This window comes from Rhinatrema bivittatum, chromosome 2 (assembly GCF_901001135.1).
Source record: "Rhinatrema bivittatum chromosome 2, aRhiBiv1.1, whole genome shotgun sequence".
NCBI classification, from domain to species: domain Eukaryota; kingdom Metazoa; phylum Chordata; class Amphibia; order Gymnophiona; family Rhinatrematidae; genus Rhinatrema; species Rhinatrema bivittatum.
The window spans coordinates 27,227,883-27,299,971 of NC_042616.1; the positions used below are offsets into that span (position 1 = coordinate 27,227,883).

The following is a 72,089-nucleotide window of genomic DNA, read 5'->3' on the forward strand; positions in this document are numbered from 1 at the left end:
AATATGTATATGTGCAGGGAAAAATGATACAGACCTTCAGATATCTGAAAGGTTTTAATGATGCAGGCACTTTGAACCTTTTCCGTTGTAAAAAAATTCAGTAAAACTAGGGGTCAAGAAATGATGACTCAGAAATAACATCAGGAACTATTTCTTCAGGGTGAGTATGGTGGATTCATGTAATGCCCTTCTGGAGGAGGTGCTGAAGATGAAAACAATCAAAGAATTGATAGGGGCATGGGCTACACACACTAGATCCCTAAACATTAGAGGATGGAAATGAAGAGAAGAGTGCAATGGGGTAACTTGATGGTGTGGCAGTTACCATCCTTAATGAATAAGTCTTGATGCAACTGCAACATTGCTTTCTACTTCAACAGCACGCGGAAAAGGAAATTGAATTCAGTCAGTCAATGAATGCCCTGAATTTTATGGTCTGGGAAACTGATAACCCTGGGGGTAACCTGCACAGATTAGCAGTTACTACCCTTAGAACATAAGATATGCCATAATGAGTCGGAACAAGGGTCCATGAAGCCCAGTATCCTGTCTCCAAAGTGGTCAATCCAAGTCACAAGTGCCTGGCAAATACCGCAACATTAAATAGATCCCTTGCTACTAATGCTGGCAGCAAGCAATGGCTATTCCCTATTAATAACAATTTATGGACTTCACCTCCTGGAACTTTTCCAAACCTTTTTTAAACCCAGCTTCACTAACTGCCTTAGCCACATCCTCTGGCAACGAATTCCAGAGCTTAATTTTTTGTTGAGTGAAAAATAATTTTCTCCAATTGTTTTTTAAAATGTGCTACTTGCTAACTTCATGGAATGCCTCCTAGTCCTTCTATTATCTGAAAGAGTAAACAACTGATTCACATCTACCCGTTATAGACCTCTCATGATTTTGAAGACTTCTGTCATATCCCCCCTCAGTCATCTCTTCTCCAGGAGTTCGTGAAGGGATTGGAAGGAGGAGGAAGAGAGTGGGTGATGGGATTTATTTATTTATTTGCTTTTATATACGGACATTCATTGGGGTATATCACATCGGTTTACATGTTAACGTGGAGAATAGTAAGACTAAGGTGTCTTATTATTATTACATTGTAACAGGAGTAACTTAGCAATTAATATAATTACAGTTTAACAGTAGGCAACATTTATTTATTTATTTATTTATTTATTTATTTCGGATTTTTATATACCGACATTCTCAATACAAGTATCGAATCAGGTCGGTTTACATATAACAAAACTTTCGCACAAAAGGCGTTACATGGAACAGCGTTTCTTAACATATAACGTATAACATATTGCATTTAGTATATAACCTATAACATATGGATATTAATAATAGATTAAATTAAATATTACATAGATAATAATAATAAAATAATAGTAACTCGTCAACAGGACGTAGGTGAATGCTCGGCATGATTATAGCGAGAATAAATATCTAGTAACATTGTAAAAATATGTGGGAAAGCAAAAGATTGAGTGAAAAGATGGGAAAGGCTGTGGGTTATATGGGAGAGAGGAGGAAAGAGTGAGTTGGGATCAAAGATGCTGCAAGGTGTGAATGAGGGGAGTGAGAGACATTGAGACGTGAGTGAGATGATCAGATTGGAGGGCAGTGTGTGAGTGATGTGATGGGAGGGGATAGGATTGGGTGTGGTGGAGGGAGAGAGAGTGAGGGAAAGCATGCATTATTGCTCCCTTGCTCTCTCCCCCCCCCCCCCCCCCCGGAGATAAAGAAGTAGGCCATGCTTTTGAATTCCAGGCCTCACACACCTGTCCCAGGAGGCAGAGAACAGCGACATTGCCCACCTGTCTGCAGGTAGAAGTAAGCCAGCTGATTCTGGCTTGAAGAGGAGGCCTGTAGTTTAGTGACTGAGGAGGGAGAGGAGGAGAGTTGCTTCAGAGGGTGATTTTCCAGGGAGTGTATGGGGCTCATGGATCACCTGGGATAGAGGATAAATTTAGGGGCTTTAGGATCTCTGGAAGGATGGGAGACAAGGACTATGGGGGAATTTATGGGGGAGCTGAAAATGGAGGAACAGGGTCACCAGGGCAGAGAAGAGAAAGAGCTAGAGGGAAAGAGTCCCATTTATTCTATCCACCCTGTCCTTCTTACTGCAGTTACCCTAAATCCTAACCCCCAGCTGTCGTTTGCCTACCAGTGCTCATCAAGCCTGTTAAGTGTGAAAAGAATGAGTCTGGATATTTGTGTGTGCAAGAGGGAGGTCACACCTGGCCTTGTTTCTGCCCCTCTGCACAGGTCACATCTGGCCTTGGTCATGCTCCTTTGCACAGGTTACATTTGGCCCTGACCCTTCCAGTTCCACTTCTGTTTTGTCTACAAATTAGGCTAGGATAGAGGACCTATGATGCGGGGTGGGGGCACAGAGAAAAGAGTGAGTTATGGGGATGGAAGAAAAAGAGAATTGAGGACAGATGGAGAAAGATCCCAGTATAGGAGGGAGTGGAGAAAGGGTAATGGGAGAGAGAGAGAAAGCTAGAGAGAACAGGGATGGAGGGAAACAGAAGGTGAGAATTAGAGACACAGCCCTTGATTGGGGTGTAGAAGGTAAAAATCCAATCAAATATGAGGAAGTAAGGGAAAGAGGAAAAGGAGAGCAGGCAGGAAGAGGCGACCAGAAGGTGAAAAGAAAGGAGATCAGCAGGAGAAAAGGAAAGTCTCCACTTAGAAGAGTGGCTCTTATCCCAGCCCTTGGATACACCCACCCTATCCAAAAATGACCGTGCATGAGACAGCGTTCCATACACTGCCTATTTAATATGCAAGTCCATCTCATGCATATTCATTGTGAATAGCCTAAACCCAAACTGGCTTGAGAACCCCTGCTTTAGGGATATGGTGGAATGTCAAAGTGAAATAAAGAACAGAATCTGTCCTGATCCATCCTTCTTGTCACTGGTGTAAATAAAGGATTTTATTTTTGGCATAACTGGGGGGGGGTGCAGTGGACTGAATATCTCCCCCTTATCAGTTCTGCTCCTGACTGAGAATGGAGGGATTCAGCTGAAATGTGCAGGATCCGCTCCTCTGCTGTCAGTGCTGGGCGGGAGCAGTAGGTGGCAGCAGTCAGAGGCTCCTCTCCCCCAATCTCCCTCCTACCTCCCTCTCTTCTGATTCAAATAACCTTACTGGCACTGATGGTTTTATAAGGGCTTCCCCTCTCCCTGCTCTGGAGCACAGGGCTTTGACTTTCTCAGCCCGATCTCTCTCCGATGCTGACGATGGGGAATAGAAAGGGGAAGTCTCCCGGCGCCGGCAGGAAGGGGTCCGCTCCCTCCTCGGTGCAGCCTCTGGCAGAGCCCCCGGGGGCAGGGCGGGCTCTGGATCCCCTGCAGCCCAGGACCTTGGGCTCTCTGTGGATGGTTCTGGTGCGGCTGGAAGCCACAATGAGCAGCAAGTTGGAAAGGATTCAGGGGGAAATCTCCTCGCTGGAGCTGCGCTCAGGGACCCAGGAGAAGGAAATCTCTGCTCAGGCGAAGCGGCTGCAGGCGCTGGAGAACAAGGTGGGACGTTTCCTCCCTCATCCCTCTGCCTCCCGCAAGGAGAAGCTTGCACTTACAAGGGAAAATCCTGCAAAACATCTTAGGGGCCGATGCAAAAAGACGCGCAGTACAATGGGCGCTCATTGAGTGCCCATTTTCCCAAGACGCGCACAACCACCTCTCCTGGGTGCCCTGTACTGTATTATAATGAGCTGCCGCGTTCTAGGGAGAAATAGCGCATCCCTAGTGCTCAAATGAATCAGATGCCCAGGAGACCTGGCTGAGCACACTTGCATTAGCCACCAGATGTAGTAGTCCTTAGCCCTGCAATAGTAGCCAGAGCAAGCCCAACCTACATATCACAGCACCCGATGAAAAACAGCTCCAAATCCTAGAGGCATTTTTTTTCATTACTGGTAGTGGTCAGAGCCTCATTTTAATGCAGAAGCAGAGGCGATCCCTCCCACCCAATAAAGTGAGTTTCGGGTCAGCCCCAGCAAAGCTTCCAGCACAGAAACATGCAGGGCACACATGCACAATTACACACTAAGAACACTTGCTGCACAGATCCTCCCTGGGCTGGCATGTTCCAGTTCATTAATCCCGCCAGGGAACTGCCACGGGGCTGGTAAGAGGGTGGAATCAGGATTAGTGAGGGAGGAGGGGCTGCCCTTTGCTACCACCAGGTTCCACATCTCTTGGGTTTCTTCATTGCTTGTCACTTCAGGTATGACTTAATGCCAGCTCCAGGGCAGGCATTAAATTTGCTGTGTTAAAAAGGGTGCGCTGGTTTACCAGCTATTTTTTTTTTTTTTTGTATGGGGGGGAGGGGGATAGCTAATAGCCTCGTCTAAATGGCATTTACATTTGACGAGCACTATTATCTAAACATTTTGACTCGCTAATCTCTTTTTATTACATTGGATGTTAGTCTACCGCATCCATATCCAACTGCGTGTTAACTTGTGTATTAGGCTGAGCGCACTTTATTGCATCAGCCTGTTAGAGTGATAGTTACAACAGGGGAGGTTTTGCAGATCTCTTCTTCCAAATAACCAAATTTGTATTGAAAATAAAACTAGAAAAGATCTTCCTGCTCCTTTTGTTGAGCTGCAGATTATGGAACAAGAAGCTCCAGGCAGAGCTAAAAATACCCAAATCTGCCCCGAGTCCTCACGTCCTCCTTACATGTCCTGAGAGAGAGGTGCAGCCTGGACCCCAGCCACAAACACCATCAGGGGAAATCACAGCTTGCACTTGTACTGTTAGAGATTTATTTTCACTACTATTATAAGGCTGCTGGGGTCTGTGCCTGTAACAGTGAGCAGGAACTTGATCTCATGCAGACTTTCATGTGCATATGAGAGAGGGGTCCCGGCCATGACTATGAATGTGAAATGTCAGGTCAGAAGATTCATGTAAGGGGCGTTTAGGTAGAAGGAATATTGATAATCCTGGGTTTTGTCTTGAGTTTTGTGGGTGGTGGTTTTGTTTTTCTGTTAAATCTGTTTTTATTATATATCATATAACAATGAACATTACCAAAACATAAAATTTGGTACATAATATATATCCTATTACATACTATTAAATATTTTCTTACCCCTACCCATTTTCTTACCCCTCTTCCCATAACCCTACCTCCCCCCCATCCCTCTTTCCCTCCCTGCACCGAAGAAGCATAAGAATCACATATCAGATATCTATACGATTTAAAAAGAGACTTTTAGATTCATGTGGTAAAGTTAGAATAAAGGGAAGCCAGACTGCGTTTATTGCTCTTCTAGTCTTGATAGACAGGTGATTAATAGCCATGGTTTCCATGGTTAGTAGATTTATTATAGAAGAACGCCATAATAATATAGAAGGTCCTTCTGAAGTTCTCCAGGCTGTTAGTATAACTTATGCAAGCTAACAAAAAAACTTTTGTAATCCAGAGAATCGAGACTTTACTTCTTTTGAATGAGTTAGGAAAGATTCCGAAAAGTGCCACCAGTGAAGAAAATGGAATTTTATAACCCACAACTCTATTTGCAGAATGATAAACTTTCTTCCAAAAGTGTGTTGGTCCTCCTTTGCACCTGATACATGTATCAGAGTTAGTGAAACCTGCTTTGAATGCTTGATGCTGGGAAATGTACATTATATATATAATTTTATATCTAGTTTCCCGCAAGAGCGTATTGATTGTAATTTTACGCGTATTAACAAATGCAGATTTCAATACTGCAACTGATATCGGATGCTCAAGTTCTAATTGCCATTTAAGTTGCACCTTCTCCAAGGACCAAATCTTATATGCAGACTGTAATTGTTTGTACAAATATGATATAGAACGTTTCTGGGGGTTTTCTAGATCAAACCAGTTACTTAGAAATTGCCAATAAGTGTCCATGAAGGATGGTGAACCAAGCGATTGTATATATTGTCGAGCCTTAAGATATTGATAGTTGTCAATAGCTGAGAGTTTATAAAAAGAACGAAGTTCTTTAAAAGTAAGAAAAGATCCATCCGTATGTATTAATTGTCCAATGCATCTGAGTCCTACACGATCCCAAAGTCGAAGTCGTGATGCATCTGATCCTGAAAAGAACTTTGGATTACCACAAAATGGAAGAAATGGTGAGATATTGTCAGATAACGAATTCTTCCGCGTTAGCCATATCCATGTTCTTCTTAAAGGTTGTAAAAGCAGATCTGATTGGATTGTGCGAGATAAAGAAGCGTTAGGAGCATGTGAAGCATAACGAAGCAATATTGGAGTAAGTAATTGTGCTTCGATGTAGGTGTCTGAAAAATATTGTGTGCCCATCAACCAGTCTCCTATCTATAGAGTTTCAAATCCGGAAGACCCATACCTCCCATGGATAGTCGTTTCATTAGGATAGATAGTTTAATTCTTGGTTTTTTCCCCTACCATAAAAATTTGGTCACTACTCTCTGATATTTGCTAATAGTCATCTGAGTTAGTAAAAGAGGTAGAACACTGAGTACATACAACCAACGTGGTAATAATGTCATTTTCAATAAGTGTATTCTTCCAATAAGAGAGAGTGGGAAACAGTGCCAAGCATTTAGAAAGCTGTCAGTTTTCTGTTGCAATGGAGATATATTTAAGTCAAATAGCTTGGAAAGACTTTTTGGAATCCAAATACCTAGATATTTTAATTTTATCATTTGTCCATTTTAAGGGGAATTTCCCAAACCAAGGTATAGATGCATCAGAACCTATTACCATGGCCTCAGATTTATCAAGGTTTAAACTAAAACCTGCATGAAGACCATATTCTTCAATCACCTGAAGAGCAACTGGAAGAGATTTGATGGGGTTTGTCAAATGCAACAAGAGATCATCCGCAAATGCAGCTAATTTGAATTTTGCTGATCCCATTTTAATCCCTTCTATGTTCTTCTTATCCTCCAAGATACGTAATAAAGGATCCAAAGATAATACAAATAATAAAGGGGACAAGGGGCAACCCTGCCTAGTACCCCGAGCCAATGTAAAGTCTGATGATAGTTCCCCATTTACCCAAATATTAGCTTTTGTTTTTAATTTGTATGTTTTATATACCCCACTATAAACTTTGGAACAGGTGCTTAGGAATCTTTTAAAATAAAAGTTAAAACAACATGGCTACAGCCGGCCTTGAGGCCAGTGCCACTTTTGAAAGGGGATGATGGGGTAAGAGAAACTGGGGATCAGCCCTGCCCATTGCTGTAGCCAGTGGCTCTTGGGAAGGGGTACTGTGTGGTTGGATAGGGTCTGGCCTTGGTGTATTTACAGAGGGGTAGGGAGCAGATGGGCCCAGGGAGGGCCAACTTATTTGGGGTTGGGGGTTTGGTGGGAATGGGAAGCGCCAGCAGGTTTGGAGGAGTGGAGAAGCCCTGGGATGCCCCGGCTTCTCTGCAGAGGAGAGGGGTGTGGGGGATTCTAAGCAATCCCAGAGGGCTCTCGTTATGTTCGTCAGAAACTGGGGAGGGGGCCCTAGGTTTTTTTTCCTTTTGTTTGATTTTAATAACAAAGATAAAGTATCCATACATCTTCAGATGTTTTTTAGGGGGTGTCTCTCTTCAGTTCGTTCCATTTGGAGCAAAGGTCACGCTGCCTCCTCAGATCTTCTGAGGCTCACGCGCCACAGATGCTGATCCTGTTGCCGCCTCTTCTCTCAGCATTACCCCACTTGACACTAATATTCAGGACATGGGTGATAATCCCACCTCCTTTCTTTGACCTCTCACTGTCACAGTGAGCTACCTCCTTGCCTTCGGCTCTGTGAGGATCACAAAATACCAGAATTGGGAGGGTCTGAGTGCAAAATGTATGGGCCATGGTTACACCACAGTCTCACGCACAAAATCATTCTCTCTCACTAATTCATATGTGTGCTCTCTCACAAACACTCGTGCTGGTTCGTAAACACACTCATTCACAAACATGCATGTTCTCACATACATGCTAAAAACACATACTATTGCATATACATGCTCGTTCAGACACATGAGTGTTCTCTCAAAAGCTTTCTCACAAACATGTCCACATGTTCTCACACATACATGCTCAAACACACGTACGCTGTCCCTCACACCCATGTGGTCTCTCTCTTCCTCTCTCACACACACGCCTGCATGTGCACTCACTCTTTCATACATGGTACCGTTCTGTCTTAAGAATGCTTAAATGACAGGTTCACCATTGAGCGTCTTTGGTGGAAAAACAAAACAATTGAGTATAAAGACAATTGAATAGTGGTTGATAGGCATTATCAATTGATGCTCTCTTCTAAGAATAAACTTATTTCATTCAAGATAAATTCATCGGATAACCTTCTGCAACAATTGATTAACACCACTGCTGATTTTTCCAATTAACCAGCTCTTTTGCCACTTGCTGACTCTGCTCGCTCCGCTGACAGCTTTTTATTTTCTGGACAAGCTTTTTCCATTGAATGAATTTGCATCCAAAAGAGCTTGGATTCTTCTAGGCTGTCTCCTCCCTCTTGCTTGGATAGTAACTTCTCCGCCTTTAACCTATCCTCTGCTGCTGGTATTCATTCATTACTCAGATCCCTCCACTCGATCCTGTGCCCTCTCAGATTTTGAAAAACCCTTTTCCTGCCCTTGCCAATCCAATTCCATCAATTGTGAATGTCTCCCTTGTTTCTGGTCATCTGCCTCATCAGTGTAAAAGTAACGAGGGGTCTTCTTCTTTTAAAGAAGCCATCATTGGATCCTCCTCCTTTAGCCAATTATAAACCAATCTCCAGTCTTCCAATGCTAGCTAAAATTGAGAAGATTGTTTGACCAAGGTACACTCATCAAAATCTGGCCCCCTGCTGCTGCTGTAACTGCCCCCCACACCACACACACACACACAGCTCTCTGGGGACACAAGGGGACACTGTACAGAGCCCATTTCACTTGCTCTATCAAATGACATTAGGATGCAGGCTGATGGTGGAAGAGATGCCCTCATTATCTTACTACACGAGTGCTGCATTCGACACTGTCAACCTCAAACTTCTAATCTCAGAGGAAACTTTCCTCTCTCTAGCTTGGTTCTGTTAACCTTCTGAGAGTCCTCCCTGCTTCTGCTCCTGTAACCTCCCCTCACAGCTCTCTGGAGCCCTCCCTGCTGCAGCTCCTGTAACCTCCCCTCACAGCTCTCTGGAGCCCTCCCTGCTGCAGCTCCTGTAACCTCCCCTCACAGCTCTCTGGAGCCCTCCCTGCTGCAGCTCCTGTAACCTCCCCTCACAGCTCTCTGTAACCTCCCCTCACAGCTCTCTGGAGCCCTCCCTGCTGCTGCTCCTGTAACCTCCCCTCACAGCTCTCTGGAGCCCTCCCTGCTGCTGCTCCTGTAACCTCCCCTCACAGCTCTCTGGAGCCCTCCCTGCTGCAGCTCCTGTAACCTCCCCTCACAGCTCTCTGGAGTCCTCCCTGCTGCAGCTCCTGTAACCTCCCCTCACAGCTCTCTGGAGCCCTCCCTGCTGCTGCTCCTGTAACCTCCCCTCACAGCTCTCTGTAGCCCTCCCTGCTGCAGCTCCTGTAACCTCCCCTCACAGCTCTCTGGAGCCCTCCCTACTGCAGCTCCTGTAACCTCCCCTCACAGCTCTCTGTAGCCCTCCCTGCTGCTGCTCCTGTAACCTCCCCTCACAGCTCTCTGGAGCCCTCCCTGCTGCAGCTCCTGTAACTTCCCCTCACAGCTCTCTGGAGCCTCCCCTCACAGCTCTCTGGAGCCCTCCCTGCTGCAGCTCCTGTAACCTCCCCTCACAGCTCTCTGGAGCCCTCCCTGCTGCTGCTCCTGTAACCTCCCCTCACAGCTCTCTGGAGCCCTCCCTGCTGCTGCTCCTGTAACCTCCCCTCACAGCTCTCTGGAGCCCTCCCTGCTGCTGCTCCTGTAACCTCCCCTCACAGCTCTCTGGAGTCCTCCGTGCTGCTGCTCCTGTAACCTCCCCTCACAGCTCTCTGGAGTCCTCCGTGCTGCTGCTCCTGTAACCTCCCCTCACAGCTCTCTGGAGTCCTCCCTGCTGCAGCTCCTGTAACCTCCCCTCACAGCTCTCTGGAGTCCTCCCTGCTGCTGCTCCTGTAACCTCCCCTCACAGCTCTCTGGAGCCCTCCCTGCTGCTGCTCCTGTAACCTCCCCTCACAGCTCTCTGGAGCCCTCCCTGCTTCTGCTCCTGTAACCTCCCCTCACCGCTCTCTGGAGCCCTCCCTGCTGCTGCTCCTGTAACCTCCCCTCACCGCTCTCTGGAGCCCTCCCTGCTGCAGCTCCTGTAACCTCCCCTCACAGCTCTCTGGAGCCCTCCCTGCTGCTGCTCCTGTAACCTCCCCTCACAGCTCTCTGGAGCCCTCCCTGCTGCAGCTCCTGTAACTTCCCCTCACAGCTCTCTGGAGTCCTCCCTCCTGCTGTTCCTGTAACCTCCCCTCACAGCTCTCTGGAGCCCTCCCTGCTGCAGCTCCTGTAACCTCCCCTCACAGCTCTCTGGAGTCCTCCCTGCTGCAGCTCCTGTAACCTCCCCTCACAGCTCTCTGGAGTCCTCCCTGCTGCAGCTCCTGTAACTTCCCCTCACAGCTCTCTGGAGTCCTCCCTGCTGCAGCTCCTGTAACCTCCCCTCACAGCTCTCTGGAGCCCTCCCTCCTGCTGCTCCTGTAACCTCCCCTCACAGCTCTCTGGAGCCCTCCCTCCTGCTGCTCCTGTAACCTCCCCTCACAGCTCTCTGGAGCCCTCCCTGCTGCAGCTCCTGTAACCTCCCCTCACAGCTCTCTGGAGCCCTCCCTGCTGCTGCTCCTGTAACCTCCCCTCACAGCTCTCTGGAGTCCTCCGTGCTGCTGCTCCTGTAACCTCCCCTCACAGCTCTCTGGAGTCCTCCGTGCTGCTGCTCCTGTAACCTCCCCTCACAGCTCTCTGGAGTCCTCCCTGCTGCAGCTCCTGTAACCTCCCCTCACAGCTCTCTGGAGTCCTCCCTGCTGCTGCTCCTGTAACCTCCCCTCACAGCTCTCTGGAGCCCTCCCTGCTGCTGCTCCTGTAACCTCCCCTCACAGCTCTCTGGAGCCCTCCCTGCTTCTGCTCCTGTAACCTCCCCTCACAGCTCTCTGGAGCCCTCCCTGCTGCTGCTCCTGTAACCTCCCCTCACCGCTCTCTGGAGCCCTCCCTGCTGCAGCTCCTGTAACCTCCCCTCACAGCTCTCTGGAGCCCTCCCTGCTGCTGCTCCTGTAACCTCCCCTCACAGCTCTCTGGAGCCCTCCCTGCTGCAGCTCCTGTAACCTCCCCTCACAGCTCTCTGGAGCCCTCCCTGCTGCAGCTCCTGTAACCTCCCCTCACAGCTCTCTGGAGCCCTCCCTGCTGCTGCTCCTGTAACCTCCCCTCACAGCTCTCTGGAGCCCTCCCTGCTGCTGCTCCTGTAACCTCCCCTCACAGCTCTCTGGAGTCCTCCCTGCTGCAGCTCCTGTAACTTCCCCTCACAGCTCTCTGGAGTCCTCCCTGCTGCAGCTCCTGTAACCTCCCCTCACAGCTCTCTGGAGCCCTCCCTGCTGCAGCTCCTGTAACCTCCCCTCACAGCTCTCTGGAGCCCTCCCTGCTGCAGCTCCTGTAACCTCCCCTCACAGCTCTCTGGAGCCCTCCCTGCTGCAGCTCCTGTAACCTCCCCTCACAGCTCTCTGGAGCCCTCCCTGCTGCTGCTCCTGTAACCTCCCCTCACAGCTCTCTGGAGCCCTCCCTGCTGCAGCTCCTGTAACCTCCCCTCACAGCTCTCTGGAGCCCTCCCTGCTGCAGCTCCTGTAACCTCCTCTCACAGCTCTCTGGAGCCCTCCCTGCTGCAGCTCCTGTAACCTCCCCTCACAGCTCTCTGGAGCCCTCCCTGCTGCAGCTCCTGTAACCTCCCCTCACAGCTCTCTGGAGCCCTCCCTGCTGCAGCTCCTGTAACCTCCCCTCACAGCTCTCTGGAGTCCTCCCTGCTGCAGCTCCTGTAACTGCCCCTCACAGCTCTCTGGAGCCCTCCCTGCTGCAGCTCCTGTAACCTCCCCTCACAGCTCTCTGGAGTCCTCCCTGCTGCAGCTCCTGTAACCTCCCCTCACAGCTCTCTGGAGTCCTCCCTGCTGCAGCTCCTGTAACTGCCCCTCACAGCTCTCTGGAGCCCTCCCTGCTGCTGCTCCTGTAACCTCCCCTCACAGCTCTCTGGAGCCCTCCCTGCTGCAGCTCCTGTAACTGCCCCTCACAGCTCTCTGGAGCCTCTTACTGGTGCAGTTCTTATAACTTCCTCAAGAGTTGTCAGTCCCCCACCCCCTGTTGCTGCTGTAGCTCTGTTAATATTCCTGAATCCCACTGCTCTCTGGTGCTCCTGTAATTACCCCTCTCACATAATTGCCTTCACATATCTCTGAGTCCCCCATATCTGCCCATAGTTACCTTGACCTCTTCTAACTGCCCTTATATCTCTGTAGGATTTCTTTAACATAAGCCCCCACAGTTCCCTTGGCCCTCCTATAAATGTTCTTCACACCTCCCTGCACTCTAATGTGTTCCCCACAATTCTCTGAGGATCTTAAATCTGCCCCTCATGGCTCTCTGGGTTTCCTGTATCTGCCTCCACAATTCTCTGAGGGTCCTATATCTATCTGTCCTTTACATTTCCTTACAGGGCTTAATTTGTTGGGGAACAGCTTGGGATGCAGTTCTGTTCTGAAAAGAAGTGGCTGCAGTTTTCTCTTTCAGCCCCTCCCTTTCAGGCAGCCTGCAGGAAAGAGGGTAGGAGGGGGTGAGGCTGGAGCACAGAACAGCCATTTCCTAGCATGTAGACAGATGGACTCAGGACCAGTGGGTTATGCACCTCTGTCTACACTAAGGAAAATGAAATTATCAGGTAAATAGTAACTTCTTCCTCTACCCGCTAACCCAGGCCCTCCTTTTCAGGCAGACTGCAGGAAAGAGGAGAGTTGAGAGCCAAGCTATGCACTCACCCAGCCTCTTCCTTCCTTTTCTACAAGAAAAGGAGAAGGGGTGATACTGAATCAGAGGCTGCAAAGCAAAAAATAGACACAAAAAGAGGTTTAACACAAGTTTGGAACTTTATGAGTAAAAATGAGTTTCCAAGGCTTCAACCGTAGCCTTGATAAGCACCACAGTTCACAAGTTTGAAACTTGTGCTAATCAATTCCTTTGTGTCTGTTACCCAGGGCTTAATTTGTCAGAATGGTGTCTGCCACCTTTTTTTTTTTCCTATGGTAAATCGGTTCTGGCTCCCACACAGAGTAGAGCTGATGGTTTTAAATCATTTCCAGCTCCCTGCAGAAACAGAAGAGTCAGTGGTGGCAGGATCATTTCTGCCCCCCTCCCCCACCAGGCCTCAGAGAAAGCAGAGAGTGTTGGCCTTGATTTTTGTGCAATGTCCTGGCACATTTGAAAGGCCATGAGAGGATGGGAAGGAGTGAAGAGGCATGAGGTGTTTGCATATGTATGTGAGAGTGTTTCTGTGTGTGTATCAGAGAGAACGCGCACCTTTTTCTCCATTTCCCCATTCCCCCCCATCCTACTTCCTTTTTGCCTACCAATTAAGCCTTGGTGGTGGGTTCCTATATGTGTCCTAAATCTGTCTGCCCCTCACAGCTCTCTGGGATTCCTATAACTGCCCCCACAATTTTTTGTGTCCTATACCTATCTGCCCCTCACAGCTCTCTGGGGTTCCTGTAACCGCCCCCACAATTCTTTAAGGGTCCTTCAGATGCTCCTTTACAACTCTTTGAATTTCCTAGAACTGCTGCCCCACCCCCACCTCATTTTCAAACCTCTTTAGATTTGAATTTCAACTGCCACTTCTGCAGTTGCCTCACGTTGCCTAGCAACAATAATGCAAGGTGCAGGTCCCATTCCTCTCACATCATTATCTCCACATATCTCTGAGGCTCCCGTATCTGACCTCCCCTAACTGCCCTCATATCTCTGTAAGGTTTCTTTAACTGTGTCCCCACAGTTCTCTTGGGGTCCTATAAATGCTCTTCATAGACCCCTGCACTCCTGTAAGTTCCCAACAATTATCTGAGGCTCTTATATCTGCCCCTCACAGCTCATTGGAGTTCCTATAACTGTCTCTCCCCCTCCCTCCCTCCCGTATTCTGGCCTCTTTACATTTAACTTTCAACTGCCACCTCTGCAGCTGTGTCTCGTCGCCTAGCAACAATGAATATATAAGGTGCAGTCCCGCCCACAGCCTCTGTGATTGGCAGAGCCGGGGGTGAGCATGGCTGTCACTCAAGCTCTCAGGCAGCCTAAAGCAAACTGAAATTACCAGAAGGTTCCCCTGAGCCACTTCAGCTTCCAGAGGCTTCAAGTACAGACAGTGAGTCAGGAAAGAGAGCGCATTTACTGATTCAGTTCAAGGAAGACACCCCCATCATCAGTCACAAAAGGCCCAATGAGGAATTGGCTCTAACTTGCTTTAAGCTTTTTGTTGATAAAGCGTGGAATAGAAAATAGGTCATGGCTCAGGGTGTGCAAAATTTAATTTAATTAGATTTTTATTTTATACATTATAGCATACAGTGAGGATGAGGAGCTCCTTTCACAGAAGGCAAATTGCTGCCTGCAATATAAAAGTCCACAGTAGCCCCCATGTGTCAGGGCAGACTCAGCCCGAGTGTGCAGGATCAGCTCCTCTGCTTTTAATGCTTGGGGCTGCTGCAGTTGGCAGCAGTAGGTGGCTCTCCCCAGCCTCCCTCCCTCCTGCTTCCCCTGTCCCTGTTCTGTCCTGAGACTGCCTTCCTTCTCCCACTCTGGGAATACATTAGAAAAGAAGCTGAGCACTTGCACCCATCTAAGTCCAGATCTCCCACCCAGGGGGCGATGCAGGGAGGGAGCCAGGGCTGGAAATCCTGCTCTGGAGAAGGGGCAGGAGAATGTCTACAGGGCTTTCTGCTCAGCAGTAGGAGGTGGGCAGGGGATGCAGACTGGGACTACTCCTATCCACCCACCCCAGGGACCGTGCAGGGAGGGAGCCAGGGCTGGAAATCCTGCTCAGGAGAATGGCTGCAGGGCTTTCTGCTCAGAAGTAGGAGACTGCAGGAGGTCATTAGACATTATGCCTTTCACCTGTATTGCCAATTCCCATTATCTTACTATATGAAACTCCAAATCTCTTGACCTGTATGTTTGTCTTAATTAGACTGTAAACTTTGTTGAGCAGGGGTCTGTCTCTTATGTGTTTGTACAGCACTGCTTATGTCAAGTAGCGCTATAGAAATGTTAAGTAATAATATGCTGAATGGAACCAGCAGTTATTAATTCACACAGTTCTTCTCTCTGGTTTTCCTTAAGGATCTATCCTGGACTTGTTCATTTTTTAATCTTTTTCTCGCTCCATTGGCCATGCTTATTCAAGACAGTGGGTTAAAGCCTACCATTTATGCAGATGATATCCAAATTACTGCCTTATAAATATGAAAAGTTCTTTTTTGCTGAATGCATTTAATTTCCCAAATGAAGTAGCACATTGGCTTTCTGATCATAGACTGAAGGTCACTCCCAAGTCTGAAGCTCCCGGGATTAATCAACGGAAACATTGATTTGGCTATGGCTTCCATGTTGCTTGGTACTCGTATCCCTCTCAAATGTAACACTTGGTGTACAGCTTGACTCTAATCTTTAAGTGGTTTCATAGATTTACAGTATAGTGCAGAAATCTTTCTTCTTTCTTTGCTTCATTCGCCATCTTTGCCAGTTACTTGAACCTAAGGATCTAAAATTACTCATCCATGTTTTCACGATCTATAGAATCTATTATTGTATTTCATTTCTTCTCGGTCTTCCAAACTTCCATCTCAAGCTTATTACAATTGCCTGGTCTCTTCCTCCTAGTCTCATCCAGTGTCCCTCCATATGTCTCTGTCCATCCTTGGCCTGATATTCTGCAACTGTCCTCTTGCATTGGACCTGACCACGCTTGCCTACCACCTGGACCTGACCTCTTGCATTGAACCTGACCATGCTCGCGTGCCTCCTGCCCTGACCCTTGGCCAGTTCCGGTATAGCCAGTCTTCTGCCTTTCCTGTCCCCAGCATGTCCTTGGACTCTTGCTCTCTCTACCACCCTAGGAACCTGCCTAAATCTTGCCGGAATCTAAAGACTCAACCACTGGGGAAGGTGGATGATATAGGTGAAGCTCCATTCTGTCCCACTTCAGGGTGCGCTCTCCAGCTGTTGGCATAGGCCTCGTAGGTTTGCCTGCTAGGCTGTGTCAACCACACCAAAGCACTAAGGGTTCACTCCCACGCCACACTTCACAAAGCAATTACAATTACTCAAAAACACTGCCGCAAAGGTAAATTTTGGCATTTAAAAAATTTCATATGTAACACCAATACTGCAACAGCATCGCTGGTTACCTGTAGTCTGTTGAAGCAGGTTTAAGATTGTTATGAGGTGTTGGAGTGGATTCTTAGGTATGCGGTGATGGCCACGGGGAGGAGCCCCTTGGGGAACCGCAGTACCAGGCTAGACTCTATACACGCAAACACGGAGATTGAATATATTATACAGCTCGATGATGTTCGGGGAGCAGGCAGCAGTGGAAGGTGACCTCAGCAGTTGTAATCCAAGGGTCCTTACATAGAGTACGTGCTTGGACAGCGCGATGTAGCAGGGATAGGTCCCGAATGTAGAGCGCTGAAGCTGGAGATAGAATAGACTGCAGTTAGTACTCACTGAGGCAGAAGCTGTATAGAATGGAAATCCTGGCAGGTAGAAGTTGTTCATTGGCAGGCACCAGATAGGGAGAGCAGGCCCTCGAGGAGCGAGTACCCGGTATCCTAGATAGGTACCTGAAACAAAGAAGAAGGGCCCCCGAGGAGCGGGTACCCAGGTTAGCAGTATACCCCGAAGGGCAGAGAGAGAGCTTCCAGCAGCAGCTAGGAATCGGCAGAGCAGCTTAGACCGGAGGCAATCCAATCCTTGCTAACTCAGTTTGTTAGCCAACGAAGGGCAGGCTAAATACCCGGATGTCTGATGTCACTTGGAGGGGACGCCCCCGAGGTTCCCGCCATGACGTGGATAAAGACGTGGGTGGTGTGCGTGCGCACCCATCGCCGTTGCCGATCTGGGGAGCCATCTTCCCAAGGCTTGAGGAGAGAGAAGGAAGAAAGGTGAGGCACAGAGGTCGAACCCGTCTGAGACCGGACACAACAAAGATTTTATGCCTGATGTTCTGAGCGTTATTCTTGGGTTCTTCCCTCTACGTTTCAATACTCTCTTATGTTTCTTCCTGCTCTCTTTGTTAAGCACAGAAAAGTCTCTTTGACCTCCCCCTCTCCTGTATCTGTGATAAAGGTTAATGGCATAAGAGGATCTTCCTTCAGTTACCTGACTTCTATGTATGCCACGCTCTCCCTTGTGTATGATATTACGGAAATCTCTCAAAACATGGCTTTTCAGCCAAACTTTCAACTGTTGACACAGACCTGTTCATATTGCTACTGGCTGCTTTGTTGTTTTTATTTGAGTTTGCTTTATACAGTGTGGCCCATGGAAAAGTAGCCCGCCTCCAATACCAGTGCCACGCAGGTAGGTTACTTTTCCATGGGCCTCCCTGTATATTTTTATTCTTCTTTTATTTTGTAAACTGCTTGGCCACTTTGTTAGACAGTATATGAAGTTTAATAATAATGCTCACCATACACTAGCACATGCGTTCTCTTGCACAAGCTCCTCCACACACATGTGCATGCACATTTTCTCACATATGAGCACCTATACACATGCACTCACATGCTCACCCTTCATACGTGTGGACACTATCTCTCACACATGTTCGGTCACAAACACACTTTCATACATACTTACACACACACACACACGCTTGCATTTTTTCACATGTATTGGTTTGCTGTGAGTCTTTGTGACTTAAAGATGGAGGTTAAAGATAGATTGTGGCATAAACTGATATTCTGTGGGTGATTAAGAGGAAGCTTAATGGGAAGAGGGACAAAAAAAAGGAAAATAAATTTCATGCTTGTGTTATTGCCTGGATTTATACAATGTACTGCAACTTGTTGAGATTTTTGTAAGCTTATTATTGCTTAATAAAGAAATTTTAATTCGGTCTGATTTTTCACAAACATCACTGAAACGTATTCCAGGCAGCCACACTCCATGTGGCAATTGCTCTGTTTGCAAACATACATCGGTTATGACTCATTTCACTGACCCCAATTCAGGAAAAGTCTACACACTATATGGCTCCTCTGATTGCAGTTCCGCTGGAGTTATTTATGTGATACGCTGCCCATGTGCAAAACTCTATATAGGCAAGACTAAATGACAGATCAGAACGAGGGTGATTGAGCATCGCTCTAATATCAAACACGCTAGAGCAGAGCTTTCCAAACTGTGTGTCGGGACACGTTAGTGTGTCGCCTGCAGTGTGCAGGTGTGTCGCGCAAGCCCGGTCAACTCTGATGTGAGTTTGGGCTTTTTTTTCCTAGAGATTCACTTTTTTTTTTCAGTTTATGGGTTGCTTATTATTGGGTGATTTTTGCTGTCAATCACGTTTTTTGGGGGGGCTTGGTGGGTGGAACGAGCCCAGCCATCCTTGCATTGGCTGCTGCTGCCGATGAGGCCTGGCCATGAGGAGTACTGACTGCAAGCAGCAGTGTCTGGTGATCATGGAAGGGAGTGAAGCACTTAACTGGCAACAATCAAAAAGACGAGGTACATGAGTGTGGGGGCCAGACATGTGCTGGGGAGAGAGAGATGAGTGAGTGGGGGGCAAACGTGCTGGGGGGACAGACATGTGCTTGAGGGGGAGAGATATGAGTGTGTGGGGGACAGACAATTTGTTTTATTATTGTTTCTCATAAATTATAACAATAACATGAATCTTGGAATATATATTTTTAATATAAATTTAAGGTTTTCATGAGATAGGTTGTGTCGTGAAACATTTTATTTATGTATATATTTAAGGAAACATACATAAATTGTCGAAATATGTTTCGTTCGTTTAACCTTTAACCTCTGGTTTACTAGTAGACTGAATTACCGTGTCGTGAAATTATGTTTGTCTAAAAAGTGTGTCACCAACATGAAAAGTTTGGAAAGCTCTGCGCTAGAGCCTTGGCCCCCCTTGTTGACCACTGGGTATCTTTATCTCATACAGTATCAGACTTATTCTTCTTTGTATTGGAAGTGGTTTCTGCCCTCCCCAGGGGAGGGGATTTTGATTCCCATTTGATTCATTGTGAACAACGGTGGATTCACCGTTTAAACACTGTTACTCTGGCAGGGTTAAACAAAGAAATTGAATGGGTTCATTTCACCTGATTTCTGATTGGATAAGAATTCTAGGTCCTGATTGGTGGATTATTCTCCTCAGCCGATTGGTCTGTGACTGTTTTGGCGCCTTTTGACAGCTTTAAAGCTCCCTGTCTGATTATAGGTAACGCGCTCCCTGTCATAATTTCTAAAGACTACACCTTGGTAAGTGTTCTTTTTAAACTTTATACTTATGAAATGACTAGTATATATGGCACTGGCTGCTTCCTCTAATACAGTCCCATGTTTATGTTTTATTTACAGCACTTATTTAAACTCTTTTGTGCGTCCCTCCCGATGCAGCCCCTGGCGAAACACGGGTCCATGTCGGGGGACCCTTCTTGTTGAAACAATTGCTGATTTATACAGTGGAGTTGCCAATATGAATAATAAAAATATGTGACATTAAAAATTGATGTGGAATTCCGGGACTGTATACCCTTTATTCTAGCACTCACTTTCTGGTTTGGTTAATAAAGAAATTGAAATAAGAATAAGCTATCTTAATTTTCAGTGGTCAATTTAAAAAAAAAAAAAAAAGCTAGGTTTAATTTTCAGTGTTTCCCCTCCCATCGAGCTCTCTTCCACTCCAATCACATTATTTGATTTATAGACTATTATCCCAATTAAGAAGACAACAGGGACATTTTTCACAACAAGAATGAGAGATTTAGATGAAACAATGGAGAAACCCAGGCCTTATTAACAGATTAACTATTGCCTGCTTGGAGGTCATTGCAAACTACTATAAAATACACCAAACACATTTAAAAGAATTTACACTAAATTTAGCATCGTACTTTCTTAACAATCTTAATTAACAGCAAATTATTGACATCAATCCAGCAGTGAGATGGGGGTCTACCACTCCTTTTTGTGTCACGTGCCAAATGTACGTTTATCTGCCAGTTGCTGAGAGGTTATATGTACGCGCATGATGCAAAGAGCTCCTGGTTCTCAGAAAATGAGTCCAATCTCTGTAGGAAGTGATCCTGCATCTGCTCTCTAGGTCATACATTGTCCTTTCATAGTAAGGATTTATTTATTTATTTATTTATTTTAAGCTTTTATATTCCGACATTAGTGGGGAACATCATACCGGTTTACATCTGAACTAAAAGGTGGAAGGTAGAAAAAACAGGTAATGGGGAAGGGCAATGAACAGAAAGAGGCCAAGAGGGAGCCGGAGACAGAGCAAAAGAGGAATATATCTTGGGTCTCAAAGGGCTCGTATTCAGGAGGGAAGGGTTAGGACAGCCATCATAGTTGGTGATTCAGTCATTGAGAATGTAGATAGCTGGGTGGTTGGTAGGGCGTTTGGTGCGGTCATCTAAAACGAAACTGCAAAACATGACAAGGCAAATTTGTTTCAGTGGGATACCCAAACCGAATCGGGGGCCCCTGAATGAAACACATCTTATTTGTTTCATTTTAAAAAAATGTATTGGTCCTAGCTCTAGGCCCGAAGCCAGGGCCTCACCTAAGGCATAGGCTGAGGCCCAAAGCAGGGGCTGTTGCCAAGGCCTTAGGCAAGGCGCTCCGGCTTAGACAGAGGCACTAATATCTCATTCGGGCAGGGGCGCTCAACACGGAGCGCCTGTTTTCTGCGCACAATTATTGCATCGGCCTGATGTGCTGCTGAACAATTGTTGGCTTTTCCTATGTTCTAGTTTCTTTATCTTTTTAAATAGTGCCAGGAGCCTGGTTCCACCCTGGTTAAGGTGGAGCCCATACTCGTGGAATGGGCTCCACCTTCCCCAAAACTTTGACTAGTTCCTATCAAATCAAAGGACCTATTAATTGCACCATTGTCTCATCCATGCATTCAGTTCCAAAGCTCTGCCTGCGTCTGGATGTCCTGTGCATGGAACAGGAAGCCGTGTGCAGCAGCTAGCTCATGGTATTGCATCAGCCCTATTGTTCGGAGGAAGATATTTTCGAAGGATACTAATAAGACGGAAATTGCAGCATTCACCATAGTGAGGTTCCTATAAAGGTGAAAGTAGCCAAGGTATCTTTAAATAATAGGCAGATTGACAAACTGAAGAGTAGTAAATCACCTGGACTGGGTGGTATACATCCCAGGGTTCTGAAAGAACTAAAAAATGAAATTTCAGACCTATTTGAATTAATTTGTAACCTATCATTAAAATTATCCATTGTACTTGAAGACTGGAAGTTGGCCACTGTAACTCTGATATTTAAAAAAGGCTCCAGGGATGATCTGGGAAACTGATTAGACCGGTGACCATGACTTCAGTGTCAGGAAAAATCGTGGAAACTGTTATAAAGAAAAAAATTGCAAAACATTTAGCTAGATATGGTTTGATGGGACACAGCCAGCATGGATTTACCCAAGGGAAGTCTTGCCTCACAAATATACTACATGGGTTTTTTGAAGGGGTGAATAAACATGTGGACAAAGATGAACCTGTAGATGTGTATTTTGATTTTCAGAAGGTGTTCAACAAAGTCCCGCATGAGAGGCTTCTAAGAAAACTAAAAAGCATTGGGATAGGACGTGATGTCCTTTAGTGGATTGCAAGCTGGATAAATACAGGAAACAGAGTAGGATTAAATGGTCTGTTTTCACAGTGGAGTGCCTCTGGGGTCTCTACTTGGACTGGTGTTTAACATTTTTGTAAATGATCTGGAAAGGAGTACAACAAGTGTGGTGACACAAAATTATGCAGAGTAGTTAAATCTCAAGCGGATTGTGATAAATTGCAGGAGGATCTTGTGAGACTGGAAGATTGGGCTTCCAAATGGAAGATGAAATTTAACGTGGACGAGTACAGAGTGATGCATATAGTCCATTACCTGCTATTAATTAAGCTGTCTTAGAAAATAGCCACTACTATTATTAGCAACAATAACATGGAATAGTTTTAGATTTTGGGTAATTGCCAAGTTCTTATGGCCTGGATTGGCCATGAGACAGGATGCTGGGCTTAGTGGACCCTTGGTCTGACCCAGTATGGCATGTTCTTAGGGAAAAATTACCCTTGCTGTAGTTACACAATGTTAGGTTCTATCTTAGGAGTTACCACCCAAGAAAGAGATCTAAGCATCATAGTGGATAATATATTGAAATCGTTGGCTCAGTGTGCTGTGGTGATCAAAAAAGCAAACAGAATGTTAGGAATTATTAAGAAGGGAATGGCAAATAAAATGATGACTTTCATAATGCCTCTGTATTGCTCCATGGTGAGATCACGTCTTGAATACTGTGTGCAATTCTGGTCGCTGCATGTAAAAAAAAATATAGTTGTACTAGAGAAAGTGCCGAGAAGGGTGACCAAAATGATAAGGGGTATGGAATGGCTGCCCTATAAGAAAAGTTAAGGAAGTTAAGGCTGTTCAGTTTGGAGAAGAGACGACTTAAGAGGGATATGATGGAGGTCTACAAATTCTCGAAAGGACTTGAACAAGTTAATGTAAATCTGTTATTTACTCTCTCAGATAATTGAAGGACTAGGGGTAGAACTTCATGAAGTTAGCAAGTAGCTCATTTAAAACAAATTTTAAAAAAATTATTTTTCACTCAGCTCATAGTTACACTCTGGAATTCATTGCCAGAGGCTGTGGTTAATGCAGTTAGTGTAACTGGCTTTAAAAAAGGTTTGAATAAGTTCCCAGAGGAAAAGTCCATAAACTGCTGTGAATTAATAAGCAATAATAGCTTGAGATTTATTTAATGTTTGTACTTGCCAGGTACTTGTGTTTTGGATTGACCATTGTTGGAAACAGGATACTGGGCTTGATGGACCCTTGATATGACCCAGAAAAGCATATCTTATGTTCTTATGGAGTTACAAGATTTCAAATTATTCCCATCAACTGCTAAATACGAACAAAAAATGTCTTAAAATGTCTGTATGAATAGGCCAGAAATTTAAAAGTAAGATGGGAGAGTTAGAATGTGTAGCACTAAATGAAGAGGTAGACATAATTGTTATTTCAGAGACCTGATAGGAGGATAACTAATGGGACTGTGTAATACCAGGGTACAAATTATATTGCAATAAAAAGGTGGATCAGATTGGCGGGTGAGTGTGGCATTGTTATGATAAGAATGGCATAGAGTCAAACAGGATAAAGATCCTGCAGAAAACTGAATGCACTGTGGAATCTTTATGGAGAGAAATTACATGTGTGATGGGGAAGAGTATGGTGGTAGGTTATACTACTGACCTTGAACAGACAAAAATGAAATGCTAACAGAAAACTAGAAGCTAACAAATATGGCATCCCAGTAATAATGGGAGATTGCAATTACTGACTGGGTGAATGTAACATCAGGACATTCTAGGAAGAAAGTTTCTAGATTAAATAAATGACTTTCATGTCATAGCTGGTTCAGGAACAAATGAGAGAGGGGAACTGTTTTAGACTTAATCTTTAATTGAACACAGGATTTGGTGCAAGTGCCAACGGTAGTGGAGCCACTTGGGAATAGTGATCATGGCATGATCAAATTTGACTTAAAACTAGAGGGTTTACATCAAAGAAAACTGTTGCTCTAGCATTCAACTTTGAAACAGGAGACTATGATAAAATAAGGAAAATATTTAGAAAAAACACTGAGATGCCACTGAAAGGTTGAGTTTACGGCAGGCATGCACATTGTTTAAAAATACCATATTGGAATCCGATCAAATGTATTCCATGTATTAAAAATGGCAGAAGGAAGGCCCAGTGACTACCCACATGATTAAAAGGTGGGATGAAAGAGGCTATTATAGCCCAGAGAACATATTGAAAAAAATGGAGAATATCCAAATGAAGAGATTAAGAAAAGATTATTAAGAAAAAGAGATTAAGAAAAAGCATATGCACTGGCAAATTAGATGCAAACAGTAATGAAACAGGCAAAAACAGAATTTGGAAAGAAGCTTGCAGTGGAGGTAAGTGCATACATTTGTTTTCAATAACATCTGAAGCAGAAAGCCTGTGAGGGAGTTGTTTTTGGACCATTATATGATCGAGGGGTAAAAGGGGCTCTTGGGGAAGACATGGACATAACTGAAAGATTAAATTTAATTCTTTGCTTCAGTGTTTACTGAGGAGGATGTTTGGGAGATACCTGTGCTGGAAACTATATTTAATGGCAATGATTCGGAGGAATTGTAACAAACCAATGGGAACCTGAATAATGTAAGATGGTAAATTGATAAACTAAAGAGTATCAAGTCACCTGAACTAGAAGAACATAAGGCTTGCCATACTGGGTCAGACCAAGGGTTCATGAAGCTCAGTATCCTGTTTCCAACAGTGGCCAAGCCAGATCACAAGTACCTGGCAGCATCTCAAGGGGTAGGTAGAGTCCATGCTGCTTATTCCAAGAATAAGAAGTGGATTTCTGCAACTCTACCTTAATTGTTAATGGACTTTTCCTTCAGGAAGTTATCCAAACCATTTTTAAACACAGCTATGCTAACTGTTTTCTCCATATCCTCTGGCAACAAATTCCAGAGCTTAATTATTCGTTGAGTAAAAAAATATTTTCTCTTATTAATTTTAATTGTATTACCTAGTAACTTCATTGAGTGTCCCCTGGTCTTTGCACTTTTTGAAAGAGTAAATGACTGACTGATTAACGTTTACTCATTCCATTCCCTTCATTATTTTATAGACTTCTATCATATCTCTTCTTATTTGTCTCCTCTCCAAGCCGAAGACCCTAACCTCTTAAGTCTTTCCTCATAGGGGATTTGTTCCATCCTTTTTACATTCTGGTTGCCCTTCTCTATACCGTTTCTAATTCTGCTATATCCTTTTTGAGACATAGTGGCCAGAACTGCACAAAATACTCAAGTTAAGGTTGCACCATGGAGCGATAGAGATGATGATCTCAGTTTTTCACGCAACACGCAGTTAAGACTTGGACTTCATTGCTGGAGGATGTGGTAAAGGCAGTCAGTGTAGCGAAGAGCTTCCCAAATGGGGTCACAAAACCTCCAGCCGGGGTCACACACCTCAAAGGGCAGTCTTCTCCAGACAGCACCAGCTTCTGAAGTAGTGGAAATCAGCATGGGATCTTTGAGATAGCATGCCCTCTCGGGTCCTGCAATGGTCCCGCCCTCGCTTGAGTTTCCACGTTACCAGGAATCCATGTGCGAGGAGGGACTGGGGCCACTGCAGGGCCTGTGAGCTTTTTCTGGCTCTCAGATTCTGTGCTGACTTTCATTATTAAAGCTGCTGCCAGTTGCAGATCAACATTAGGCATTGGACCAGCCATTGGGGAAGAGTGGGCAGAGTGTGTACAGGTCTGTGCAGGTTGTAACGTCTTCTCTATCCTCTTCTGACACTGAACTTACCTAAGAGAAAAATGTTGCCCCTGTCATCAACCTGCCGTCTCTTCCCATTAGCTGTCATCCACTTATCACCTGAGGCCCAAAGGAAAATTTTGCTGTGTGGATCGGGGCTGTTTTGAAAGGAGGGATCAGATACAGGAAGGGTTTGAGGGTTGGATCAGTGGGAGAGGGATGCAAGAGAGGAGCTAGGGGTGAGCGTATCAACTGAAGAGGTATGTGAGAAAAGAGAGAGGGAGGGGATGACAGATGATCAACTGGGGTTACAAAAATGGCTTGGAGGTGAGAGAAGTTCAGTGGGGAGAATATAAAAAGCTGGAGTGGGTGAGCGAGTGGCTAGGCTGGGAAGGGGAGAGGAACTGGGGGATGTAAGAGGGGATCAGCGGAGGGGCAGAGGTTGAGAGACCCTCTGGAGGGGGATAGAGGTTGAGAGAGGTGATCAGTTTGGAGTGGAGGGACTGTTGGAGGTGAACTACACCCTCGCTAATTAGGTTTGGTTGTACTCTGGGGTCATGTGAATTTTCAAGTGCTAAAATAGGGTCACATTGGCTAAAAGTTTGGGAAGCCCCGGTGTAGAGGGATTTAAAAAAAACAAACAAAAGTTAACCAAGTAATCATGGGGAAATCCACTGCTTATCCCTTGGCATAAGTAGCATGGAATTTATCAACTGTTTAGTATCTGCTATGTACTTGTGACCTAGATTGGCTACTACTGGAAACAAGATACTGGGCTTGAAGGACCCTTGGTCTGACCCAGTATGGCAGTTCTTATGTTCTCATCTCTCGCCCACTCACACCTATGCTCTCCCCTCCCTCTGGAAGCCTCTACCATATGACAAGAAACTCTTTCTGGCTTGTATGGATTTAGCACAGTGAGTTCTTCTGATATAATAGAACCAGATATTTCTGATATTCGGATAGTTCTCATACCAAATAATGTCACTTTGAGAGAATCTATTCATAGACTTGCAAATTCTGCGGTCCAGAGAGGAAGCTCACTCTAGAGACGCACATGGGAGGAACAAGCCTGGCTGTTCCTGGGAGAGATCTTTTAGAGACTCTTCTTCCATGATAAAATGTTAATAGAATAAAGCCAGCTGAAATATGCATTCTACACATCTGACTGTTTCTGGCTTTTGATTTACTCTAGGTACCGGTGACATTTGAGGACATCTCTGTCTTTTTCTCCCAGGAGGAGTGGGGGTATTTAGATGAAGGGCAGAAGGAGCTTTACAGGGAGGTGATGAAGGAGAATTATGAGACCCTGAGCTCTCTAGGTAAGGACTTTATCTGTAATTTTAGCAGACACAGAAGATGATTTATTGATGGTCATTTGTGAATTCTTTCCTGGATCAACTGCACACCAGATTTCCTGGAATCCCTGACTCCAGCTCTGCGTCTGAGCTGATACCTGAGATTTATTGGATCTTTTGACTTCAGATCCCTCCTGGTGGTCAGTCCAAGCTTTTATCCCACCCTTGTATTATGAATGGAGATCTATTTGGGAAAAGCCACAGATACCTTTTAGGCTGATTCAAACTTCAAACCCTGCAGCACCTGCATATTATGGAGCTCATGACTTGCATAAAGAGACTTTGCTTAGAATTGGCTCTGACTTTGAGCTTGGCCACCTGGGCTAGAAATTTGAGAGGATTCCTCCAGAACTTGTTCTTATCCTGAGAGAAGGACAAAGATCTCATAATACCTGAGCAGTAAGGCTTACCCTAGAGAAGATTACAGACAAAATAATCCCCAGATATGACCAGCAGAAGTAACTGAGCTCTGGTCTTACCTTTTGAATTTATGAGCAGCAGGGTCTCTGGAACTCTTCCTGACCCATTGGAATGTTTTGGTGGCCTCCAGGATTAAGTACTTCTTCCTAACTCTGGAAGGCACTGAACTGGGGAGAACCCAGCATTAAAGACTTTGGTTTGTATAGTAAGCAGGAGACCTGACTCCCTCCCTTCATGACACAAGCGAATATGGAGAAATAGGGAGTTAGGTCACACCATCGCTGGAGCATTGTCTAACATTGGAGGCAGAGGTCATACTTCTCCCATGTGACAATATTCCTGCTTGAAACCTGGGGCCTTGGAGGCCTCATTCATGGATCTCTGCTGGAGACTCCTTAATACAGGACTTTAACATCCATTCAATGGAAAAACTGCACTCTTGAGTGCAGAGAAATAATCTACCAAAATACCACAGAAGAGCATGAATAAATATAATGTGAAAATCGAATGTTCTTTGTAACCATGTGGATATTGGGCCCAGCGCAGCACTGGTTATCTCCTGATTAAGAGGTGGTAAATAGTACTGAATGAAGGTCATGGTTTATAGATTCCCTAATGATAGCTCTGCTGACCGTACCCACACCTGACCAATGCCCAAAGGCTGAGAATTGACATTTCATCAGTTCTCATGCTATACTTGGTGCATGTGAGATGGATCCAATCTGGGAGAGATTTGTGGAGATCTACTGAGGAGAACACAGAATGTGTAGCACCTGATAAATATTCAGCAGCTATTCAGATGAGCCAGTTTAGGAGGATAAACATATATCTGACTAACTTGGCTAGGATATTCAGTGGTATTGCTGTGCCGCTGGATATACCCAGCTAGCAGTTCTGAAGTTAGCTGGATCTAGCTAAACTGAGCCAGATAAGGCTGAATATCTACACTTATCTGGCTAAGTTTGCTCAATAAGTAGCTCTGCCCAGGAATGCCTCCGTCTAACTCCGCCACCTACCCTGATAAAGAGTTATTTAAATGCCAGCCGCCGAACATGGAAAATGTTAAATTGGCTCCACTTAGCCAGATAAGTCTGAACGTATCCAGCTAAATGGCACTGAATATCAGCCTTTCAGTTTTTATGATATTTTATTTATTTACACCTTCTTATATTCCACAGATTCCAATAATTGTTCAATGCCGATTAAAATATATTACATCCAAAATCAAAACAAAACAGTACATAATTTATTTGCATTTTGTTGGATAATTTTATGAAGATATTGACCTCCTCTCACTACCTCTCCTGTCTCTCTCCTCTGGAGATTCTCTCTCTAGGACAGAAAGCAAGTAAGCAGTGTTTTTCGTAGCTAGCAGGAAGAATTAGCTATTATATCATCTGGCAGTACTGAATGCACTCATCTCTCCAAGCATGTGTGGGAGTTCCCATGTGGGTTTTGCCTTGTGATCCTCCTTAGTGTATGCCGGAGCTAAATCTAGGTATGTAGTCGACTCTTCAGGGGAGTGGGCGGGTATTCCATGACAAATTCATCCTGCTATCTATGGAAAACACCATTTACGGTAAGCAAACTTGCTTTTTCCGTCGATAAGCATTATGAATTAGCCATTACATATGGAGAGTCCCAAGTTGAGGATTGCACTGGAGCGTTTACTGAAAAGGCAACCCAGATTCCACCTAGGAGAGTAGACTACTATGAGAACAGATTAAGCAAAACTGCCTGTCCAAATTTGCCTGTCCTTGAGAGGTTGTCCAGACATTAATGGGATGTAAAGGTATGAATTGATAACCAGTTTTCAACTTTGCACATATCTTCAAGAGGCACTTTCGTAGATGAGTATTGGACGAGGCCATAGCTCTCACCTGATGAGCTTTGACAGAGTTTGACCTGTAAATTTGCTAAGATGTAGCAGTGCTTAATGCATTCTGCTATCCATTTGGACAGTGTATGTTTGGTGGGTGACTGGCACGCCAAGTCTGTTAGGGTCGTATGACTTGAACAACTGAGAAGATGACAGTGTGACTGAGTTTGTTTTTTGTAATAATCCAAGGCTTTTTTGCAGTCCAAGGTATGAAGGTTATTTCTCCTTCATGGGCATTAGGTCTTAGAAAGAAGGTAGGTAAGATGATGGATTGATTGATTTTGAAATGCTGAGGCAACCTTTTTGCTGAAACTTCTGAGTACAGAGCATCGCCCTGTTGTGGAAGAACTGCTTGTATGATGCACAGTGAATGAGAGCTTGGAGTTTGCTGACTTTTCTAGCTGATGTAACTGTTACCAGGAACAGTACTTTCCATGTCAAGAATTTAAGGGAAGATGACTCCAACAGTTTGAAAGGAGGCTTTGAGTTGAAAAAGGACAACATTCAAATGTCATGGAACTGGCAGACTTTGCACTTGAGGTTTCATATGCCATGGCTTTCTCATGAATTTAGATATGAGTGAATGAGTAGAAATTGGTTTACTTTCCACTAGAGCATAGTATGCCGCATGGGCTCTGAGATGTATATGAACCGAAGATGTGGCAATATCTGAATCAGAAAGGCAGAGTAATTACCTTAGCAAATGCTTAGGTTCACAAGAGAATGGCTCTAAAGTGTTTTGTGAGCACCGCTTGGAATATATGTTCTAATTGAAGGCATAATTTAGTCTAGTTGATGACTTCCTGAGCACGAATAGTATGTCTACTATTTCTCTGGGTAAATTGAGATTCACAATTATCGAGAGCTCAAAATCCAAGCCATTAGATTGAGGGCTGGGAAGACTGGGATGATAAAGCGTCCCTTCAACTTGAGTTCACAATGCAGGATGTATTCCCAGATGTATAGGAGGACTGCTGGAAAGTTAACTAGAGATGCACACCATATTTGTTTTGGCCAGGCTGGAGCTATGAGGATCTGATGAGTGTAATTTGATAGATGCCGCTGCATCATTCTGGTGATCAACAGTATCTGCGGAAAATCGTACAATAGGCTTGTTCCCAGTCGAGTAGACAACCATACTGAGCTAGCCTGAGATTGCTGGTTAGAACTGAGCAAAATTGATTTTGTTTCCTGTTTTGTTCTGAGGTGAAGAGATCCAGAGATGGCAGACCCGGTGTCAAATGTCTGCTACTGATTTCTGTAGCGATCACTCATGGAGACGACAAACTCTGCTGAGGTGGTCTGTCAGCGTGTTGGAGATCCCTGGCAGATAAATGGCTTGTAATATAGCTCAATTCATGGCTGTTAATTCCCATGTCCTCAGTGCTTCTTGGCAGAGAGGCCATGACCTTGTCTTTGTGAGGAAAAAAACAAAGAAATGGATGCCACAAGATAGTCCTTTTCAACGTTTAATCAAGGAGATGCACAATTCTTAAAAACATGCCCATGTTTTTAAGAATTGTGCGTCTCCTTGATTTAAACGTTGAAAAGGACTATCTTGTGGCATCCATTTCTTTGTTTTTTTCCTCACGGCTGTACTGGATCGCCTACCCTGCTGTTTTTTGGGCCCATCCTTGTCTTCTCTGTTGACATATACAATATTGTGACTTGGTTGTTGGTTTGAATTAGGATGCATTTTCCCTGCAGAAGATGCACATACACTGAGAGAATATATCTTAATGCCCTTAACTTTAGTAAGTAGATCTGACCAGACTTTCCTTGCGACCAAGTGCGCTGGATTCAAAAGGATCCTGTATGAGCCCCCCCATCCTTTGGTGAAGACATCAATTGCTAGTGTTACTTGATGAGGGAGCACTCCGAGGGGGCTCATTGATGTCCCCTATGACCCATATTACAGTCTATGGTGGTTGAGTTAGCTGATCCCATTGAAGGTAATGGATATGAAGGTGGGAGAGTGGGACCACATGGATGGCTGCTGACATGTGTCCTAAGACCATCAACAGTGCTCTGGCTGTTAAGCATGGAGAGCAGAGTAGCTTGTGGATGAGTTTGCGCAAGATGTTTGCTCTTTATGAAGGGCGGAATACTTTCTCCAGTAGGGAGTCTATCCATCCCCTAATAAACTTGAACTTCTGAGTGGGAACTATATTTGATTTCTTGAAATTGACTAGGGAGCCCAATTGTTGAAAAAGACAAATGTGCAGCACCTCACTATCTCTTCTCTCTTCTCTCTCTCTACACCCCTCCTCGTGCACTCTGCTCGTCGGATAAGTCACTCATATCTGTACCCTTCTTCTCTTCTGCCAATTCCCGACTCTGTACCTTCCACCTGGCTGCGCCATGTGCTTGAATTATTCTTCCTGAAATGGTGTGTCATGCTCCCTCTCTTGCCATGTTTAAATCCCGTCTAAAGACCCACCTTTTTGAAACCACTTCTAAATCTTATGCCTGATTGTCTACTTTTAGTCGTTAACTAACTTTCCTTTCTTTTTAACCAGTGTCTTGCTCTATGAAAAACCCTGTCTCTTGTCCTATGTTTGTCTTATTAGATTGTAAGCTCTGTTGAATAGGGACTGTCCTTTTGTGCCTTTGTACAGCACTACGTATGTCATTCAGCACTATAGAGATGTTTAGTAGTAGTGGTGGTGGTGGTAGTAGTAGTAGTCGTCTTATGCAGGGAACAGAATACTTTCTCTTGCAAACTTGCTGTGACTAACCAGTTGTACAGGAAAATTTGTATTCAGTGATGCAGATGCTGCTACCACTTGAGGTATTTGTAAAGACTCTGAGTTCTAAATAAGCCAAATGAGAGTACCTTCTATTGGCTTACAGAAGAATCCATCTGAAAGCAAAGGCAGCACCAATGAACAGGGTGGATGGAAATGTGAGCATATGCATCCCGTAGGTCCAGGCATCCTTCTGTATGTAAGGGAGAATTGTGCAGAGGGAGTTCATTTTTAATTTCGCTCTTGAGTAGATATGTAAGTGTCTCAAGTCCAGAGTGGACCTCAATTCTCCTAACTTTATGGAAATGAGGAAATATTGGGAGTAGAAGCTCTGTACAGGGATTGGCTGTATTGCTCAATGATGAGGAAGTGATTGGAATTCTAGGTAAAGCTGCAGCAGATGAGAAGAATCTGGCCTGATAGATACATGATTCGGATGGAAGCTTGGTGAAATGCAATTGCTAACCAGACTGCACGGTTTTGAGGATCCAGAGGTCCTTGGTTATCTGACACCACATTTCTAAGAGAAGCTGGATTCTTACCTGTTCCCAACTGGAACGGAGGGTCAAAAATTGGGCCCAGGTTTGGGATGAGCTTGCTGCGTGGTTTTCGGTTGATGATGTTTCTGCTGTCGAAGTCTGGCCGAAGTGGCTGATGACATAGGGCTGGAAGAGACAGCAGATAGTACTTGCTGAAAAGATCAGTAGGGCTCCTTGTATGAGTAGAAGAAGCGTCTTGAAGTACAGAGCTGGTAGAGTAGCATCAAGAGAGATTGCACTGCTGCGTTCTGATATTTACTCTGAGTGACTATTTCTCTGAGATTCTCACCAAACAGTTTGTCACCTAAACAATGTAGGTCAGCCAACTTCTCGTGGATATCTTCCTGTATGCTGCTTACTCTAAGCTAGACTATACATTGAGGCCTGATTGAGGCTGAGGAGATACATGAAACTGAGTCAAATGATTCATACCCAGATCTGAAAAGGTAAAGGATGCCCTCTTCTGCATCCAGAAGTGGTTGGGAGATAAGTACTGCCTTCCATAGGCTGTAGGAAAGGCTTTAGCATCTGGATGTAGTCGTGAATGTTTTGCACATATAAAATTGGTGGATAATGATGTGAGCAGAAAGCATGGACTTCGAATAACGTTCTTGCTGAAATCGTCAAGAAGTCTATGATCTTTCTCTGGAGATGAGTTTGAGTGAATTCTGATCTTTTTTGTTTTAGTCATAGCAGACTTTACCACTACAGACTGGTATGGTAGTTGGATGATGCTGAATCCCAGAGACTTCCAAATTCTGTATTTAAGCTTGTTTCCTCACCATGGGAATTCCAGAAATAGTTTCCCACATCTACATTTGCTATATATTGAGGATATTGAAAACTTGGAAGGTGGTCAGGATGTCTAGTATTTGATGTAGACTGAGTAATTCCAAGTGGGGGTCTTTTGTCTTTAAGGAAATAGATGCCAAGTGTTGTTCCCATCTATTCCAGAAACTGAGTATGTGAGGTGAGGTGTTGTCAAGAGAGGTTCTTCTGGCTGCCCTGTGTGGATACACCTCCAACCGACTGCACTCAGCTGCTAGAGAGTGCTGTGATAATAAACCCTGAATGTTGATGTGTTTATGCAAATAGGTGTGATTGAGACTCTGGTCTGATGAAGCATTGCAGTAATGGTGGAGAGGGGGGTTGGATCGTTCCTTTTCTCTTCTTAGGAGAAACCAAACAATTTCCCATCAAACCTGCATTCTGGTCTAGTGATTGATATGTCCACTGACATATCCAGAGAGGTGGAACGTCCTCTCTGGATACTAGGAGAGGTGCCTGCATCTGAATAGGCTGTTTATTAGAAGTGAGCAGAACTATGGAACATACCAGATCCAGTATTTCCCTGTGAAGTAGAAGTGACACAATCTCTTCCGCTGCTTTAAAGAATTGTTAGAGCAGTCTGATGGGCCGGGTGATGGAACTAATGTGTCGATAGCTTTAATGGAGTGTAACACATGGATACTTTAGAACATAACTTTGATTTCTCTGATTCTTTAGACAGGATTTAAAACATGGCAAGAGAGGGAGCATGACACACCAGTTCATGGCGTCAAGGAAGCCAGTCAAATTGAGGATGTCTCAATGCAAGCATCGACTGTGTTAGGATCGCGCTGTGCGTTCTTGCGCTGTGCATTCTCAGTTCATGCACTGGAGGACCAGATGCACTGTGCAATTAGTGTGTGGAGGCTTGAAGATGCACCAGTGAAGTGCAGGGTGCAGATATGGTGGGCTTTGGTGCATCATGAATTCAGAGCATTGGCGTGTGGATGGAGTGCTTTGATGGTCTGTGTGTAGTGTGCCGATGCACCTTCTGCCGCTGGCGCCAGTGATGACTGCTTCGATGGTGGCAATGCACTGTACTTTGAGTGCTTGTGTTCCTGCGATGCAGGATCTAATGACTAATGGCTGCTGCCACTTCTTCTTTGATACAGGGCAGGGACATTTCTCCATCCCATGGCTTTGGCCTGAGCTGATTTGGCAATCTTTGAGAAGCTCCTGCTCCACTTTGTTCCTGGTGAGGTAGACTGCACTGCAGGAAGAGGATCTGCTGCGACTCTGAAGAGGTTTTTGCAGCTCCTTGCTTCAAATTACCCTGGAACATTGGAAGTGCAAGGACATCCGTACACAGGCATAGCAATTTTCCTGATTATGATCTGGCCCATGGCACTGATAGCAGAGGTCATGGCCATCGAGGAGGGACATTACCTTGCCACAGATGTAATTTTTAAAACTGCTCACCATTGGTTTTTATTTCTGGCCTGATATGTTGAGGAGGCAAGGCCTCTGGAAAAAGTGTTTATTTTTTAAAGTACCACTGAAAAGTGCTGTTCTGGGTACTGTAGAGGCAGCAAGACAACTCTAAAAGAATATACCGAGGCAGAAATTGCAAATTTTAAAGGTAAGACTAAAAGTATGAGGAGAAACTGAGTGCACATTTGTGCTTGGACAAAGAATGACTGAGGAGGCTCATGAGGCAATGCCTGCATGGGAAAATGTTCTACTAGCTTGGAGAGACAAATCTGTTCGATGTAGCTGGATGATGTCCCCCACAGATCCTGGCTAATTTAGCCTGCTTACTGAGAGAAAGCACAGTACTCCTGATGAGGTCTCACCAATGATTTATAGATTTATCTTCTGGTTATACTTCTCTCTCTGTCACCTGGCACTCCTCTGACTCTTGCTCACTCCCTTGTTATAATGTTTGGCCAGCATAAGGTCATTTGTTGTGATGACCCTAGGATCCCTCTGCTTTATGGAATAATATAATCTCGCTGTTCCTCCCCCATCGTGTGCCGTGTGCTGCTTCTCTGAGCATTGCCCCTCCGCATTTTCCTGTGAAAGTGAGAGAAATATATCTCACTCCTCTCTCTTTTTTACCCTAGAAACAGGCCATCACAGGGTAACTCCTGATGTATTACTGAGGATTAAACAGGAGGAAGTGCCGTGTGTCTGGGATCCCCAGGAGTCAGGAGAAAGAGAAGTTACTCACTCATACACAGGTGAGTAATAATAAATACTGTGCAGAGTATGCTTAGGATGATTTGAAGAGAGATCCTGAGAAACTCTTCTGCAGGTTTAGAGCTCATTACTGAGGGACAGAAGATGATGTAATTGTTTTATTACTTTATTGAAGTGAGGCTGCAGAGCCATACAGTGAGATCTGAGAGGCCCTGCTTAGTAACACCCCGGGGGTCACAGATACAAATGGGTCCAGTGAGCTGCTGAGAGATCATTCACATTCGTTTCCTGGTTGCAGCAGATCAGTTTATCACTCATTCCCTGTACGTACCAGGATCAGTCCAGACCGTGGGTTATGTCCCCCTTCCAGCAGATGGAGTCAGAGCAAAAACTGAGAGGGCGGTCCCTCATACCTGGTGCGCCCTTTGTAAACCTTCAGTATTTCTCTGACTCCAGCAGATGGCAGTTGCACTTTCAGTTCCCCAGTTCATTTAGAGGATAGTTTACAGAGCTTCTTTATTCTTTGTTTTCCTCTAATTCTTTTCTTGGATGGATCATAGTTGTAAAGTTTAAAAAAAAAAAAGCCTCAGCGTTCAGCTCTTCTGGAGATTTGCAGGCAGAACTTTGTTTTCAGTGACAGATCTGTCTTGTACATTTTGTCTTGTCTTGTTCTGTTTGGGGTAAGTGTTCAGTTTTTTTCTTTACAGCCAATATCTCAGCTGCCTTAGGGGTGAATGTTGGTGGTCCATCCTCTCCCCCATGACCCCTTTCTGATATGAGATGCCGTTTCCTCCTCGGGGCAGCCTTACAGTTGCAGAGATGCGCCATTCCTCTGACTGAAAAAAAAAAAAAAGTATTTCCTCAGGAGCGTGGGTCATTTTCTCACAAGTAGCAGCGCTGATTTTGATTATCTCTGAGTTTTCCTGCTGCTGGCAGCTTTCAGAGGTATTTCTTTGATCTGTTTTGCCTCCATGCCGCATACATCATGATGTCAGGTTTGTGGGGCTCCCGGCTCTACCGGGACAGCCTCTGTTCGTGGTGCCTCCCCAGCGGGGAGGGCTCCTCGAGGCCTCAGGGGCGGTCTGCATCTCTCGCGCAATCGCGCACCAGTCTCAGCTGGGGTTGGCCCCATTCCTGGCCGACGCGGGAACAGCGGCCATTTTGTCAGCTGAAAAATCTGCTCTAGCACAGCCTGTTGCTAATGCGGACCTTGGCCGAGATTCCTCGCCACCAATTTTGACCCCGGCTCACCTGCCAGATACAGAACCACCATCGGAAGACCCCTCTACTCTTCCTTCTGCTCTCCCTCCTTCAGAGCCTTTTTCTGCGGAGTTCATATTCCTTATGCATGATGCTTATTTGGCAAGGCAAGGGCAGTATCAGAACTCTGTTTTCGCCCCCCACCACTCAAGGTGATCAGGCTGGATGGCTCCCAGGATCTAGCTCAGGGTCCTGTGACCCCCACGGGGCGATACTGCACCATCTGTTCCGCCTGCTACAGTTGTGCCAGAGGCACCTCCAGGGGCATCCCTGATCCGGGTGGTCTCCCATCCGGCTATTCCTTATCTGCTGCCTCCTGTGGATCCTGCAGTGGACCCGGATCTGGATGACCCTGCTCCTCTGTCACTGATGGCGGGAGATGATCCTCAGGTTTTATGACTTTTTCATAGGGATGAAAGTCTTCTCTCCTTTAGAAAGAAACTGGCCTGAAAAAGTCTTCTCTCCTTTAGAAAGAAACTGAAAACTTGGCTGTTCTCTCAAGCCTTTCCCGGATGAGACTCTCCCCAACTAGCAATGACTTTTAACCCCCCCCCCCCCCCCCTTCACCTTCCCTCCTCTCCCATCTCCCTCCCTCCCCACCTGGACCCTTTAACCTCCTCCTGCCTTTACCCCTCCTCCAGCCCTCCCTACTCCACCATCTGCCTTAAGGAAACATTAAGATCAAACAACTTTAGCTAATTTTACCCGCTAAATTAGCTTCCTTGCAAAACAATTGTTTATAGTTGCCTGTTCGCATTTCCTTCAAAAGCGTTATCTTAATCGAATTTCTTCTACTTTCAATTGTCCTGAATTACTCTCCCTGTTCATTGTAACTTTCATTCTTATAATTTATGGTTTTCCCCTGCTTTTGATGTAAACCGGTACGATAAGACATGGTCTTGAGCATCGGTATATTAAAAAAAAAAAACAAAAAAAAAACAAATGAATAATTTGTAATCTATACCACCCATATTTCTCTTTATCGTGCCCTTCTGTAAACCGTTGTGATGGTATTTAACTTAACGACTGTATAGAAAATTTTTTAAATAAAAAAAAATAGGGATGAATTGGACCTGCTAATCTCGCATGTCCTAGCCGAGTTAGACATAGAAGCCCCCCAGGATCCTCTGGGTCCTAGTACGGCGGCAAAGAAAGGAGACCCCATCCTGGCAGGTCTGCGGCCTCCAGCAAAGACATTTCCTTTTCATTCGATGCTCCTCCAATTGTTATCCAAGGAGTGGGAGACCGTGGAGACCTCTCTCAGGGTAGGTAGAGCCATGGACAAATTATACCCTCTCCCGGAGGAGTTGTTAGATCTGCTTAAGGAACCAAAGGTGGATACATCGGTAACGGCAGTCACAAAGAGGACCATTATTCCAGTGACTGGTGGAGCCGCCCTGAGAGATCTGCATGACCGCAAGCTCAAGGTATATTTGAAGAGAGTCTTCGAGGTGTCCGCCTTGGGCATCAGGGCTGTTGTTTGAGTTCCCTCATGCAAAGAGCAGGACTCCAGTGGGTCCAACAACTTCTCAGTGCTCAGGAACTTCTTCCAGAGGAAGCACAGCAGGCGGAAAGGCTGGAAGCTGTTATAGCTTATGGCGCAGACGCGCTATATGATGAGTTCCGGGTCCTGGCCAGATCTATGGTCTCAGCTAGACGGCTCCTTTGGCTCAGACACTGGTCGGCGGATTCCTCCTTTAAGGCTCAGCTGGGGTCACTTCCCTTCAAGGGTAAGTTACTGTTTAGAGACGAGCTGGACCAGATCATCAAATCGCTCGGGGAGAATAAAGTGCATAAATTGCCGGAAGATCGTCCTCTGAGCTCTAGAACCTTCAACGCTACGCGGACCAGGTTCAGAAGCCAACGGTGTTTATCAGACTAGACCAGTGCCTCACAGGACTCCCTCTTAAAGGTCGCAGTCCTGGTTTCATTCCTTTCGAGGCCAGAGACCAGCTCGGGACTCCTCTATGCACGGAGCTTCGGTTCCCAGGATAGGACGACGTTTTTCCTTCTACGAACATTGGGTTAAAATCACCTCAGACCAGTGGGTCTTGGATATTCTACAGCACGGTTACGCTTTAGAATTTGCTCGACCTCTCAGAGATAGGTTTGTCGCACTGCACACTGTTTCCTGAGACCGCACGGGGAGAAGACAAACTGTGGATCGGCTCCTGGATTTGGGTGTCATTCTCCCGATGCCAGTACCGGAACAAGGGTCCGGCCATTATTCAGTCTACTTCGTAGTCCCCAAGAAGGAAGGCTCTTTCCGACCGATCCTAGATCTCAAGATGGTCAACAGGGCTCTCAAGATACCACACTTCAGGATGGAAACCCTGCGCTCAGTGATTGCCACGGTACACCAGGAAGAGTTCCCAAGTCCTTCGACTTGACAGAGGCTTATCTTCATCTCCCCCATCCTGAAGGAGCATCAGCGCTTCCTCCGCTTCAAGATTTTAAGGCAGCATTTCCAGTTCCAGGCCCTGCCATTTGGCCTGGCGACCACTCCTTGCACCTTCACCAAAGTTAAGGTGGTGGTGGCAGCGGCCCTATGGAGGGAAGGGATTCTGGTCCATTCCTATTGGATGATTGGCTCATCCGGGCAAATTCCAGGGATTTGTGCCAGCACTTGGTGGAAAGAATATTACTCCTCCTCCAATAGCTAGGCTGGATCGTCAATTTTGCCAAGAGCTGAGAGGCAGCGGGTGCAATCTCGAGTGCGGCGGTGAAGGTATTTGCCCTCTCCCCCCCCCGCAGCTGGAGACCGCCTGGAACGAAACCGGGAAGCACCGAAGACAAGGTAAGGTAGAAATCTTCAGCGTTGATTCCGGTCTCCGAGGTTCGAGGAGTCGCACACGTCGCCGGCCGGGATCTGTGCCACCGGGTTGATCTGCCCTAGCAGGGCCAGGCCCCGGTTAGATCCAAGGGTTTGCCCATGTGGAGACCCTCCGAGGTGGTCGCCATATTGCCCGCATGGTCACCGTCGCCATCTTGGCCCTATTCGCCGCTCCGCTCGTAGTCTAGGGCCGGGCGCACAAGTTTGCTTAGGTGCACAAATTAACATGTGCTCATAAAGTTACATGTACATATTCCTTCTGCGCATAAGTTACATGCACAAGAGCCGCGCGCACTGCGCACCTACCGGGCTAACCACATATCCACGACTTGTACGCACAACTGCGCGCACAACGGCGGAGCGTATAAGGGTTTACGCACAGACAACCATGGCACCACCAGAAACGCAGATAAAGGCTCAAGGTCTCTGCCCAGCATGCCATATCAGAGCCGCACAAATCGAGGAGGCCAACACCCTGTGCGCTCATTGCGAGGAGGCCCTGGGGGATCCAGCCCAGGGCCAAGTAATAGCTCCTCAGTCAGTACCCGGACCTTGCAAATCCCAGTGGGACACCCCCACTAACGGGGTCCCCCAGGGACCCAACACCCCTCAGCTTGGATCCAGCATCTATCTCATGGGTGGAGTTCTTCAGAGGGCTACACACCTTTGTTCACATGCAAACGGAACCCCTGGCTGACCAGCCACATCCTCCGCCAGAGGACCTTTATGCCCCGGGCCCCTCGAGGCCTAGACAAAGGTTTCCACCACCCAGGAGCCCCACCTATGGGGACACGGAAAACTCTGAAGAGGAAACAGAGCCCCTAGAAGAAGGGGAACTCCCCCCGGGGACAGAGCCTCACCAAACCATGAGACATTTTTCACCAAGGATGAGCTCCCTGACCTGGTCACCCATAGCCTGAGGGAGCTCGCTATTCTGGGCCCAGATGCTTTGGGGGGGGGGGTCCAAGCCGAACCCCCTATTGGAGGGCGTCCACCAGACCTCCCGCCATTTCCCACTGTTACAAGCCGTCCAGCATTTAATTGACCTAGAATGGAGCGCTCCAGAGTCCACATTCAAAGAGGGAAGAGCTATGGCAGCCATGTACCCCCTGGAACCGGCGGCCAAAGATCTTCTCACATGTTCAAGAGTTGATGCCATGGCCTGCGCGGTCTCGAAGCACACTACTATCCCAGTGGAGGGAGGAGCAATGCTCAAAGATGCACATGACCGACGTCTGGAATCCATCCTTAAACAGTCTTTTGACGTAGCCGCTATGTCCCTACAAATAGCAGCCTGCTGCACCGTAGTGACACGTGCCTGCTTATCTCAGACCAGGAGCAACACCCCTGGAGAAGTCATGGAACCAGCAGTGTCATTCCTTGCGGACGCTGCTTCCAGTCTGGTGCGCACGGCGGCCAGAGGAGTGTCATCTGCGGTGGCGGCCAGGAGGCAACTCTGGCTCCGAAGCTGGTCGGCCGACACATCTTCCAAAATGCGCCTCACAAGGATGCCCTTTAAAGGATCCCTCTAGTTCGGCAGCAAGCTAGAGAAACTGGCCGACAAATGGGGCTAGTCTCCATTGCCGTGCCAACCGGAGGACAGGACGAAGAGGAACCAGCGACCCTTCCCCCGCACTCCAGGGACAGAGGTTCACAGCGCTTCAATCCATACAGAAACAACTATCAAGCGCCCCGCGCTACGGGCAGGAAGCAGTCCTTTCGGACCAAGCACAACAAGAGGGGAGCCAGCTCGGGTACAGGCCCCAGCCGTACCCCACAATGAGATTCAGCCGACCCGTCCAAGGGAAGAAGCCATAGGGGGCAGACTAGCCCTATTCTACCACAGATGGGTCGAGATAACTTCGGACAAGTGGATCCTAGCCATCATTCGGGAGGGGTACTGTCTGGATTTTCTACGAAACCCTCCGGACAAGTTCGTGGAATCCCCCTGCCACGACCTCGCCAAGAGGGTGGCAATGGAAGCTACACTAACCAGACTACTGGCACTCGAGGCCATAACCCCAGTGCCTCCACAAGAAATAAATACTGGGCATTATTCCATTTATTTTATCGTCCCCAAGAAAGAGGGGATGTTCAGGCCCATCCTGGACCTCAAGTCGGTCAACCGCCACCTGAGGATTCCCCGCTTCCGCATGGAAACCCTACGCTATGTAATAAGGGCAATACAACTGGGAGAGTTTCTCACATCCCTGGATTTTTCGGAGGCCTACCTACACATCCCAATTCACCAGGAACACCAGCGCTGTCTACACTTCAAAATCCTGGATCGCCATTACCAGTTCCGGGCACTACCCTTCGGGTTAGCCACAGCACCCCGGACGTTCAACAAGATCATAGTGGTGGTGGCGGCAGCAACACTGAGGAAGGAAGGAATCCTCATACATCCTTACCTAGACGATTGGCTGATCAGGGCGAAATCCCCAGAGGAGTGCCACCAAGCAACCAACAGAGCAAACTCTACTGGAGAGCCTAGTATGGGTGGCCAACACAACCAAAAGTTGTCTACAACTCTCAGTCTCTAGAGTACCTAGGAGTCCGGTTCGACACCAAAGAAGACAAAGTCAGCTTGACTCCCACAAGGAGATCAAAACTGTGTGGAACCGGTTACATAGCCTGTTGAGCGAACCTCGCCCCACAGCATGGGATTACCTACAAGTCCTCGGTCTGATGGCATCCACACTGGAAGTAGTACCATGGGCGCGAGCTCACATGAGACCCTTGCAGCGCTCACTTCTATCATAATGGAATCCGCTGTCTCAGAACTGCACCATACGTCTATCACTCCCGGGCAGGGTTCGGACCCAGCTACAGTGGTGGCTACTGGCCAGCCACAGGGAACAAGACTATCCTTCCCAACCTGGACCCTGCTCACCTCAGACGCCAGCCTACGAGGATGGGGAGCTCACTGCGAGGAATTAACCGCCCAAGGGCAGTGGAATGCAGAAGAGTCTGGATGGAACATCAACCGCCTAGAAGCCCGCGCAGTCAGACTAGCCTGCCTAGGCTTCGCTCACAGACTCCGAGACAAAGCGGTCAGAGTAATGTCAGACAACGCCACAACAGTGGCCTACATCAATCGGCAGGGGGGAACCAGAAGCCAACAGGTGTCTCTGGAAATAGACCCCCTAATGACATGGGCGGAGGTAAACCTCCAAGAGATCTCGGCTGCCTACATCGCCGGGAAAGACAACATCACGGCGGACTACCTCAGCAGTTAAAGTCTAGACCCAGGAGAATGGAAGCTGTCGTCTGCAGCATTCCAAATGATAGTGAACCGGTGGGGGACACCAGACATGGACCTTCTGGCAAACCAGTCCAATGCCCAAGTACCCAGGAACCTCAGTCCCAGGGGATTGATGCCCTGGTACAGACCTGGCCACAGGGGCCCCTACTGGGCGCAATCATTCACAAGATACAGCTGCACAGGGGACTAGTTCTTTTGGTGGTCCCGGACTGGCCAAGAAGATCATGGTATGCCAACATGAGAAGACTACTGGCAGGGAACCCCCTACCACTGCCTCCACACAGAGACCTGCTCCAACAAGGACCGATACTCCACAAGGACCCAGCTCAATTCTCTCTTACAGCCTGGCCACTGAGAGGGCTGGCCTGAGAGAGAGCGGATACTCGGGGGCTGTAATCGACACCCTGCACCGAGCACGTAAGTTCTCCGCATCTCTAACATACATAAGGATTTGGAGAGTTTTTAAAGCCTGGTGCGAAGACCACGACATCAAGCCACGCTCATTTAAAGTTCCCTTGATCCTGGAATTCTTACAGAACGGACTACAGAAGGGCTCTCCCTCAACTCCATCAAGGTACAGGTGCCCGCATTGTCATGCTACAGCCCCAAGAACGGGGGCGACAACATAGCTTCTCACCCAGACGTGTCACGTTTCCTGAAAGGATTCAAACTCATCCATCCACCTCTAAAGTGGCCGGTACCTCTGTGGAATCTCAACCTGGTCCTGGATTTCCTAGCAGCAACCTCCTTCAGACCCCTCCGAGGTCTGTCCATCCGTCTGTTAACCTTAAAGACAGTCTTTCTCCTGGTAGTTTGCTCAGCCCGCCGCATCTCAGAACTACAAGTACTGTCCTGCCATGAGCCGTTCCTCAGGCTCACCCCGGGAGCCATCCAACTACGCACGGTACCTTCCTTTCTTCCCAAGGTGGTATCACACTTCCATCTTAACCAAACCATCTCGCTACCATCGCCGGATGACTTGAAGAATTCGGAAGAAGCTCGTAGTCTACGCCAGATACCTGGAAATGTCGGAACCCGTACGAGAAACGGACCACCTTTTCGTCCTTCACAGCGGAAAGAGACAAGGAGAAGCGGCTTCGCGGGCAACCATAGCCCGCTGGATCAAGGAAGTCATCAAGGCGGCCTACGTAGAAGCGGTCTCCAGCTATAGTCAATTTAACCAGTTCAAGTTAATCAAGTTATAACGTTTAAACAAGTTATCAAGTTATCCAAGTTAATCAAGTTAGTCAGTCAGACATATATCCACAATGCTTTTCGAGGAGAATACTGAAGAGCTGCACTTCCTGCAGGGGTATATGTACTAGGGCTGACGTCAGATTGAAATCTGATCCGTCTCCAACTACTACCAGGAGTACACTATACCCATTGGTCCCGAGTCCATCTGTCTACACTAAGGAAAACAAAATTATCAGGTAAGTAATTTCTCCAATAAAATAGCAACTAACTTGTGTAAATGGTGGCTCTATCCCTTTTTTATACATACAAATTTACTGTGGCCCCTGATTTACATGTATATTTTGAGGTTTCTAAAATAGCATATACTTGTGTATATGCTATTTTACATATATAACTGTTACATGCACAACTTTTGAAAATTACTTTTTTTTTTATCTTCACAAGGCATAAGCCAATATACATTTTATTTGGTTTCCTATTTTTATCCAACAGATAATGAGGTTGTACAAGAAGAGAAGAGGGAGAAGAATCAAGAGGAATATCCTATAATACTGCAACTAAAATCAAGACAATTGGGAACGATCTGTGAAAATCTTTCCCAGTGGACTGCTGGTAAAGAAATGAGCCACAGTCAGCAACAATCAGAAAAGAAGCAGCGAGACCTTGCAGGAGACTCAATGGATGGTGTCACTGCATGTGAGAAAAGTGACCAGGAGCTCTCAGACATCCCTGTGCACCTGAGAGCAGCGTGTCCTTTCCAGAGTAATAGCAGTGCTCACACAACTGCTAACCTCCACCAGAGAGCAGAGACTTCCTTCCAAAGTAATAACAGTGATCACAAGACTTCAGACCTTCACCAGCCAGGATTTCTTCCTTTCTCCCCTTTTCTGTGTGAAACCTGTGGAAGAAACTTTGATAGAAAATATAATTTATTAGTACATAAGAAAACCCACACTGGGCAGAGACCCTTTCCATGCTCTCAATGTGGGAAATGTTTCAAACAGAAGTTAACATTGAAATTACACAAAAGAACCCATGTTCTAAGGAAAACTTTCACTTGTATTGAATGTAAGAAACATTTCTCTTGCAAGGAATCCTTACAAATACATCTAAGCACACACACAGATAAGAAACCCTTTAATTGTAGGGAATCTTGCAATTCTAATTTTTCTTTAACACAGCAACAGAAAATGCAGACAGAAGAGAAAATGTTTTCTTGTTCTGTGAGTGGAGCAATTGTAATTCAAAAGCAAGATATGGTGATAAACCAAGAAGCTGATACTGATGAGAAAGTACTTATGTGTCCCATGTGTGATAAAAAGTTTATTTTTCTATCCGAGCTGAAAAGGCACCAAAGGACCCATCCAGGAGCAAAACGATTTACATGTACTGAATGTGATAGAATCTTTTACCAAAAATCACAGCTGGAAATCCATCAAAGGGCCCACATGGAAAAAAAGCCTCTTACATTTACTGAATGCGATAGAAAGTTAATTAATCGATTAAATCTAGAAAAGCACGCTAGCACCCACCCAGGAGATAAACGATTTACATGTACTGAGTGTAATAAAGGTTTCACTACATTCTCAGATTTGAAAATCCACCAGAGGATCCACCCAGGAGAGAAACCATTTTCATGCACTGAATGTGATGAAAGCTTCACTCATGTTTCTAACTTGAAAATCCACCAGAGGACCCACATAGGAGACAAACCATATACATGCACTGAATGTGATAAAAGCTTCACTCGTTTTTTTTCCTTAAAAGTCCACCAGAGGACCCACACAGGAGTTAAACCATATACATGCACTGAATGTGATAAAAGCTTCACTTGGTCTTCGTACTTGAAAATCCACCAGAGGACCCACACAGGAGTTAAACCATATACATGCACTGAATGTGGTAAAAGCTTCACTCGGTCTTCTCGCTTGAAAATCCACCAGAGGATCCACACAGGAGATAAACCATATACATGCACTGAATGTGATAAAAGCTTCACTTCATTTACTTACTTGAAAGCCCACCACAGGACCCACACAGGAGATAAACCATATACATGCCCTGAATGTGATAAAAGCTTCACTCGGTCTTCTCGCTTGAAAATCCACCAGAGGACCCACACAGGAGATAAACCAAATGCATGCACTAAATGTGATAAAAGTTTCATTAATCCCTCAGATCTAAAAATCCACCAGAGGACCCACATAGGCGTTAAATCATATACATGCACTGAATGTGATAAAAGCTTCACTCAGTCTTCTTACTTGAAAATCCACCAGAGAACCCACACAGGAGTTAAACCATATACATGCACTGAATGTGATAAAAGTTACATTAGTCCCTCAGAACTGAAAAGGCACCAGAGGAGCCAAATACATGCCGTGAATATGATTAATGCTTCACTCGGTTTTCTTACTTGAATATCCATCAGATGACCCACACAGGAGACAGAATATTTATGTGCACTGAGTGAGAAAAAAAGGCAAATCTCTCATACCAGCTTGTCCAAGCTTTTCTCCAGTCTTATCAGCCTGTCCAAGCCTTGCTTCAACCTTATGAGCCTATCCAAGTCTTGATTCTGACTCACCATGTTATACAGCCGCAGCAGAGAACGATTGGCCCCCAGAACCCAAGGGCTCCACCTGCGGGCGAGGGGGCTGGTTATGCGGAAGACAGGCCCAAGCCTTGCCCTGCAGTCCTGCACCACTCCTAGGGTAGTGTTCCCTGAATCCAGTTAGGACCCTAATCATAACACCATAGGGAAAGGAGAAAGACTATTAGTGTAGTTAACAGCACTGATGAAAGCTGAAACAGAAGAGTTTTGGAGAACTTTTGTATGAAGATCCCATGGAGCATAAGAAAGAAGCAGAATGGTTGCCCAGCATATAGGAGAATATGGAAAAGCTGGACATCAAAACTATGCAATAGCTAGAAGTAACAAAGAGAGCTGGAAGCCAATTTAAAAAAAAAAGTCTCAGGGGGGGGGGGAATTGATGTCATGCCCCGAGATGGTCGCTTAAGTCTGGAGCTCCCATCGCCTCCCGAGGAATCCCATATCATCTGAGTGCCTCCGGACCTAATACCTGCCCACAGTAGCCCGGGACGATAGCTGGAGACTCACTCATGGCGGCGAAAAGGAAAATGCATGATTTCCAGCGCTTCTCATTCTCCAAAGAAGGCAGACGTGCCATGGAAGGCCCTGTGACCATGAGACTGAGGCCCAAGATGGCGACCGCTTGCGCTCTCAAAGCCCCGTCAGCCAAGAGGTATGCGCCGAATTCACACACGCTCCAGTTATCGATCACCCCACACGCACCGAATTCCGGGACTAGTTCGCCAGCCTCTGGGCGGACATAAAGGCATATCGGCAAGAATTACTTGCACACGTTGAGGAGGTTCGCAAAGAACTTAATACCATGGGGCACTGCGTGGACGAAATTGATGTGCGGCTAGAGGGTCAAGCCGAGCTCGCTCAATCCAATAAACAAACATGCGATCTGCTCAAATCAGAGAATTACCAACTCGCACCTAAACTCGCTGACCTAGAGAACCGGTCGTGCCGTAGTAACCTCCGCTTTCACAGCTTTCCCGAAGCAGCACTCACATAGGACTGTCAGTCCCTCATTAAAAAATGTTGCCACAATTTGCTGTCAGAGACAAACACTGTAGCAGACTGTGCCCTCCCTGAAATAAACTAGACCAGGCACAAGAGCCCTCAGAGCACCTCAACTTAATCGCCCCAGGTATATCATTGTATGTTTTGCTGATTTCTCAATTAAGGAATGCATTGCGGCGATGGCACAGTCTCGTAATGTCTGGTCCTGGGAGGGACATATATTCTCATCTACTCAGATTTATCGACAGTTACACTGCAAAACCGGCAATCTCTCAGAGAAATCAACTCCTTTCTCCGCAGCAAAAATATGAAACACAGGTGGCTGCATCCATTTGGGCTCTCTGTAGTGGTGGAGGGCACTACTCATAAAATATATACTCGGCTGAGGCCTCATCGGCACTATCATCATGTGGCTTCACTAGCTCACAACCACAGGTGCAGTCGTCTACTGCGCCAGCCCCCTATGGTATACCCTGCGTGGAAGCGGGTGGGCAAACGGAATAGCAGACTGCGCCGCCATTCCGGAGGCTCTACAATTAGTCAAGACCATACCTGAGCACCATGAATAATAGTACTCAGTAGTATAAAGTATTGCTTCACTTGCCATTTAAACAGTTGGAACCACTAGACTTATGGGAATGTATGGTTTCCTAAACAATCCGATCTAGGTGACAGGGTCACATGCTTGCTCTGTTTGAACTCCAATGTTATTAACTTGTTTTATTGGGTTTCTAATGTTTGTAATGTACAAATGGGAAAGGGAAACTGTTGGGTCTCTCCTCTCACAGGTGCCGTTAGCTCCCCTCACATCAGGGTCGGAGAATGCCTGCACGGAGGTTTATGCAGGCAGAGTTGTTAAACTGGGGGACACATTTAGTCCCCAAGGGGTTCATGCTACTACCGTCGATCCTATTAATCACATGCCATTCTTTTCCTGTTATCATGCTCTTTATACAGCTGAGAGTAGTTTTGTACCATGTTTTATGGTTACATGCTTCATGGGCTTCGCCCAGTCTCCTGTCTCCCACATCAGGAATCACTCTAATTGAGATGTTATGGGAAATTGAGATAGGGCTTCTGAGTGCAGGGCTCCGGGCTCCCTCGGTATTCCCGCCCTCAATTTACTCACTATGGCAGATTTGAAATTATTATCTGTTAACATCAAGGGTTTAAACTCCCCGCAAAAGTGGTCACTTTTTTATAGGGATATGGCTATCTCATTACCAGATATTGTATTTATACAAGAGACTCATCTCTCCAGACGTCATGAATCTCTCATGCAATCGCCTAAATTTAATAATCAATTTTATTCTGCTAATAACAAGCGTGCCAAATATGTGGGAGTGGGTATTTTATTTGCATTCCATTTGGTATTCAAATGTAAACAATGCATTAGGGATCCTAAGGGCCGCTATTTGTTACTATGTATTACAACTCATGATTCAGATTTTACTATTCTTAATCTCTATGCTCCTAATAGGGAACAGGCAGTATTTTTTTCATGAAATTCACCAAATTCTTCTCCAACATTCGGTGGGAAAATTAATAGTTGGTGGAGATTTTAACGTTACACTGTCCCTGGCTATTGATACTTCTAAAGGGCAGTCTCACACTGCCTTTACGCATACCCGGGCCCTTAAGGATCTTGTGGCGGACCACCAATTAGTTGATGTATGGAGAGCAAAATTCCCACATTCTCGCTCTTATACATACTACTCCAAGGCGCACAATTCATATTCCAGAATTGACTTTTTTTTTATGGATAAATCTCTATTTCACTCAGTCCAACAGGCCGAGGTGGGAATAATTACGTGGTCTGACCATGCCCCTATACTCATATCTATACAGATAAAAGGGGGGGGAGCATGGTAGTCGCTTCTGGAGACTTAACGATTCTTTGCTACAGGAGCCATCATATGTACAGACTATTTCTCAGGTGATCCGAGACTTTTTTTCTGATAATGCCGGGTCAGTAGACTCACCGATAACAGTATGGGACAGCTTTAAAGCTTTCATATGGGGTCACTTCATTTCCTGCTCGGCCTACATGAAAAAACAAAAGGCAGCCTGTTCCCGTCTTTGAACTCAAATTACTACCCTGACGCAACATGTGCAGACTGGATCCCAAAAAATTCTCTCTCAATTAATCAAAGCAAGGGAGGGCCTACACAGGTTAGAGATTGATCATATAGCGCATCTGCTAAATCTTGCTTGTCAAGTTCATTTTGAGGGTGGAAATAGAGCTGGAAAAATCCTTGCCCACCAATTAAAAAAGGTATCTTACCAAAATCATATTCTCAAAATCAAAAACGAGCAGGGACAACTTGAATCCACCAACTCTGCCATTACCCATCAATTCTTGAAATTCTATCAAAACTCTATATGCAGCTAAAGCACATATCCAAAACTAAGGATGTAGATAGTTATCTCCGATCCATCCCTCTACCCTGCCTGACACCGGCAATGCGAGACCTACTCAACGCGGAGATCACTACTCCGGAATTATTGAACGCCATAAAACATCTTTAAAGTGGGGAAGGCACCGGGACCAGACGGTCTTAGGCCAAATTTTACAAAACCTTTGGCCCCATACTGGTTGCCCATTTACAAAAATGCTACAACCATCTGCAGGAGGGGGGATTGCTCTTACCAGATTCTTCATTTCCTTGATTAGCTAGTAATTTAAGATCTAAGTTTAAGTCCTAGCAGACCAATTAAATTGTTTCATCGCCCAGATCATCCATCCCGACCAGGCAGGATTTTATCCCAGGGGCGCATGGCCAGTTGATAATGTCCGTAAGATTATCAATATTTTCTGGGTACAGTAAAGCAACAATCGGAGCATCTTTTACTGGCCATTGATACGAGAAAGGGCCTTTGACATGGTCTACTGGCCTTTTTTTTTTCGCACGCTTACTCATATGAAGTTTGGCACTGCCTTTCACAATTGGCTGCAGGCGCTTATACACTTCCCCTACCGCCTGTTTAAAATAAACAGTAGATACTCTGCTCCGTTCCAGGTACAAAGAGGCACATGTCAGGGATGTCCCGTATCGCCTATACTGTTTGCAATATTTCTTGAACCCTTGGCAATCTAAATAAGAAATAATATTCAGATTCAAGGCTTTGCATTCAACTCTCAACAATATAAAATGTCGCTTTTTGCAGACGACATCCTGTTTACCGTGAGTCACCCCACATCGTCACCAAAAGAGATAGAAACCGAGCTTGCCCGATTCAGCGCTTTCCCACCACTTCGGTGGTGGGAAAAGTAATGGAGTCACTGCTGAAAGAGAGAATAGTGAACTATCTACAGTCTGGAGAATTGATGGACCAGAGGGCAACATGGATTATCACCAGGGGAAGATCCTGTCAAACAAATCTGATTGACTTTTTTGACTGGGTAACCAAGGAATTGGATCGAGAAGAGCACTCGATATCATATACTTGGATTTCAGCAAAGCTTTTGATACGGTTCCGCACAGGAGACTGGTCAATAAAACGAGAAGCTTGGGAGTGAGTGCCGAGGTGGTGACCTGGATTGCAAATTGGTTGACGGACAGAAGACAATGTGTGATGGTAAATGGAACCTTCTCTGAAGAGAGAGCGGTTTTAAGTGGTGTACCACAAGGATCGGTATTGGGACCGGTCCTGTTCAATATCTTTGTGAGCGACATTGCGGACGGGATAGAAGGTAAGGTTTGTCTTTTTGCGGATGACACTAAGATCTGCAACAGAGTGGACACGCCGGAAGGAGTGGAGAGAATGAGACGGGATCTAAGGAAACTGGAAGAGTGGTCGAAGATATGGCAGCTGAGATTCAATGCCAAGAAGTGCAAAGTCATGCATATGGGGAGTGGAAATCCAATTGAACTGTATTCGATGGGGGGGGAAAGGCTGATGTGCACGGAGCAGGAGAGGGACCTTGGGGTGATAGTGTCTAATGATATGAAGTCTGCGAAACAATGCGACAAGGCGATAGCAAAGCCAGAAGAATGCTGGGCTGCATAGAGAGAGGAATATCAAGTAAGAAAAAGGAAGTGATTATTCCCTTGTACAGGTCCTTGGTGAGGCCTCACCTGGAGTACTGTGTTCAGTTCTGGAGACCGTATCTACAAAAAGACAAAGACAAGATGGAAGCGGTACAGAGAAGGGCGACCAGGAAGGTGGAGGATCTTCATCGGATGACGTACGAGGAGAGATTGAAGAATCTAAATATGTACACCCTGGAGGAAAGGAGGAGCAGAGGAGATATGATACAGACTTTCAGATACTTGAAAGGTTTTAATGATCCAAAGGCAACGACAAACCTTTACCATAAGAAAAAATCAGCAGAACCAGGGGTCACGATTTGAAGCTCCAGGGAGGAAGATTCAGAACCAATGTCAGGAAGTATTTCTTCACGGAGAGGGGTGGTGGATGCCTGGAATGCCCTTCCGGAGGAAGTGGTGAAGACCAGAACTGTGAAGGACTTCAAGGTGCGTGGGATAAACACTGTGGATCCATAAAGTCAAGAGGCCGCCAATGAAGAGTGGGTGACTCGCCAGAATGATGGCTACTGCCTGGACACAATACCCTTATTCAATAAACATACACATGGTTACTGTGACTCCAACATCACTCTAAGCTTCAACAGCAAGAGGAAATGTGGAAAAAAGGATTTGCACTCACAAAGCTGGGAGTAGCTGGCTTGTTACGGCGGTTACTACCCCAAACCAAATGTGCCTGATACTTCACTTTCGATGCACAGCCAGCATAGCTCTCTGCTCCAACGGCAGGGGAGAAGAAAAACTGATACTTCACGCATACCCAGCATAGCTTCAACGGCAGGGGAGAAGAAAAAAGGATTCACACTCACAAAGCGGGGAGTAGCTGGCTTGTTACGGCGGTTACTACCCCAAACCAAATGTGCCTGATACTTCACTTTAGATGCATATCCAGCATAGCTCTCTGCTTCAACGGCAGGGGAGAAGAAAAACAACCAATAAGGGCTGTATAACATAGTCTGGGTTAAAACAAATAAGCATGGGTGTAGCTTGCTTATTGCGGCGGTTACTACCCCTACTACCCCCTAACTAATCAAGCTTGATATTTCACTTGGATGCAGCTCCATCACTGCTCTCTACATTAATGTGGGGGAGGAAGGGAAATAGAACCAAGAGCTAAAAGAAACAGATAAGTATGAGAGAAAAAATGTGTGAAGCTTGCTGGGCAGACTGGATGGGCCGTTTGGTCTTCTTCTGCCGTCATTTCTATGTTTCTATGTTTCTATGTAACTGGGATAAATCGGAGATATTGAATCTGTCCTGTCCCCCAGCTCTGTTCTCTTCCCTGCAAACCACTCACTCCTTTAAATGGGCATCAACCAAGCTTAAATATTTGGGACACTAGCCTTTAAGCCCGTAACAACGGGCTACATTACATTTTTTTTTCAGTCCATTTTCAAACACAGCACCCTTCTACACTTTTTCTCCCTCACTCCCCCTTCCCCTCGTTCACTCCTCCCCTTCCCTCCACTCAGTCTTACTCACCCTCTGTCTCCCACTGCCTCCTTCCCCTCACTCTCACCTCCCTCCCCTTCCCTCAGTCACTACCACCTCTCTCCCCTTCCCTCAGTCACTCCCCACCCCCTCTCCCTCAGCCCTCCTCCACTCCCTTTTTCTCTGCTCCACAACTTCTTACCCTTCCACTTACTCACATCCCTGTCTCTCACCTCTCCCTCATTCTCCCTCTCCCCTCACTCTTCCCCACCCCCTACCTCCCTCCCTCCCTCCCTTTCACTCAGTCCCCCTCCCTCCCTCCCTCTCACTCAGTCCGTCCCTCCCTCTCACTCAGTCCCTCCCTCACTACTGGCCGCCGCTGTCGCCGCCGCCGCTGCCATTCGACGCCACCATGTTGTTTTTTTTTCCATTGATACTTGCCCGCACATGCGCAGTAGAGCTGCTCTCTACTGCGCATTTGCGGCACGTCGGTCCGGGCTCCCTTATAGGTATGATATATTGGCAGGAACATGTCTGATTTATTCCAGCTTAACTACCTGCCTCTTGTTTAAACTATAGATAAGGACTTGGCCAGATGGGATCGGTTATCTCTAACCTGGCTAGGGAGACTGGTGACACGTAAAATGAATGCATTGCCTTGATTTTTATCTCTTTCAAACCCTTCCTATCCCAGTTAGCACGACAACATTGAAAATGTGGCAAAGGACATTACTCCGCTTCTTGTGGAAATGCAGACCCCCACGAGTGGCCAGATCAGTTCTCTTTCAATCTAAAGCTCATGGCAGCCTCGGATTACCTAACCTCACCTGGTACTATGCCTCAGTGCAACTACGCCCATTAATTGATTGGCACACTACTAATAATGCTAAGCCTTGGGGTCAGATGGAACAGGACTGGTTATCCAACATGCCCCTCTCAGCCATACTTTGGCAACCCAGCAATACTTGAAGACCGGAATCTTCTATAATGCCATGTAACAGGCACATGCTGAACATCTGGCACCTATGGAAATGCAAATAGGTGGGAGAGGCCTCCTACTTCCTCCAGACGTCCTTATTCCATAATATAATCTTTACGCCTGGCCTCCCTAAGGGCATTACACAGATATTGCATGTTCTTAAACAAGGCTCCCATCTTACTTTTGAGGCTATTAAAGCAGATTACCATCTTACTGACACTGACTTCCTACCATACATGCAAATCCGCCGCTTCCTGCAAAAGCTCAGCTCGCAAGGCCTCCTGTCCCATGAGTGATCCCTTTTCGAGGGATTTTGTTCTAACTCTTAAAACGACTCGGGGTCTCGTATCAAAAATCTACAAGTTGCTGCCTACTCGACTGTCGAATAAACGTACTCACGTTTTGGCCTAGGAACGGGACCTCGGCAGAGATTTTACAGAGGAGGAATGGGCGGTAATATTTTCGAGGATCTTACATGGCTCAGTATCGACCCAGATCATGGAAGCCAACTACAAAGTATTGTATAGCTGGCACCATCACACAGTCCTCGGCTTCATCACTTCTGCTTATCCTTTGGGTCACTCTGCTGGCGCAAGTGCCTACAATAAGGCACTTATTTGCATATGTGGTGGGACTGCCCCCTCATTCAACCGGTATGGCTATACATTTCTAATATGTTAACTGAAATTCTAAACAGACCAGTTCAACTTACTAAGGATCAGGCGCTCCTATACATACTGGACGACACCCTACCCACTCCAGTGCAAGCCCTCATTCAGCAGATTTGCACAGCTACAAAATTAGAAATAGCATTTACATGAGAGACCCACACTGCCGACTCCATCCAAAAAACTGACTAGACTGGACAGGGTTTGCAACCTCTACCATCTGACGGCACTCAAATATCACAAGAAGTCCAAATTCGACCTTATCTGGAACCCATACATCTCCTGGAGACATTTGACATTTTTGTCATAGCTAATATCCTCTTCGCATGGTTACCAACTACCTTGAATACTTATCTTGCTCATCATCTCTAATGTTCATTACTTGACTTGACCATTTACTGTTTAGGCACTGTTACTTTTGTGTCGCATGAACGGGGGGTGGGATGGAGAAATTTTGATTGTATACTGCTGTTTATTCTCTGTATAGTGATGACATTGTTCATAATTGTTAAAGTTTGACAGCAATAAAATTGCAAATAAAAGGTCTCAGAATGGGAGAGTCCTGATGGGATGTTCATTTCTTGGCTCAAGGAGATGATATCTCTACACCAAGATCTGGCAAACTGTAAAAATTAATTGATCAGACAACCAGAGTTAATATCTTAATGGTTAATTACAGGAAAAACACTTCTCCAAGGGAGATGCAAGTAACATCTCCAAAAATGATCACCCAGTAATATGCCTACCTACAATCTGCAAGCTGCTCACTGCAATGGAAGCAGACAGAATATTGGATCGTACTAGCTTCATAAAATCATGGAAGTAGACCTGAAGGGCAATAGGAGAGTGGTACATGGAACCAAGGACCAGATGATGCTGAGTAAAGCCATCAAGACAGGTCAAGACCTCCATATAGCATGGATAGACTATAGATAAGATTTTGATAGTATCCCACACTCTTGGAAAATACATTGTCTTGGAATATAAAGAGTGAATCCTGGATTGATTGTTTATCAAGCTTACCATCTGAATGTGGCAGATTTAACTCCTTTGAATTATGAAGATTAACAATATGTTTTCCCTAGTTTCAAGATCCAGCAAGGAATATTTCAGGGCTATTCCCTTCCACCATTTTTATTTTGCCTGGCACTGAACCCTCAACGTACTCTTTTGGTCATGGATTTCACCTTACTTCCAGGGATGATGATAATCCTCAGACATCAAACCTGTAGATGATTTAAAGCTTTATAGCTTCTGTGATCAACATTTTTTTGGAACAGCTCAGAGTAGTGAAGAGTTTCTCAGATGATATCAAGATGACATTTGGCCTGGATAAATGTGCTACTGTGACTTTCTGTAAGGAAAATTGAGTAAAACTGAAAACATTTCTCTGAGGACTGTAACTTGAGCAGGAATATATTTACAAATCTCTAGCAGTGAATGAAGGTGCAAAATTAAGCACACGTTAGTGAGAGAAAAGACCAATAAAGAATACTGTAGGAGACTGTAATTGATTTTCAACAGTTCTTTAACACAAAATAACATACAAGCTATCAATGGACTTGTAATTCCTGCACTGACCTATAGTTTTCGAATAGTTTGGCCCAATAAAGATCTTAAACAATTGGATGTAAGAGCAAAAAAGTTCTTCATGCACATCAAGTAATTTGTAAGAGTCAGTGTATGCTGAGCTTGTTCATTCCAAGAGCTGCAGGTGGTATGAGTATTATAGACATAGATTATATAGAAAGAGCTCCTGTTATAGGAGCTCTTTCTATATAATCATCAACAGATCCCCAAGCTCAAACAGTGCTGAAATATGAAAGTAAGCAGCCAAAATCGATCTCCATCCTTAAGCTCGGACGACAATTTCTGTGAGTGGAAGGAATGAGTAAGAATTTACCAGCACACGATGGGAAAGAGGCAATGGAGTTTGAAAAACAAGAGAAAAAACTCTTTAAAGAATTAAACCAGGCCACAAGGAACATTACTTAGGAAAATCACAAATATAGAGGCAAATTCAGAGATTTGCTTCAGAAACCCCACATGGATTAAGATCAGACTGAGGAATGGTTAAGAGGAGGTGAGGTTAGACCGAAGATGAGAGACTGATAATTGCAACACAGGACAGTGGAGTATGGACAAGATGCATCACAGCCAAGTAAAATAGGTGGGAAATCCAATTCACCTAAATAATCATATCCAGTAGTAATGATTTGGAAAAGAGTTCAAATCCACAATCTATATATAAACTATTCAAAGTGTAAGTTTTATTAGCTTAAAAGAGACAACATCTCAGTAAGTAGTGTTCATGGTCCCCCGACATGGCCTGTTTCAGTTAAGTGCGCCGGGAGGGACCAAATCTACAAATGAACATAAACATGGACATAAATGTGGCACAACAGACACAGCCTCAGCAAAGAGCATTGTATATGGTACATAATGGAGACCCCCTTTGGCATAGATATTCCTATTCCAACTGAGAAAAAGCTTAATGTAAGAAAACAGGATATTGTGGTAAAGGAAGAAGTACAAGAACAGAATTTCTGATAGAGGTGTCAATAGCAAGTGACAATTCTGTGGATGGGATGGAGAGAGCGAAGAAGACCTCAAGTATAAAATGATGCAATTAGAGACCAAGAAAAGATGGTAGAAAGATATAGAAATAATCGCAACTATATTGTGTGTCACAGGCCTGATAAAAAGAACTTCCTGCTGAATCTAGACATGTTGCCTGTGTATATAACACTTTATGGACTCCAAAAGCAGTGAATTTGAGAGACTGAGATCAAACTTGACATAACTGTGTAGAAGTTTTTCTGGCAGTCAGAGGATATTGTTAATCCTGGTCTAGTGGTTAGGATTTGGCGCTCTCACCGCTGTGGCCCAGATTAACAATGTGAAGACACAAATGTACGAGAAAAGCGGGAGGTACTTGGAACAAGCAGAACTCTCAGACCAACTTCAAGGTCGTTTCCTGTATAACTAAGATTAGGTTAGAAGCAGAACTCTTCTACACAACAAAGGTTAGGAATAGAGCAGCTGCAGCTTCATATACAATAGTTGGGCAGGAAGCCCAAATTGGAGCATAAAAGCTAAGACAGACAGGTTGGAGATGAGATCAGAAAGAAGAGCACTTTTAGCTACCCTGCAGACCCGTGACACATAGAAACATAGAAATGACAGCAGAAAAGGACCAAACAGTCCATCCAGTCTGCCATGCCGTATACATCACCCCTGTACCTATCAGTTTCCCAGACCATACAAGTCAGGGCCCTTGTTTAATGCTCTCTGAGTCCAGTTCCCCATTATCTCTTGCCATTGAAGCAGAGAGCAATATTGGAGTTGCATTAAAAGTATCAGACGTATTGGTTAAGAGTAGTAACAGCTGCATCAGCAACTTACCCCCATGTTTGTTTCCAGGACCGTAAAAGTCAGGGTCCTTGTTTGTTGCTGTCTGAATCCAATTCCCCCTTTTCTCTTTTCCACCTGCTGTTGAAGCAGAGAGCAATTATAGAGATGCATCAACAGTATGAAGGCTCATTGGTTAAGGGTAGTAACCACCACACCAGCGAGTTACCCCATGCACTTTTTTCTTTATTTCCATCCTCTAGCCTTTAGGGATCTACAATGTTTATCCCATGCCCCTTTGCATTATTTCACTGTTTGTGTCTTTAATTCCTCTCTGGATGGCCTTCCAGCACGGAGTTCCCAATCTCCTGATACTGTCTTGCACCTGGGAATGTGTAAGAGAAGTGTCACTGTAAATATCTTTTGCTACTGATTTTTTTATGTATATAACCTGAATTATAAGAATTTATAATATAACCTGTGTTTTCTTTATTTGTTACATTAATAAGTATCTGTTTTGTGCATATATTATACAGAGAATATATGCTGTAGTCAGGCATCATTATTTTCTTAGTGTGTTTGTGTGATCCAGACTACAAGGCAAAGACCATTATTTTTCAACCCACTACAATACCCTGACTTATGAGCGGGGTTTACTTTTGTCAAGGTATGAGCAAAATTAACCATTTGGAGATGCAACCAATTACATGTACTGATTGTGACAAAAGGTACACACAGCAAAGACACCTTAGAAGGCTCAACATGATCCACATAGGTCTAAGGAGCAGAAAATAATAGAATAGACTTCGTTTCTATTCAGCTGTGTGGCAACTTTGTGTTATATCATCTAAATTAAATGTCAGCATTGCAATCGCTACCATTTATGTCTAAAAATGAGAAAACCTAATCCATACTTGCTGCTCATCACCCAAGATAAAAAGGTGCCCACCCTAATGATTGTGACTGTGACAGTTCAGGATTTTCAGTTGAAGGTAACATCCATGCCACAGTTATAGGCCCTGGGGAATCTGTTCAGGGACCCTCTGAATCAGGAAATAGAAAATGAAGATGGGCTGAATGGAGGCACATGGATCCCTGAGGATGAGAAGAAGAAAATGGAATGCAAATTCCCTGTATTTTTTTTGCTAGAGGGAACACAAATCAACATGTGCCAGCCATTGGAAAAAGCAATACCAAAAAAGTAAAAGCTATGAAAACTAATTGATAATTTTGGGTCTTTACTTGGAAAAATAAAACAAGTAAGAAGAGAATTGCAGAGCTGCTAGTCTCAGGACCTGCAAAACCTCCTCTGCCTACAAAATGTTAGAAGTTTCATTATTACGTTTCCTGAACATCTTATAAACAAGTGTTCAAGTAACAAAACAACAAATACAATAGATAAAAAACTAATTAATTTCATGTCATTTACTTTTTTTTTTGCCTTACAAACAAGGGTTCAAAGTGAGTAACACTGAAACAATAACATAAAAATAATAAATAACAGATTTGAGACAATAAAATCAGTCCTTACAATCAATAGATCAAATGTATTCAATCTCACAAACTCACGTCATTCTGGAGCCTAATTAATAACACTTGTGCTAAAATCAGCACTATTTTTCAGCACATATTTTTGAGCATGTGTGGCAAAAACAGGCGGCTGTGTGGGATGTAATAACAAAAGGGTATGCTAATGAGAGACATGCAGAAAATCTGCGCAGAAACAAATATATGCATCATTATGTGTGCAAAAACATGTGCTCAAGGCCCTATGTAGCAACCTGCACAGAAAACCCACTGGTGTGAGGAGACATGTTTGATTATTGGGACAAAATCCTTTCCCTTTCAAGCCAGTGAAGAATTTACTGGACTGGGACTGAAGGTGAGTAGAACATGTCTATCCCCTTCATGATTCAACTCCGACCATGTGGGAGCAATAATGGCGGATGTCAGTGAGACCGGACATTAAAATGCAGCAGAGATTAATCAGCGACTGATTCTGGCTTGAGCCTGTACAACCTGCTCCTTTCGAGCTCTCCTCGAAACCAACTCCTCTCAGCATATTTCCGCTCCAACTTCTCTCTTCTGCTATGTTGTAAGTCTTCTGCCACTATTATTCTTCGTCTGATTCGCAAAATGTACCATAGCATCAGAAAAAAGTGAATGGAATCTATAATTACACCAGAGCTGCACAGACACACAACCACACAAATGCCAGCAATGGAGAAAAATAGTCTCCAGACAGGTTCTTTAAGTTAAATTCTGCCCTGACCTAGGTGCTAAAAAAAAAACCCCACACTAACCGTTCTCTATGCTAAAGTGTGACTCTCTGCATATCCAGTGAATGAATAATTGCCTCTCTTATATGCCATTTGCATGCACTCACGAAAAACCTGCCGCGGGTTTTTTGTGCAGATTTGTGTATGCATTTTTTCCACAGTAATGCATTATTACATGCATATGTAAGATCAGTGTAGTAAAACGTGCGCAGTTACGCATGCAAAAGCTGTGGTAGGTTGAGCCCGGATATGGATTGGAGTATCCCTTCTGCAGACTTTTAAAGAACTGAGTGTTTGTATTTAAAAAAAAACCCCACAAACCCCCCCCCCCTCCCAAAAAAAAAAAAAAAAAGTAGCCAGAAGCTAGAAATAAGCTAGGAGCAGTGTATACCTAAGTAAAAAGGTTGAAAGGTTCAGCTCAGTTACTCACCTTGGAAAGGTGTTGAGGTAGTGTGATTGGGTTTGAATAGGGACCAACATTTGTTAATCAAGAGAGCAGTGAGTCACTCTGGCTGACTAACTGACAGGCCGATACAGTAAGGACGCGTTAGAGTGCAGCAGTGCCGGGCGCACCCTCGTTTGCCGCACGCACAGTTCGGATCACATGCCGCTCAATACAGTATTTCAATTAGACGTAAATGCAAGCTGCGTCCAAAGCGCGTCCATGAAGCGGTAGGCGTGCGTTCATGCGCCTTCGCTGCCTTGAGCGCCCAAATTGCACGTACGGGCGTGCGTTCATCCACCTTCACCGGTGGGGGCTGTTGGAAGCCGCTTTCGCCGCCGGCTGCCCTCAGGAGGCAGGGGAGCCGCGGTGCGCGCCTCGGGAGGAGGGCAGAGAGGACTGTAAGAAAATTCACATGCAGTAAGTTAACTTTTGTTACACTTTATTCACATTTGCTTTAATAGCATGTCGAGTCGATTTTCGCCCTGTGCCTTGCTTCGGGAGGGGGGGGAGAGAGGACTGTTTGTTATTCAAAAGACAATTCACATGCAGTAAGTTAACTTTTGTTACACTTTATTCACATTTGCTTTAATAACATGTCGAGTCGATTTTGACCGGAGCCTGCCTATTGCTGTCACACCACACTAACAGTAGGGTAAGGATTGGTGGTAAATTAGCAGGTTAAAGACGCAGCAAAACAGTTAGTTAAAAAGGCAATAATCGGGCAGCACGTTACTGTATGGGAGGGAATAGCTAATCCGATCGTTTACATACATATACATGCCGCGGGTGGAAAGGGATACGCGTCGAGTTCAAGAAGCGGTAAGGATCAGTAAAACGGATAGTGAATCGTGGGTTAGACTTACGCGGCCAAATTGTGAGTACACAGCGGGTTAGAAACGGGGTAACTGCGGCCGCGCTTTACTGTATCGGCCTGTAAGTGTTAAGGTTGTGTGTTTGATTTGAATAGGTACCATTCTTTGTTAATCAGCACAGCAGTGAGTCACTCAGGAAAACTAACTGAAGTGTAAATCTCCAAAGGGATTGTTTTGCATTAATTTACCTTAGAAGCACATTATAAATTAGAAGGGAAGAGCTCAGTAACCCACATTCCAGTGGCAGTGTAGCCAACCTCGCTTATTTACCGCGAGATTGGGCTTCTTTTTCTAGTCATTCGTGGGGGGGGTTTCTGATTCGCGGGTTGCTTTAAATTGGGCTATTTTTTCTGCCAGTCGCGTTTTTTTTTGGGCTTGTTGGGCAGGACTTGTGCTCTGAATCATGTTACAGTGATTGGCGGCTGCTGCTGCGATGAAGCCTGTCCATAGCAGGCGCACCCTATCCCCATATTTATTTTTATTTTTATTTTATTTAGGTCTTTTTTATACCGACACTCATGATACCAATCATATCGTATCGGTTTACAATAAACAGTGGTGCAATAACATTAAAATTAACAACTTCGTGAACAATAGGCTAGGAGAGAGGGAGAGAGTGAAAAGTTACAATAAACAGGGGTACTTGAACTGGGAGGAGGAAAAGCCAGAGTAGTGGCTAGCATAGAAATAGGTAGTATTTAGTCTCAGAAATAAATAATATACAGATATATACATAAGGCTATAATAGACTCTAGTATTCAGGACTGAATGTATTGCAGCAGTAAGCCAATCAGAGCAGAGCTGCAAACCTTGAGTCACATGAGCACATTTTGTGGGCAGACCTAGCACCGTCTGTCCAACACAGCATCGCACTGGGCAGACCTGGAACGGGAAGGCCAGCAGCAAGCAACAGCAAGGAATCTTCAGGAGGGGAGGAATCTTCAGGAGGGGAGGAATTAGTATGTTGGGAGGGGGAATGAGAATGTGGGGGCCAGAGATGTGCTCGGAGGGGGTAGGGAGAGGGGAATGAGTTTGTGGGGGCCAGAGTTTTGCTCAGAGGGGGTAGGGAGGGGGGAATGAGTGTGTGGGGGGCCAGAGTTGTGCTCGGAGGGGGTAGGGAGGGGGGAATGAGAGTGTGGGGGCCAGGGATGTGCTCGGAGAGGGGAATGAGAGTGTGGGGGCCAGGGATGTGCTCGGAGAGGGGAATGAGTGTGTGGGGGGCAAGAGTTGTGCTCGGAGGGGGCAGGGAGGGTGGAATGAGAGTGTGGGGGGCCAGAGTTGTCCTCGGAGGGGGGAATGAGAGTGTGGGGGCCAGGGATGTGCTCAGAGGGGGTAGGGAGAGGGGAATGAGTGTGTGGGGGGCCAGGGATGTGCTCGGAGGGGGTAGGGAGGGGGAATGAGAGTGTGGGGGCCAGGGATGTGCTCGGAGGGGGGAGGGGAGGAAGGGAGGGGGGAATGAGAGTGTGGGGGCCAGGGATGTGCTTGGAGGGGGGTGGGGAGAGGGAAATGAGTGTGTGGGGGCCAGGGATGTGCTCAGAGGAGGGAATGAGTGAGAGGGGCTAGTGTTTTTTAATTTGTTCTACTCCACTTGATTTCATCTATTTTTTTTTCATTTCTTCTCCCTGCAGCAGATCACCTTTATAAAAAAAGCAAGTTTGCTTACCGTAAACGGTGTTTCCGTAGATAGCAGGATGAATTAGCCATGCTGTCATGGGATCTGTCAATCAGGCCCGGGAGGCGGAGCTTTACCAAGCAGAGATTAGATTTTAGCTCTCTGCAGCTGCGCGTGTGTTCCCGTGCAGGAAAGTAATGGATTCTCCTCACTGTGATTAAGCTGTGTAGGTGAAAAGACGGCGACTGCCAGGGAGGCGGGTGGGTTAGCATGGCTAATTCATCCTGCTATCTACGGAAACACCATTTACGGTAAGCAAACTTGCTTTTTCCCGTTGATAGCAGGGCTGAATTAGCCATGCTGTCATGGGAGTCCCAAGCTCCCGATCACGTTGTTTATGATATATATCTGTACGTGATCATCAATAGTGTGCAGTCACCGTGAAAACTAGGATAGAGATTGTAGAATTGCTTGCCCTATCTTCGCATCAGTGGCTGCTTCTTGATCAAGGCAGTAGTGAGATGTGAAGGTATGGAGCGATGACTATGTAGCTGCCTTACAAATGTCTATGGGTTGTACATTTTTAAGATGTGCCAAGGAGGCCTCCACTGCTCTTACTTGGTGAGCATTGGGAACAGAATGTAGCCATAGTTTCTGCTTGTTGTAGCAGAACGTGATGCATTGTGCTATCCAGCTGGAGATGGTACGTTTAGCCACTGGTAGTCCAGGTGCCTTCGGGTCGAAAGAGACAAAGAGTTGAGAAACCTGATGGTCCGATTTTGTTTTCTCTTTGTAGTATGCTAAGGCTCTTTTGTAATCTAATGTATGCAGTAATTTTTCTCTATCATTTGCATGAGGTTTAGGGAAAAAGATGGGTAGTTCTTTTTTTTTTTTTTAATTTATAGTTTATTGAGATTTCTTCATCATTTTTACAATGTAAAAAGAAATAAGATATATTGATTCACATCGACAAGAACATAAACATAAGTACATAGGTACATTACCTCCAAAATATCAAGTGAATAACAATAATCAGCCCTCTTAACGGGGAGCAACTACAAATAATAATATTCAAAGGAAAATTTTCATAATTAGCATGAGTAACTAGGAGAGAGCCTTCTTTAACACCAGTTATTCCCCCATGTTAGGAGAGTGGGCTACCATGCTTATCCACCTTTATCCAAAAGAAAAGATTCCAAATGAGGTGGTTCCAGAAACACAAACTTATTTTTTTGAAAAGTAATTAAACATTTACATGGGAATTTGAGATAAAAGGTGGCCCCTAAGGATAACACTCTCTGTCTCAAATTCAAAAACTGTTTCCGCCTCAGTTGGGTGTCTTTGGAAACGTCCGGAAATACTTGTATTTTCTGACCACAAAACATGATTTCCTTATTTCTAAAACAATTCTGGAGAACCAGATTTTTTTCGCTCTCCAGACTAAACGTCACTAACAATGTAGCCCTTGTTTGAATATCAACATTTGATGCTTCCAAAAAGTCTGTTAAATTAGGACTAGCTGGTATCAATATATCTATCCCACCTTCAGGATTCGCTACATCTCTCTTTTTAACAGGTAAATAATACATTTTTGATATAACCAACTCCTTAGTTATTCCCAAAATTTCTGTTACATATTTATTAAATAATTCTTGAGCAGATAACAGTCTAATACACGGAAAATTCAAGAATCTTAACTTTTTTTTCCTTATTACATTTTCAAAGCCCTCTAATTTTTTAAAAATCATTAAAGAGTCCTTCATAAATGCAGTACTTGTTGCTTGCAATGTAACCATCTGAGAATTACTTGACTCTCTCGAAGTCTCCAAATATGAAATTATTTTATTATGGTCCTCCAAGCTTTTCCTAGTTTCCAATGCCAAATTGGTGGATTGAGCCATGGAAAGGGAAAGCATCTTTTCAATTTTGGTGACCACCCTCCACATATCTACCAGGGTAATGTTATCCGGGGGTTCTGCTTCGTCATTTAATTCAATCAGATTGTCTGTCAGCAACCTTCCCCTCTCATTAATAACAGAAATCCCTTCCTGCATTCCTGGTGGCTGCCCTCTGGATTCCGGCGATGTTAATGCCATATTTGGGGGGTCAGGAACCTTACTGACCTCCTCCTTACCAGAGGATACATTGGGGGACTGGTCTCTGGCGGGACTGATGGATGCCCCTGAGGAGAAGGAGATATCCGGGATGACTTCCCTAATGGACTGACTTACCCTCCTTATGAGGTGTTGGTCCATTGGTCCGGTAATATCTCCTCACGCAGGTGTGGAAATCGCCATCCTGGCCTTCCATTTCTTTCCCATCCAAGTTTTCACTCCAAAAGATAAAATACGAGGTAACTCTCACATAGAGAAAAAATAAGAAAAACCCTCCCAGGGGCACGCCCCTTTGGTGCACGGCTTCGGCACGCCGGCGGCTGCGCACCGCTGTCCTCCGATTTAAGTAGAGGCAGCAGCGCTGATGATGTCAGGTAGACGGGGGCTGGTCGGCATTCCTCCGTTGGGCGTCCCTCTATGCCGTACGGCTCCAGACGCACTACCGATCTCTCTGCGCGTCTCTCCTCCGGAATGGCTCCCCAAAAGATGGGTAGTTCTATGGCTTGATTGAGATGAAATTGAGAAACCACCTTTGGTAGGAATGACAGGTGAGTTCGGAGAACCACCTTTTGGTGATGAAACTGCAAATATGGAGAGTAATGGACCAAGGCATGTAATTCACTGACTCGTCATGCTGATGTTACTGCAACCAAGAATACTACCTTCCATGTGAGGTATTTAATATGTGCCGAGTCCATGGGTTCAAATGGGGAAAGCATGAGCTGTTCCAGAACTGTGTTGAGGTTCCACGGAACTGGAGGCTTCGAGATCGGAGGACGAAGGTGAGTTAACCCCTTAATGAAACGAGATAGTAAGGGGTGATTGGAGATAGGAATATTGTTAACTGGCCTGTGATATGCCCCTATGGCACTGAGATGAACTCTTATGGAGGATGTTGCAAGACCAGCTGAGTAAAGGATATGAAGATAATCCATGAGTAGCTCAGGTGAGCAGTCCAATGGTGGTACGCCTTTGGAAATGCACCAGGTAGAGTAGCATTTCCATTTATAGCTATAATTTTTCCTTGTTGAGAGTTTCCTGGATTCTAACAAGATGAACTGTACCGAAGTGGAAACTCCCTGCTCTGTTAAAAGGAGCCTTTCAATCTCCATGCTGTCAAATGAAGAGATGAGTGTAGTGGATGTAGGAGCATCCCTTGATCTTGGCAGAGAAGTTCTGGGCGATTCGGTAATCGAATTGAGTCCGTGACGGACAGTCTGAGAAGGAAACTGTACCATGATTATCTCGGCCAAGCCGGGGCAACGAGTATCAGTTGAGCTCTGTCTGCTATGCACTTTTGAATTGTCCTTGTTATGAGTGGTATGGGAGGAAAGGCATACAGGAGGCCTGTTATCCACGGAATGAGGAAGGCATCTTGAGTGATCCTGAACTGACTCGGTCTTATCGAGCAAAATTTGGGAACTTGAGCGTTGATCTCCATTGCAAATAGATCTATCGCAGGTGTCCCCCACTGTAAGAAGATATCTTGGGCTACATCCGAATTGAGTGTCCATTCGTGAGGATGAAAGATACGGCTTAGCCTGTCCGCTCTTGTATTTGTCACTCCTGGTAGGTAAATTGCTTGTAAATGTATGTCATTTTTGTGAGCATGTTCGAAGATTTGCAGAGTCTCCTTGCAAAGGGACCATGAACCGGACCCTCCTTGTTTGTTGATGTAAAACATCGCCACTTGATTGTCTGTGTATATCATGACCCTGCGACCTTTCAGGTGGTCTTGAAACACTTGTAGTGCATTCCAAATCGCTCTGAGCTCCAATAAATTTTTCTACAGGTTCTGCTCAGAGATTCTCCATAACCCTTGCGTTTCATAAATCTCGAGATGTGCTCCCCATCTCTTGCAAGACGCATCCGTGGTTAAGACTACATTGTGCGGAGGAGAACTGAATAATGCCCCTTTTGATAGGGTGGCATCTAGCAGCCACCATGTGACATTCTGTCTCATCTCGGCGGTCAACGATACCTTCTGTGTCAACGGTTGTGAGTGTTGTTTCCATTGACGTTTTAGTCCCCATTGCAGGCGTCTCATGTGTAGCCTGGTGTTGGGAACCGTGAAAATAGCCGCTGCCATGTGACCTAGGACTACTAAAACTTGTCTCGCCGAAGGTCTCTGAGTATGGTCCAACACATGGAGAAGATGACGCAGTTGTGTTATTTTCTCGGTTGGGAGGTATGCCCGGTTGCAAGTGGTGTCCAGGCATGCTCCTATAAACTGTAATGTTTGTGTTGGCTGTAGATGTGATTTTTGGAAATTGATCACTAGTTCCAACTCCTGTAGGCACTGTATCATTCGTCGGAGGTGATTGACCAAGTCTTCCAGAGTCGAGACGATTATCAGCCAATCGTCCAGATATGGAAATATCATTATACCCTGTTGTCTGAGATGCGCCACCACCACAACCATGCATTTGGTGAAAACCCTGGGTGCAGCCGATAGTCCAAAGGGAAGAACTTTGTACTGGTAGTGGTGATGCTTGTAGCGGAAGCACAGGTATCGCCAAGAGGATGGATGGATTGGAATATGTACGTAAGCATCTTTAGATCGATGGAACACATCTAGTCGTTGGGTTGAATCAGAGGTAGGATTGATTTCAACGATACCATTTTGAATTTCTCTTTGGTGAGGAATTTGTTCAATTCCCTTAGATCCAGTATGGGACAAAGGCCACCCATCTTTTTGGGTATGAGGAAGTATGGGGAATAAAACCTCGCCTGTTGGGTTTTTGGGAAAATCCGTCGAATGGCCTGTTGCTTGCGAAGCAAAGCAATTTCCTCCCCCAGTTGTGGTTGGAAACTTTGAATCTTTAGAGTGGATAGGTGAGGTAGCATGGGTTTTGTGGTAAATTGAAGTTGGTACCCATGTCGTACTATCTCTAAAACCCATTGATTGGATGTTATTGTTTTCCAGGCTGCCCGGCAAGAATGGATTCTGCCAGGTGGTGCCTGGTGTTGTGGTGGTGGCTGAGTTACTAAAAAGATGGCTTTGATTTTACTGCAGCAGCCGGTTGTTGCATCTGCTGTATTTGGTTACGTGCTTTGCCCATACATTGGTTCGGTGTATGCTGTTGCGGCGTAGAACACTGGTAAGATGGATACAGCTGTGTACGAAAGGACTGATAAGACCTGTAAGGTCTACGGGCATATGATTGTCGAGTGGATCTGACATAATGACGTGTGGTCGAGTAGTGAGGTTGTGATGTTAAGGATTGAACTGCTAGAGCTTCCTCTTTCAATTTGCCCACTGTGTCCTGAAAATGTTCTCTGAACAGGTTGTCTCCTGTACATGGGAGGTTCACCAGTTTCTCGTGCAAGTCTTCCTGTATTGAACTGGAACGTAACCATGCCATTCTACGGGCTGCAATGGCTGTTGAAGATGTTTCGAAGCCCTCATATATCGACCGCAGAAGGTGGCGAGAATACTCTTCCATATCATGAAGAGGCTGTGGTACCTGATCTGCCGTCGAGGAAAGCATACCTTTTGTGGCTTGTATGCATTCATATAGGTATTGTACCATGTAGAATTGATGGTGCATAATACAGGCATTCAAGATGGAGTTGTGGTACATCTTCCTGCCAAACTCATCTAAATATCTGATATCCTTGCCTGGTGGATATGAGGTGTGTGACTTTGTTTTCTTGAATCTTTGCATCGCAGACTCTACCACAATTGAAGCATGTGGTAATTGTGGCATAGAATAAGGCGATGTTTTCCGCATACAAAATTTTATATCCGTTTTCCTTGAGACCGCTAATAGAGAGTAAGGTGTTTCCCAAGATTTCTTTAAGACTGTATGTAGAATTTCTTGTGGTGGAAGAAATGTTGGTTCTCCTGGAGTATCGAAAATCTTTAGGAGACCAAGGGTCTCTGATCTAGGGTCTGTCTCCTTTTGGACCTCTAGGTGTAATATAGTACCCAATTTCTCCAAATATTTGGGGTACGCGAGGTCCTCTGGAAGGGAATACGGTTCATGCGGTTGTTCCTGTGGGTCCGATGGAAATCCAGTAGATGAGGATGGGGAGGTCTGTGGAGATGGGGAATCGATAGGTGTATTTTGGTTTCAAATTGGTGGCACTGGTTGTTTTGTTATTGGGGATGCCGGAGGCTCTCCGACTGTTCTCTAGAAGCATGAGTATTATGTTCTGGGGAACTCCTAGATGGATCATTAGGCATCTTGAAGGATGACTGAAGAGTTTCATAAAACCCTGCCAATGATTGTGATAATTGTAGAAATGCCTCTTTTGTGTGAGGAGGCATTGTTGAACGAACAGATGGTTTTGGTAAGTCGCATGTTTTAGGGTGCATCATAGGTACTTGAGATAAAGTACTTGGCACGTTGTATTCTGTCCCCATCTTGTTGTCTACTGTTCCCAGGGAATCGTCTGAGATAGTAGAAGCATCAGAGAAAGTGATCTGTATTATCTCTCTATGAGATAAGGGCCTTGCAGTTTGTACATGCGAAAACACAGAAGTAGAAGAACTTACTTCCCATTTTTTACTCGCCGCCTTAGCTTTGCTATGGTGCGAGTGATGTGTGTGTCTATGGTGATGGTGTGATGAGGATCGTGAGTGGTCCTTCTGTGACGATGGCGATCGTTTTCTATGCTTTGTTGTCAAGCTCGAAGAGTAAGAGGAACTCAAGCGGTTTGATGTTACACCTGGAGAAGTTGAACGAGACACTTCTGAGGACTCATGTCGTTTTAAGCCATGCTTAATTGAATGAGATGGTTGTTTGTATTTGTCTCCAGCTTTTTGTGGTGTTTCCTGCGACACCGTATGTTGTATAGGCATCGGGCTTCTCGATGCTGTGCCATCTCGATGTACACTAAACATTGATGTCTTCTGCGCTGTGTGTGCTGATGTTTTCGGCGCTATGCGCGTAGATTTTGACTTTTGCGCAGAAGTCAATTCGAGCGCATATCTTTTTGGCACCGTGCGCATATCCTGCACCGTGCATGCATCCGGCACCGTGCGCGCAGATGTCTTCGGCGCCGTATGCGCAGATATTGTCGGCGCTGTAGGCGCAGAAGTCTTGTGCGCGCCGATGGTGATTTAGGCGTAGAAGGCATCTTGGGTGCATACGTTTTAGGCACCGGAATTTTAGGCGCTGTGGCTTCCCGCGCCGATAGTTCTGGCACTGTCGGTTCATTTGAATCCGATGGCCAATGCCTTCGTGGCGAGTCCTTACCTCCCAGCGTGGAGGAGTGAGGATCCCACGAAGAAGCCCATTTCTGTGTCAGAGGCATTGTTTTCGCAGGGCCAGGCGACAAATGAGCCTCCGATGGGTGCAATGGGCTGAAAAGTTCTCTCATTCGATAGGCCCGCTGTTTCTGGGCTCTCGGTGACATTCAGGCACAGAACTGACAGGCTTGGAGATCGTGATCTGGCCCTAGGCATCAGTAAACTGGCTAAAAGACAGGAAACAGAGAGTAGGATTAAATGGGCAATTTTCTCAGTGGAAGGGAGTGGGCAGTGGAGTGCCTGAGGGATCTGTATTGGGACCCTTACTTTTCAATATATTTATAAATGATCTGGAAAGAAATACAACGAGTGAGATAATCAAATTTGCAGATGATACAAAATTGTTCAGAGTAGTTAAATCACAAGCAGATTGTGATAAATTGCAGGAAGACTTTGTGAGACTGGAAAATTGGGCATCCAAATGGCAGATGAAATTTAATGTGGATAAGTGCAAGGTGATACATATAGGGAAAAATAACCCATGCTATAATTACACAATATTGGGTTCCATATTAGGTGCTACAACCCAAGAAAGAGATCTAGGCGTCATATTGGATAACACATTGAAATCGTCGGTTCAGTGTGCTGCGGCAGTCAAAAAAGCAAACAGAATGTTGGGAATTATTAGAAAGGGAATGGTGAATAAAACGGAAAATGTCATAATGCCTCTGTATCGCTCCATGGTGAGACCGCACCTTGAATACTGTGTACAATTCTGGTCACCGCATCTCAAAAAAGATATAATTGCGATGGAGAAGGTACAGAGAAGGGCTACCAAAATGATAAGGGGAATGGAACAACTCCCCTATGAGGAAAGACTAAAGAGGTTAGGACTTTTCACCTTGGAGAAGAGACGACTGAGGGGAGATATGATAGAGGTGTTTAAAACCATGAGAGGTCTAGAACGGGTAGATGTGAATCGGTTATTTACTCTTTCAGATAATAGAAAGACTAGGGGGCACTCCATGAAGTTAGCATGGGGCACATTTAAAACTAATCGGAGAAAGTTCTTTTTTACTCAACGCACAGTTAGACTCTGGAATTTGTTGCCAGAGGATGTGGTTAGTGCAGTTAATATAGCTGTGTTTAAAAAAGGATTGGATAAGTTCTTGGAGGAGAAATCCATTACCTGCTATTAAGTTCACTTAGAGAATAGCCACTGCCATTAGCAATGGTTACATGGAATAGACTTAGTTTTTGGGTACTTGCAAGGTTCTTATGGCCTGGATTGGCCCCTGTTGGAAACAGGATGCTGGGCTTGATGGACCCTTGGTCTGACCCAGTATGGCATTTTCTTATGTTCTTATGTAACATCATTCATGGCTGTCCGTGACTGGCATTACCTTGCCGCAAGCGCAGGGT

The 72,089-nt window shown here is 45.4% G+C and overlaps 1 protein-coding gene across 1 annotated transcript; it reads left to right on the forward strand.

The window, feature by feature from the left end:
- Positions 1-3,165: 3,165 nt before the first annotated feature.
- LOC115083725 (oocyte zinc finger protein XlCOF6-like) lies at positions 3,166-51,039 on the forward strand. Its single transcript, XM_029587716.1, has 4 exons — positions 3,166-3,545; positions 26,785-26,911; positions 35,424-35,540; positions 44,547-51,039. Exons 1-4 carry the CDS (start codon positions 3,255-3,257, stop codon positions 46,472-46,474), a joined length of 2,463 nt encoding a protein of 820 aa, XP_029443576.1. The 5' UTR covers positions 3,166-3,254; the 3' UTR covers positions 46,475-51,039.
- Positions 51,040-72,089: the final 21,050 nt, after the last annotated feature.

Excerpts from the sequence above, each read along its gene's own strand:
- LOC115083725 (XM_029587716.1), top strand. The coding sequence starts at position 3,255 with ATGCTGACGATGGGGAATAGAAAGGGGAAGTCTCCCGGCGCCGGCAGG. Across the intron at positions 26,912-35,423 it reads TGAGACCCTGAGCTCTCTAG|AAACAGGCCATCACAGGGTA; the intron begins GTAAGGACTTTA and ends TTTTTACCCTAG. Across the intron at positions 35,541-44,546 it reads AGTTACTCACTCATACACAG|ATAATGAGGTTGTACAAGAA; the intron begins GTGAGTAATAAT and ends TTTATCCAACAG.